At 47.3% G+C, this 71,574-nt stretch overlaps 1 protein-coding gene and 2 pseudogenes across 1 annotated transcript; 2 read left to right on the plus strand and 1 right to left on the minus strand.

The window, feature by feature from the left end:
• Nucleotides 1-25,203: 25,203 nt before the first annotated feature.
• Nucleotides 25,204-35,190, plus strand: LOC122153294 (annotated as a pseudogene).
• Nucleotides 35,191-37,168: 1,978 nt separating this feature from the next.
• Nucleotides 37,169-44,424, minus strand: LOC122153295 (E3 ubiquitin-protein ligase RBBP6-like). The gene is made up of 5 exons (XM_042790926.1): nt 44,260-44,424; nt 39,099-39,187; nt 38,883-38,979; nt 38,274-38,413; nt 37,169-37,367 (listed from the first exon to the last, which is right to left on the minus strand). Exons 1-5 carry the CDS (start codon nt 44,422-44,424, stop codon nt 37,169-37,171), a joined length of 690 nt encoding a protein of 229 aa, XP_042646860.1.
• Nucleotides 44,425-51,005: 6,581 nt separating this feature from the next.
• On the plus strand, nt 51,006-53,360 carry LOC122153296 (annotated as a pseudogene).
• The last annotated feature ends 18,214 nt before the right edge of the window (nt 53,361-71,574 follow it).

Below are 71,574 nucleotides of genomic sequence, written 5' to 3' on the forward strand. Positions count from 1 at the left end.
ACGAGCTGAGACGGAGAGGCACCGGCCCCAGCAGCCCAGGGAGAGTACGCGGAGAGAAGCCGGCTGGAGCGGCCCCACAGAGCGGAGGCGGAGCGGCCCCGAGACCAGAAGTGAGTGGCCCCGCGAACGGAAGCAGAAAGACACCGGAGCTGACGTGGTAAGGAGCCGACTGCGGCAGCCCCGGGGGCAGACGTGAAGGCACGCTACAGGCGAACGCTGAGCGGCCCCGGGGGCGGACGCGAGGGGGCGCTGGAGGCGAGCGCAGGGTGGCCCCGGAAGTGGAAGTGGGGAGGCGCCAGGACTGACGCAGAGGGGCGACGGAAGCTGACGCGGAAAGGCGCTGCACACAGCGGCGGCAGAAACAAACGGGGAAACATCAGAGACAGCAGCGCCTAGCCGAATCAAGAACGATCGGACAGTGGGCCTCCGACAGGTCGTTCCGAGGAGCTGAACCGAGATAGAGGGTCGCTCTCCGCAAGGGCTGCTGGCAAGAGCTGCACCTGGTGCCTTAATCATGGAGCATCAGCAGCATATCAAAGGGGGTAATTTTTTAGTGCCTTAAACAGGGAGCACAGGCCGGCGGGAGTATTTTTTAGTGCCTTAAACAGGGAGCACAGGCCGGCGGGAGTATTTTTAGTGCCTTAAACAGGGAGCACAGGCCGGCGGGAGTATTTTTTAGTGCCTTAAACAGGGAGCACAAGCCGGCGGGAGTATTTTTAGTGCCTTAAACAGGGAGCACAAGCCGGCGGGAGTATTTTTAGTGCCTTAAACAGGGAGCACAGGCCGGCGGGAGTATTTTTAGTGCCTTAAGCAGGGAGCACAGGGCCGCTGGTGCCTTAATCAGGGTGGGTCGGCAGTAACAGTACTGTACCTTATCCAGGGAACACAGGACCGGAGGTGCCTTAACCAAGGAGCACCAGGTTGATGATATGGAACAGGAGTAGCCCTGGATTTATTACAGCGCTTTTTAGAAAAGCGGGGACTGGAGTATAAAATCACTCGTGGGTTTAGTAACATTAGGATGGGTCAAAGGATGTTTTCAAGATCCTACTTCTCGTGTTGATGTTGAGGAGTGGAGACAATTAGGCGATGTTTTATGGGATATGGTAATCGACGAGGATAAAGCTGCAAGGAAAATGATGAAACCGTGGCGGGACGTGGTGAATACTATTAAGCGGTATCAGCTCGAAAAGAACCTTGCAGCTGTGGCAACAACAAAGTTGGGCGGGAAAGTTCCACCGTTACCCCAGAAAGTGATGCATCCGGACCTATGCTCTTTGACAGTGATCGTATTCCTGCACCATCCACAGCAGTGCCGGTTTCAGTTAACACAAGTAGGGGCAGTCCGGAGGCCAGCCCCCCCCAGTGCCCTTACAGCCATGACCCCCCCCCCCCCCCCACCTCAGAGGCGGAGGGGCAGAGGGACGATGGCCCCTCGCTAAAATTTAGCCAACAGGAGGGGCGCGAAGTAGGTGATTTATTGTGGGACGAGACCATCACTGGAGGCAATAAAGGCAGTGAAGCACGACAGCAAGGGCTGGTCTGGCGAACGCCCGTAAAAGCCCTGAGGGAGATGCCAGCAGAAAAGAAAGTAGCTGCTGCTGCCATGGCGGCTGTCGGCGCTGTACCATCCCCGCCGGTCCCTGCCGAAACCAACCGCCCGTCACGATTAGCCACCTTCTTCGGGGTTAATCAGCAGCTCCGCTCTATTAAGGGCACGGCACCAATTGTTCCTGTTTGCTCCACCGCGCAAGAAGCGGCAGAGAAATCAGGCGGCGCCCGTCACCCTCACCAGAACCAGCTCCGCTTTTAGCTCAGCCCCGATGGAGTGGGGTGATCCGTGGTGCCTTGTTAGAAGGGGACTGGCATGCTGCTGGGGCGTTGGCCTGCCCGGTAGTGACAACGGATGGGGGACACCCGGGAACACAACCCCACAAGATTCTCCTCGGGGGGTCTGGAGACTCCTTACAAACTTTAGAACTCTGAACTGTCATCTGGGTGTTTCAACATCAACACTGGTATCAAAAACTTGTTCATGTAGTATCAGATTCATTGTATGTTGTGGGTTCAGTGCAATGTTTAGAACATAGCATGCTGAAACCTGTATTAAGTTCTGTATTGCATACTCTGTTGTTACAATTGCTGACACTTTTAAAACTGTAAGGGTGGTTTTCTTGCTACATAAGACTGCATAAGATTGGAACATGGAGCGACAGACTGGTTACAAAACTTGGGAATTTGGAAAATGGACTGAAAGAAAGGTTATAAATCTACAAAACTTGGAAATTACTGGCTGGCTGAAAGCTTTGTTGATGCATGGACTGGTAATGCTGATTGTCATTATGATTGTCATGATGGTATTGGGGTCTGTGTGGAAATGCTTTATGAATGCTATGATTCAAACATTAAAAGGAGTCTGGATTGTCCAAAAAAAAAAGGGGGAAAACCTGGTAGGAATTTTTTTGGGGGGAATCAGGGTCATGCACTGATCCTACAGGGTTTGGACAATCCAGGCTGGGTCTCTGAGCAGAAAACTGCCCCGTGGTAATCCTGCCCTTGAGGTCACCTGGAAGGGCAAGAAGGAGGAAGTCAAGCGAGTGCTTCCTTCCTGTTTGAATGCCTGGATGCACTAACTGCACAGTAGATTTAGTTTGTTCACGCGTGCTAACGATGCAGACCTATTGTTAGCGGTCGCAATCGCGAATAGAACTTATCTACACACAGCAGATAAGCAGGCACTTCTTTATTCCAGCGCTGGGGAACACGGGGGATAACTCCGCCAAAGACGTGTTCGTCGATAGGTACAAAGCACAACATATTTATACACTTTTTCAGCAGAGTCATAGTTACATAAGATCAATAATTCCATAACGTTTAAGCTGACCTTTATAATGATTGGCTTTTAGTTACTTCTCCCTACCTATATTCCTATTCTACAGAAATCATTGGTCATCCTCACTAATTGATTTAAATAGAATGGGGGGAGGGCAATGATTAGCATATTCATGTTGTTTCTTGGAAATTATTATCATATGCAAATGTCTCCGACGCATGCGTGGTTATACTGGATGGGGGTCTCTGGTGGTCGTTGATAGTCTTCATCGCTGTGTCCGCTTGATTGAACTCCATCCTTGCGCATGCTCATTCCACCTTTGGTTAATGTTCACCTCTCCCTTGCCCAATCTTTCCAACCAAACCAGTTTTCCTCAGGTACCTATTGTTTCAAGTCAAGATCCATAACCAGTACCCATTACGTTAATTCAGAGCCCATGACGATTCTTATAATGTTTAAAGCACACAGCATACTAGTTGCTTAATCCTAAGGGCCTTAGTGTACTTTATATTCTCATAGCTACTGTAGCTTCATGTTAAATCAAAATCATACTTTTAAACTAAAATCAAAATAATATTCTAGGATTCCAACTGTTTCATTAAGGTAACTGCAACACTATCACAGCACTCCCGAGTGTGTAATGAGTGCCTTTAGCCAATAGATTGTAAGCTTGCATGCTTAAATTGTGCCTCATCATGTATTAAGAAAATCTTTGAACATACGTTGGGGCAGGTTCTGCTCCTACAAAAAGAAAAAGGGGGAATTGTTGAATGGCTCAGAGACAAGGGTCCTGAGCCCACCGAGCAATTGTATGATCAGAGCCTGCTCTAGCTGCTGATGCTGGGCCTCACTAGGGTTTGCCTGCAGCTGCTCGCAGCTGCTGATACAGGAGGAATGTCAAGGACGCTTCGGCCTTGTGTACTGTGGTGTGTCAAAAACAGGTTAAGAGGAATTAGAAATAGTGGTCTGAGAAACCCAGTGTTATGGTAACGGTGGTCTGAGAAACATTGTGTTCTGGTACTGTTGTGTATCGAAAACAAGTCAAGAGGAATTAGAAATAGTGGCATGAGAAACTTAGTGTTATGAGCAGCTTGTGCTGTTAGCTGACTGCAAGTAGGTGGACCGTGCGAATACGACCTTTAGAGCTTAAGCCAATCAGCTAGTGACTAGTAGGCATAATAATTAGTGTTGTAAGTATAAATATATGTACCCTGACCAATAACACACACACGTAGATTGATGCTCTATCACCCACACTGAACCCGTCTCGGCGTGTCGTTCGTCCACGGCTCCGCACTTTACCTGCTTCTGTCCTTCTCTGTTACGAAGGGCTTTCATCTGCAGTGAGGGCAACACAAGGAACGGCTCCCTTGCAGGCTGTGCTATCTGCTATCACTGAAACCTCTCACAAGAGTCCTTTATAAAACTGGAAAGAAAGCCAAGGCAGTTCGTAATATATAGAGAATAGCAAAGCCCTTACCCAAATGAATGAATGAGTGAATGTCTTGTTACGGTAAATACAAACTACTTGAATACTGAATGCTTGCCCTGAATGCAACTCCAATAGAAACATTTGATTTTACTGCTAACAGTACTTATCTCAAAAAATCAAAAGGCAGCTAGCATTGTTGGAAACTGGAACCTCACAGATGTCTAAATATACTGCCTTATGGTAACTGCAGAACCAAGATTATTATTTTTTTTCCTTTTTCTGACTGCTTTTCAAGTTGTGAGTGGGCGTATCTTAATTAATCCAATAATGATTTTTGAGATAGTGATTGATGTAGTTTAAACCTGGCCGGCAGCCAAGCACCACACAGCTGCTCACTCACCCTCCCCTCCCTCGGGGGTGAGGGAGAGAAATGGCAGGGTAAAGGTAGAGAGACTCGTAGGTTGAGATAAAAACAGTGTAATTTTTTTTTTTTTTTTTTTTTTCAGTAAAATACAAAGGGGTAATGCACAATGTGATTGCTCACACCTGCCCACTGATGCCCAGCCCATTCCTGGCCAGTGATCCCTGAGAAGTGAAGATCCCAAAACTGCAATCCCAGAAGCGAGAGCCCTCCCTTCCCAACCACCCCTCCTCTATACACCGAGCACGACATTACATGATGGGGATTATTTCACTGGCTAATTTGTGTCCAGTGCTCTTGCTCTGCTCCCTCCCAGCTTCTTGTGCACCCACGCACAGGCAGGACATGGGGAGTTGGAGAGTCTTTGAGCTCTCAGCAACAACTGAAAACATCAGTGTATTAGCAAGATTCTTCTCCTACCACACCCATTACTGAATCCAAAGCACAGCACTACTCCAGCTGCTAAGAAGGAAAATTAACTCTATCCCAGCCAAACCCAGGACAGTGTGCACCCCTGATTCCATACCATTTACGTTATGCTCAGGTTCCATGTTTCCCAGTACGTTCAAAGGAATCACCATCCCATTTCCTGGTTTTTGAGGTATACACACAGATATCATTCCCTTAGGCTCTAGGCCATCCCTCCAACATGTATAGTGAGTTCATATAGTCCATAAGTTTGGGGTCCACTGTCATGACAGTCTTTTAAGTCAGGCGGGGTGATGTGGCGTTGGTTCGGTGGGTGGAGCGGGTGGTCTTGGGCACAGCAGGAGGAGGGCACGTAGCCTCTGCTACATCTGGAGCTCCTAGCAGCTGTATCTGGTGTGGTCCATGCTCACAGATTGCGGGCTGAAGATGTTGATCTCAAGGAAGTTGCTGGGCACCAATTCAGTCCTGAATCTACCAAAGTTCATTTCTCATTAACCTGGGTGATTCTTAATCTGATGTCGTTAGTATAATATGTACCAACCGTAGTGATGACCATCTTCAACAACAGGGTTATTTAGCAATTAACATCATACAGTTCAATTCATCAGCTATTTTTACCCAAAACCAAATCCCCTTCAGGCACACATTTGAATTCCCCGTCCTTCTGCATTACCCACCAACTGCATCCGGGTCCTTGGGCAAAAATAATCCCACGCATGAGTTTACCTTTACCAGAGGCAGGAATAACCCAGACTGTCTCCCCCGCATAATTTTAATGTGCCCTATGGGGACTTTATCTCCATCTACAGTACATAGAAGGTTTGACTGGGCAGGGCCATCCTGATTGGCAGATTCTCTAGTATCTAAAATCCTGTTCACCTAAGGCCTCTGATTTTGGTGCACTAAAATGCCAAATGTTTAGTCTAATGACTTTTACTTGTACAAGGAATCACTAGGCGTTCCTCCACAGTAACTGAATTACTGAATTCTAGTTATCTTGAAAGAAACGGTATGGGTTCAGCTTGTGTTCTCATTTCACTGCTAAAAAAAATTGAAACTAAGCAAAACAATTCAACAAAAAGCGGTGTAAACCAAATCCTGTCGATGTTCCCCACCCTGCAGCCCTTTACTCAGCAGCCTTTTCACTTGTGTGATGAAAGGCACATGCAGACCCACAGAACACACGGTGGGAGAGCACACTCACCAAAAAATACTTCCATATCCCACAGGAGTATCTTGAATACCGACTTTCTGAAAAAGGAGAACATTTTGTATCCTTTGCCTAATCACCACCGGCAGAATGTTTTAGGTGACATGAACATGTTTGAATGGCTCAAACACGTTCAGTGCCACTGCAGGCAGGACACCTCACCATCTGCTGAGGGCCTCTGCGGCCCTGGGAGGGCAAGAAGCCGAAAAGGCTGGCAGCACTGAAGGCTCATTTCACTGTCATTAGACCCTGAAAGCAGTTAGCTTTCCCAGGGAAATAAAATGACTTCTCTTGCTTTTAGTATTTGAAACGTGATTTAAATGTTAATAATTAATGTCAGAATACTTTTAATTTCTATCAGTGAAAGCATATGCTGCAGTCTATTCCATTTCCAGTGGGAAGGAAACTGTGGGCGCTGTAGTCTTTTGTTATTAAAGCATTACAGTAGCAGTGTGAGTCAGTAGAAATGTGAATTTGTCACAATTTCCTTGTCGGATAATATTTACAGTGTTTCAGAGTGTATGTATGTGATCAGCATTTTGTACCCACTTGGAAATTGTATCTGGACATCTCCTTTCACGGTTTGAGTTCACACAGGCCTGGTTCCTTCAGTGCTGGTGAGGTATGAAGCCTAATCCAGCTGCAGCACACTGCTAGTGTCACGGGTCTGTCCCATTTACTGTTCACAGTCACACCAGCAACTTCTGCAATGTTTGTTCTTTACGATAGCTATGCCATTGCAATTCAGAGTATAAGAAAGCCTTTGGGCAAGCCAAGAGTGCCAAGATCTTTAGTTTATGATGGTCATCATTGTTTCTCAAAAAACATTGAGACATATCAAAGCAATATCCTAGAAAAGTAGTACACGGGAGGAAGGAAGGTGAAGGAAGACACATGGTTAAAGAAAGTCACAAAGAGCTGGGGCAAACGTCTACACTACATCATGCATTGGCTTTCCCCTGCTCCCTCCCTTTTCTGAAATCCAGTGGAGCTGAAAACAGTATGCACATCCACCAGAAGAACAGAAAGTTGACACAAGAAAAACAGAATAAAGTAAAAAAGCGCTGCACAGATAAAGCCACCAGAAAATAATTATCTAGAAGTCCCACAGCTTTTAGAAACACTTAGCAATTTTAATATATCATAAAAGAAACTGGCAAAAAAACAATTCAAAGAGCATAAAAGAAAAAAAGAACCGCTCATCTAGCACTATCATCCAAAGTGAAACAAAAATGTTCCCGCTAACAGCCCAATTTGCCGCTTCCCCCCCCCGCCCCCAGGAGACACCCCCCCCCGCCCAAGGGGCTCGCTCCCCTCACCGCCACCCGCCCCGCCCCGCCCCGCCCCGCCCCGCCCCGCCCCGCCCCGCCCCGCCCCGCCCCGCCCCGCCCCGCCCCGCCCCGCCCCTCTCTCTCCCGCGCACCGCGCCTGCGCCGGAGGGGCCAGAGCCGGCGCGCGACCGCCGGGCTGCAGGACCGCGATCGGCGCGCAGAGCGCCCGGCGGCACCGCGCACGGGGGGGGGGAGCGGCGGCTCCTGACCGGGAGGAAGCGACGGGCGAGGCGGCGCCGCTCCGCAAGCACCGCCGCGTCACGGTGCCGGTAACCGCGGAGGCAGCAGCGATCGCTGCAGGGGGCGCCCCCACCGCGCCTGCGCGGCCCCGGGGCTGCAGGACCGCATTTTCGGGGAGCAGCCGGGAGCCCGCAGAAAAACACACAAAACCGGCACCGAAACTGCACCTCGAGCCGCGCTGCGGGGGCCGCGGCGGTAGAGAGGGCTGCGCCGGGCCACGCACCGCAGAGAGCACCGCAGCTGTCTGGCGGCCGGGCCCGCGAAAACTACAGCTCCCGGCATGCCCTGGGGCAAGCACAGCATGGCGCCCGCCGTCCAGTGCCGGCAGACTGCAGCTCCCGGCATGCCCTGGGGCAGCACAGCATGGCGCCCGCCGTCCGGTGCCGGCAGACTACAGCTCCCGGCATGCCCCGGGAGGCAGCTCGCCCTGCGCTCTCCCCCTGCCGACACACAGGCAGAACTCTCCCAGAGCTCCGAGGGTGCCACCGGGGGTGCCACGGCCATGCGATCCGTAAGGCTTCAGGTAGTTGTTGCATAATTTTTAAAATGAAATGTGTTCCTCTGCCCAAGTCTGTTCTTTCTATTAATCCATATCTGGGATAATGTTTTCCAATAACACCTTGGATACCATGGTTGCCATTGCCCTTGGGTGGGGGATTGCTTCCACCCAGTGAGTTAAGTGAGCCACTAATACCAACAAATGCTTCCACCCTTGTATTTGAGGTAGCTCTGTTAAGTCTACCTGGAGGCTTTGTACTGCTAGCTCCTGTTCCCCAGCCATCTTTTTCTCATTACCTTTTTGTTCACTTTTTGACAAATCAGACATCGATCAACTAGTTGTTTAGCCTCCGTATATATTCCTATACACCCATATTGTCTAAGAAAATGATCACAAAGTGATTGCGTTCCCCAATGTATTTTCTGATGTATTAATGACAGAATTTCTCATGATCATGTTTTATTTAACATCTACCTTCCATCTGGTAAAGTCCATTTTCCTTCTGGATCTTTTTCCCCACTATTTTTAAGTATAACCTTCTCTTGTTCTGTGAAACTTGGGGCTAAATTCTCATAATCCCCTGTTGTTATTACCAATAAAACTACTGATGATAATTCTGTAGCTGCTTCTCTGGCTACTTAATCTGCTAAATTATTCCCCCTTATTTCCATCGATGCTCCCCTCTGATGTCCTTTCACGTGCACATCTGCAATTTCTGTAGGGAGCTTCAGGGCTTCTAAAGCTTCTCTGATCAGCTGCTCGTGTACTAGCTTCTTCCCTTTTGTATTTATAAGCCCTCTTCCTTCCCATATTTCTCCAAATGTGTGGACCACTCCAAATGCATACTTTGAGTCTGTGTACACTGTCCCTTCCTTATCTCAAATATACCAATGCCTGTTTTAGGGCATAGAGTTCACAGGCTTGTGCTGACCACCCAGCAGGTAATTTCCCCTTTTCAAACACTTCCATCTTCTGCCCCTCGATAATTGCATAACCCAATATTCTTTTCCCTTCTAGGCATCGAGAGGACCCATCAATAAATAGTTTTTCCCTATAGGGCAAAGGTTCATCTAACAGATCTTCTCTTATTTTCGTTTGATAACTTATAAAATCCACACAGTCATGCTCTGGTTCCTGAATATCCTCCCCGATTCTTCCCATAATTCTAGTAATTTAACCACCAGTTTTCCTTCATCCAGCACCACACCTATTCCTAATTGCACTTGTAAATCTCTACCTAGCAAATTACATCCTACCCCTGGCATTAACAACAGATCATTAACAGCATATTGATCTTCCCCTTGTATTAACACATTCTTTATAACTGGGACCGAAAACCCTTTGCCTTTGGCCCATACACCCATAAATTTCAAATTTATCCAGGGCTCTTCTGGTACACCCCCCAGGAGGTAGAGCTCCTGACACCCCTAATGATTAACACCCTCATCCTGTTAGGTTACTTCAAACACCAACAGGTCCCATATTTTCTGGGGGCATCCTTGTTTACAATGGCCCCCGCCTTTCCCACAATAAAAACATCCGCTTGGGATTTCCCTAGCCAGTGGTGCCTCTTCTCTTGGTCCCACTTTCCCTTTAATTCTCCTTTTTTTTTTTTTTTTTTTCAAATATACTTTCTGTGCTTCTCTCAGGAGTTCATCCAGACTCTTATTATAATGACCTAGAGTCACTCATATCTCTCCTCCCCTCTTGTTCATTCTGATTCCCCTGCAGAGGGGTTACAGGGAGTTTCTGTTCCCCGGGTATCCCCTGCTGATTTTCTCTCTCCCATATCCACATTCCAGCCGTTCTGATCATCTGTCTCTCTTCAGGGGAAAAAAGGATCCCCATAACCGACTGCATCCCCTCCCATGTGTATACCTTGGGTCCCAAAACTTGATCAATCTCTTCCGACAGCCCCACAGGGTCCTCTAAAAACTTCCCCATTTCTTTCATATACGCCCTCACTTCTACATTAGTGAGCAGCACATCCACAAATCCCATCCCCCCTTGAATTCCTGCCGCTGGGACTTCCCACGAGGGATTAACCCTAGCCTCCCCGTGCTCCCTTAAACGATTCCTCCCCCCGCTTCATTGCTTCCCGGTTTCAGGTCTGATATTAACAACGGGGGCCTCCTCACCCGCATCTTCCTCCTCACCCGCATCTTCCTGCTGCACCCCTTGATTTTCTGGCTGTGCCGGGTTATATGGGGGGGTAAGTTATGCAAAGGGTCCCATCTCCTTCCCTTCCTTTCCCTTTCACCTTCTTCAACCTGCTCCTCCTGCTTCAATTTAAAAAATCCCAAATCTCCACAACCCCTTCCAACATGAGGCATATTCACTTTCTTCTTGATTAAATGGTTCCTTTGAACTAACATAAATATTAAGAGCTTAACAAATCCAATACTCTTCTGATCCATATTTTGACCAATACACCGAATCTTCCCTGATAGGTCCTTTAGTCCATTCAAACATACAATAATTTACCATCTTGATCTTACTCTTTCCTCTGGTATACGGGCTGTAATCCCAATTTGCTAATTTCTTTCCTAATGGACTGTCTGATGGAATACCACCTGGTAATTTCTTGTTTTTTTTTTTTTTTTTTCCTTTTTTTCCGCAGGGTTAGGCTTTCCCACCCCCTGTCCCATTTTCTTTTTGTCCCTTCTCCTCCCAGCCTTTCCCTTATGGACTGTGTGGGAAATGGCAATCCTTGGCTCCCTATTACCCTGGGAACTCAACTACCTATCTCCTAGTGTCTTGTTTACTCAACTAGGTAACTGAAGTATCTTGTTTCCCCTTTTCCTGGGGAACTCAACTATCCAGCTTCTAGTTTCTTGTTCACCCACCTGGACTAACTGAAGTGTCTTGTTTCCCCTTCCCTCCCGGGGGAGCCGTTCACTCCTTTTCCCTCACTTCGTCTCTTCACCGGCCGTCCCCCTCGCGGGAGCACGGACCCGCGGTTACAAAGACTCCACAACCACTTCGCCAGTGCGACCTGGGCCTCGCGTCTCACACACACACACCTTTCAGTCCTCCCCCCAGCCCGCCAGCCGGGCCCTCCTTACAGTCCCCTTTTCGTTGCCCGGGTCTTGTGCACAAGGTGTAACGGCTGGCGGGGTCTCCAGGGAGCCCTACCCCCTCTTTGGTCCACGAGTCCCCCGCCGGGATCGTCACCGTCGACCTCCGATGGCCGGAGGGAACCGAAGAGACCCCTGAACTCAGCGGGGCGCGCCTTCCCTTCAGGGCCCTCCGGCCCCACGGCGGCGAGGCTTCTGTCCTCCCGGACGAGCCCCCAGTTGTGAGAAACAAGCCCACGTATAGATAAAAAAAGTTTTATTGGGGACAAAGTCAGTGGAGCAAAGAATACAGGGCTGGTTGCAATGGCGTGCCCTCTGGAGCCAAAGGGGCTCCCTTTTATTGTATAAATGGTTACATATTCATCTACCCTAATACATATGCATCACTACTCCAAGGATAGGGAGGGAATATTACAATTAGTTCCGAGAAATCATTAACATATCCCCCACCCCAAATTCCTCCCGCCGCTGCACAGTGCTCCCTGGTGGTCGTGGGCAGGGTCTGCAGATGAAGGCCCGTAGTCTTCACGGTGTTCACTAGCTGACCCTTACTTCTGCGCCAACTCAGTCCTGTGGTCACGTACACCTTGTCCTTCAGTCTGGGCCAATTTGCAGCTCCTTTGTCTTTCTGGCTCAGTGGTTTCAGTTCCCCTCTTATCTCAAGGACAAGGGATACCAGGGATGGCCCATCCTGTTCTTTCTCTTTCCATTGCAAAGGAGTTACCGCCCTGTGATATGGACCATCTGGTGAGCATCCCAAGGAGGGGGGGGCTGTTAGGTTAGTGTTTCATCTGATCAATTCCCCCCTTTTCCCAGTAGTAAATTCTTTTACTTTTCTTAAAATTTGGATCGTGATACTAATAATAGCTTTAGCCTAACTCAGTAAAAGTAATTGTTTAATTACTTTTAGCGAAAGCAAAATTCTTATATCATTTATCACACAGTCCAAATAAAACTTAGTAATGGGATAAAGAATATTACAATAATAAGAGTTTTCAGTAATATTTTTTGCCAGTTTAAGGATGGTATCCAACTAAACATGTCAGAAAGTGAAAATCCACTGGGAGCTATTGGAATTTGATGTAACGTTTTTAAATGTTTGGCAATGGCATGGAATATCGTGTTTGATTTGTTGAGATTTGTTAACCTCGGCACAAGAGGTGCTGTGAATCAATGCACGGGCACCTCCTTGGTGCAGGGTAAGCATTGCAAGTACTAGACGATTTTGTCCTGCCATCAAAGCTAAAGGAGAATTTTCCTGTTGCAAGGCTAAAGTGGCATCTGGTGTGCAACTGTCTGTGGCAGCAGAGAGATTTCTGAGAGGTCTTTCTAGTTCGTTTACCCCAAGTCTGGAAATTAACATTTTGATTAAATGTCTCCATACAGAATCCTGGGGGGTTCCTCAGACAGTGGGGTGACGAGGTGGAGGGTCAGATCTACACGTGGGGCAGGGGCTGCGTTAACCCCCCCGCCTCCCGCTGCAGGAATGCCCGCTGCAGAGACACTGTGAAACAATCCTCAACCTTTTAATGACCGAAGTAGGAAAGAGAGAGATGGAGAGGGCTGGGGCTGGGGCTGGAGCGGGCGGGTGCGGGTCGCATGTCTCAGGGGTTCGTGCCCCACAGCTTCTGTGCCCAGCTGTCAGAAGCGGCCGGGGGGGTGTGGGGCACTCTGCCCCGTGGGGTCCCTCAGGGCTCTGGCTCGCTTGGTGGGCACGCTGCTGCCATGGGATGCTCTCCGCTTGCTGCTGCCCACTTGCTGCCTGCTGCTGCCTGCCGCCGCGTTGTCCCCGTTGCGCTTCCCCTCCCACGGGGTTTTAGAGTGCTGTCTCACCCGGCACGCCCCCATGTTTTTCCTCCTCTTGGGTGGGATGCTGTCCCGGGGGAAGGTCTCCTGCGCCTTGGGGGTACAGAGCGCGTGGGTCGCTTGGCCTGCTTGCCGCCCGCCTTGCCCGATCCGGGCACCCCCCGGCTGGAGACAGCGCCCGGCGGCAGCGCCAAGGGGGTTAAAACCACCCGGGGCTGCCTCCGCAGCGCCTCCCCCACCAGTTGGGTGCTGCGGGGTGGGTGGCACCGGGGGGCAGGCGGGGGGCTCAGCAGAGGAGTCTCCAGAGGACTCCTCAGGGGATTCTCCAGAGGACCCTCTGGGCGGCTCTCCAAGGGACTCTCCACAGAAGCCTCCGGGGGACTCCCTGGCAGCCACGTGGGGAGGACCGCTGCCGCCGTGCCCTGCTGCCCCTCGGGCTCCAGCAAGGGGGACATCCCCAACCCCGAGAAGGGCTCTCGGTCCCCCAGCCCTGCCGCTGCTGCTCGCTGCTTGGGACAGTCGCCCTCCGCCACATCCTGGGAGAGCTTCTGGAGGAGGGCAGTCGAGAAGGAGCTGTTGGCAACTTCAGAGACAGTGTCATGGCTGTCCACGGTGTCAAGCCAGGTGAGTACATCCATGATATCCACGGTGCAAGACAGCTCGTCCTGAAACTGCAGGTTGTCCCCGGCCAGCTCAGGAAAGGCCTCGGCAAAGGCATCTGGCCCCAGCTCAGGCAGGTCCAGGGGCTTCTCTGGGGCCTCCCGGATGGTCACCCCTTCGGAAAAAGCAATGAAACCCAGCCCAGCCCCGGGGCCACGCGAGCTTTCCTGGGCGCAGGACACCTGCCCACAGGCTCTGCCACCCCCAGAGCTCACCTTTGGGCTTTGTCTTGTTCTGCCCCATGCAGGGGGTAGCTGGGGTGAGCCAGTGGGGGCTTCTGTGGAGGACGCTGTCCTTGATGACCACCACGTCACTGTCGGAGGCCTCCAAGGGCTTCTTGGTGCTGCTGGGCAGGGTGTGGGGCACAGGGAGGCCCTGCACCCAGTGCTGAACCCTGGGGTGCAGGGGATCCCCCTGGAGCACAGCCCCTGGCCCCAGCCCCATTGGCTGGTGGGGCACCAGCGTCCCCAGCACCAGCCGCTGTCCCCAGCTGTAGGCAGGGGGACAGGGAGCAGCCACGGGGGAGAACTGCACCCCAGGGGGGAGCTGCACCACAGGGGGAAGTGGCACCCCAGGGGGGACTTGCACCCCAGGGGGGAGCTGCACCCCGGGGGAGAGCGGCACCCCAGGGGGGAGCTGCACCACGGAGGGGAGCTGTACCCCAGGGGGGAGCTGTACAATGGTGGGGAGCTGCACCCCGGGGGGAAGTGGGACCCCGGGGGGGAGCTGCCCCGGGGCCCCCATGGGCCCTGGCACCCCCTGCCAGACGCTGGCCTGTGGCAGCTGGGAGGTGACGGGGTGGAGCTGGGCGGGCTGGGAGGACACCGGCAGCCCTGGGACGGAGAGCAGCGTGCCGGCAGGGACCGGTGGCGGCATGGCCGGAACACTGAAGCTCTGCAACCCTGTCTGCCGGGGGGGTTGGAACGTGCCCCATGATGGCATCACCTCCTAACGACATCACACACGCAGGGGCCGGGACCGGGACCAGCTGTGAGCCCCTCCACGGGCAATGGGGTCCTGGTCCCCCCGGCCCCCTCGCTCCATGGCCGCCCTCAGCCTTCGCTCAGGCCACAGCCCAGGTGACACCCACCCTGTGCCTGCACCCTGCTGGGGGCTGCTCTGGGCAAAACCAGCCCTGGGATGCCCCCGCAGCTCATTAATATTATTTAGCCTGGATAGGGAGCTCCCCAGAGGGAGGCCCCAGCTGCCCTTGCAGCAGCCCACGCAGGAGGAAGCTGAGGCCCAGGCTCGCTCATGCCAGTGAGGAGGCCACAAATCCTCTGTCACTGCCGTGCCTGCGGCCAGTTTGGAGGGGGGGAAGGTGCTGCCTGGGGCCGAGGAGAGGGGGAGCCCCAGGGGGGACGGGGGGCCCTAAACATCTCATCTCCGCTTCAGTTGCTCTCCTCCTTCCCAAGCGGTTTGGGCAGAGCTGAGATGAAGGTGGCCGTTTCCCTCGGCGCTCCGTCCCCCAGCCCTCCATCCCCAGGGCCGTTCCCAGAGCGAGGGGCAGACTGAGGGAAGGGGAAGCTTGATGGCTTTGTAGGGCACGGCCTGACTGACTCTGCCCAGGACATTTCATCCGACACAGCCCCTGCTCTGGGCAGCTCCTGCCGGGAGGATGCAGGATGCCACCGTGGGCCTGAAACCCCGTTTTCTTCCCCCATCCTTCTCCTGAGCCAACAGCAATCGTAGCGTTCCTCCTGCCCCAGAGCCCAGGGAGATGGATTTCCCCCAAAGCAGCGCTACCCACTCCCCCATCACCTCCAGAAAGCCCCTTAAAAAGCTCCAAAGATGCCTCCGACCCCTCTCCCCGCCTCAAAGGACACCAGAGCAGCACAGCAAGACAAACGAGATTTTTACTGTTTTATTTTCCCCCCTGCCCGCTCCTCGGCCCCCCGAGGGGCTCCGAGCCTTTCCCCCAGCCCCACTCCCCAGCACCCCCGGGGCCCACCCCCCGCTCCCGGGCCCCCCGGGGGGCCGCAGCCCCCCAGCCCCTCTCCTCAGATGCTCGCAGCCCCCCCAAGGCACGGAGCCCCCCCCAGCCCCACTCCCGGGCTCTGCAGACCCCCCCCCTCCCCCTCCCCCTGCTCTGCTGCCTCCGCCAGGGAGCGGGCTGTGCCCGGCGCTCCAGCCCCGCCCCCTCCGCAGCCAATCAGCTCGCGGCTCCACCGTATGCCCGCGCGGGGCATTCTGGGAGTTGTAGTTCCGGCCTCGGGGTGTGCGCATGCGCACGGCACCCGGTGCGACGGGGGCGGGCGTGCAAGGAGCCGCGTGCGACGGGGGTGTTTGTGCAGGGTGTGCGTGCAATGGGATTGTTTGTGCAGGGTCCTCGTGCAAGGCGGGGGTGTCACCTCCCTTTCCCGTGTTATTTTACGCCCCGTGTCGCCGCTCGGGGCACGCCGGGCAGTTCACCTCTGTGCTGAGCGGCGCTGGGGGGGAAGTTCATTAGAGCACATGGATTTGTAGGATGGAAATGACGGATCAGCTCAGCTCAGAAAATCCAGGAGAGCTGGAGGGGGCCAGGATATTCCTGAAAATCGTAACCAAGGAAACTCCCCAAGCCACATGAGAGTTTATAAAGCCAACGCTTTTCTTACAGTGCTGGGGTGCGTGGGGGATCTTTCCTCCTAAAGTGCACACCCAGGCACAAAAGCACACTAGTCATACACATAAAATAATAAATATACATAAAATTTATAAGAAGCGTCTGCCTATTTCCAGGAAAACTAACGCCTGTGAAAGTGTCTCTGCACAAGCATACTGAATTGGGGGAGGGTCTCGGGCGGTTGTTTTGAAGTACAGACCTCAACTCACTTCACCCACTGATGGTCACAGCTCACGGTTGGGGCTGCTGCTCGGCACGCAGACCTGCTGATCTTGTCTACAGAGTGCACACAAAGGAGCCTGCTCCTTGTATCCTTTGTGTACCAACAGAATTGTTCAAGTCTCTGGTATCTACAGGTCTAACTAGAACACTTATTTTATGGCTTTTCCATTTTCTGAAAAATAGCAAGAATGCCCCCTTTTGACAATTCCATCTATTTCCCCTGTGAGGCCAGGAGAGGGAGTAGCAGGTTTTATTTTTTGCCCAGAAAAATCAACACTCTGAATGGCAAGTATTATATTCAGGTTCCCCAGCAGGCAGCAGAGATTGCATCCTCTATTCATTATTCATTTCAAAAAAACATGGAGATTTTGTTTTGCTTTGTTTTGTTTTCCAGGAAAAAACTGCACTTAGGAGCATCTCTCACAAGAAAGTTTCAGACAAGAACTACACACTTTGTAAAAAAAATAGAAATCCTACACATTGATGAATGAAAAGCTATGCAGGTGTGTGATCAGGTTAATCCGTGTAAGCTCTGTGCTCACTGACCCTGCTGAAGGTACAACATAAATCCAGCTCACCTGCAATCAAGTAACTGTGCAGATTCTGGCCAAAACATGATATTATGGTCAAATAAAAATAGACCCTGCTGCTCTTCTGCCTCTGTTTAGACAAAAACTAGTGAAAAAAGGACAAATAGGTATTTTTCTAGATTGCCACTCAAATGTTGAGGCTTTTGTGCTGCTGCTGATGGACAGCAAAGACTGTTTGCATGCTTCAGGTTCATCTGCAGGGAAACCTGAAACATGCCTTGAAATTTGTCAAGAATTCTGAGAAATTCACAACCTGATCTTAAGCCATTTAAATTCCTGTGTTAGGAAGCTGGTTTCTGTGAGGTCTCTAGACACTGATGAATGACACGGTGAAACAAAAAGGCCTAAACAATCGGCCTCAAAGCACAGTTGACTTCTGAGTGAATTCCCCGACCAGTGACCAGCATCTTATCAGCATGAAGTGCAACCCTGGGAACAACCCCTGAAAAGTATAAGTACACAACAGGAAGTAACTATAAATCCCAAATATAAAGAAAAACAGAAACTCCTCAGACATGCCCGGATCCTGGCCAGATCCGGACACGCCTGAGTGAGGCACATCAATCTACCAGATATCTCCCGTGCGTTTTGTTTAGACTTGTTTGTTAAACTGTACAAAAGCCGGGCCCTCTCCCAGCACAGACGCAGACCTCCCCTACGAGCGGACGCCCTGCGTGGGACTTCCCAGCTGCCGGGAAAGGCTCTGCGACCCTTCGCTGGGACGGGGCTCCCCAGCTGGTGCACGGGGCGGGGGGATGGGAAAGTAGGAGGGCAATTGGTGATGGATCTTTCTTAATCACTGTAGCCAGCTTTATGTAGCAATGACTAGGTGCATTACCTTGCTTGTTCCTTCTGCTGCTTTAAACTAAAGTAAAATAAACCCATTTTTTTAGCTTGGTGTCTGTGTCCTTTGTGTTAACCCCGTCAATTGGCAAAACAGCAATTACTTCAGAAATTCCAGTATGTTCTGCAGCAGAAATTGGATACTGCGAGACGTTAGTGATTTTTGATTCGGGAAGTACTGGGGCTGCACGGAGTACACACACTGTGGCAGTCTGTTGATTTTTATTAGGGTTAGGGTTGGCATTTGAGCCAAAAGACTACAAACTACCATCTGGCAAACACCAAGTCTGGTTGCTCAACACATCGAAACCCAGGATGTTTTCATGATGCTCTTTGATTGCAAAGCAAAAAGAGGTCAGATGCTTTTCATCAGGGAGCCATAAATTAACTCTTGCTGCTTGGCACACAGTGCAAGCTCCTTCAAGTCCAGTAATTTGAACCTTTTTGCCATCCAGGTTGTATGCCTAGCTTATCGGCATCCCGTTGTGTAACTACTGAAATTTGTGCTCCCGTATCAATTAATTCAATCAATTATGTTAATTTTTGCCAAGGACCTACAGGAATTAAAATGTAAGGGCCATTCTCATTTAGCCATTGCCCAAATGCTGTCCGGGCACTATTAGTTTTTTGGTCTTGTGTTTTGGGACTGATCCCCATGAGGGAGGAAAGGGTTATTTCTCTCTCTGGGAGCTGGCAGTGGAGGAGTTGGAGTATTCGGAGTGTTACATTTTTGAAATGCTTGAATTAGACTCAGAAGAACCACCGGTAGGTTATTTCTGAATCACGGCTGTAGGAATTCCTAGTGCCAGTGCTTGTTTCCACAGTTCGTTTCTCCACTCCTGGCCCTTAAAATTGTCAGTCAGGATTTTTGTTCTTGGGAAAAATGGGTGTTCCAGTGTGTGGGGGAAACACTGAAATGTTTGGAGCTACCGAATACAGGGCTCATTCTCAGGTACCTCAAGTGTACTAAAAGGCAAAGGGTTTCCAGGTGGCATAAATACAGCTTACTCCTTTTTTAAGTTTTCTTTCTGCTGTAAGAAAAGAAGAAAATGGGAGTTGCACACATAAACCCACAGTCTGTGGGAGCTCACAATTCTTACTGTATATCTAGCAGTCACATTTATATCCTTATTGTACTTTCATTCACCTGGTTCCTCTTAAATAATGGGTATTTGATCTTTTTCTATTAACAAATTTCATTTTAGTCCGAAAGATCTTCCTTCTTTTGCTTGCTGCTTGCAGCAATGTAATAAAAGGGAGGTGTTCATAGGGAAGATGGCTGTGAAGATTTCAGATGTACTGTGTTTCTGTTTTCTGAGATGACTGAAAATTGGTTCAGTAGGAATTTGTTGCCAGAGATGTTTTCCACCTTTAAAGCACTCTGTTTTCCCTGAGCAGCTCTCATTTAAGTGAGGATAACTAGATATGGCAACCCCTTTTGGGGGTGGCTCAGTTCACTCTTCACAGAGAAGTCTCCAGGTGTACTTCACTATTGTGCACAGGAATATTTAATTATTTCAGCTATTTAGGGAATAATAGTAATTTCTGCAAGGTTGCTTTTAATTATGCTCCCATCCGTCAAACTTTGGGAATATTTTACCCCAGTGTGAGACCAGGCACAAGTGTGAGCTCAAGAAGTCATACTTTAATGCTCAGCGTTGCATGATTTGCTGTATTACCTGTGCAAACGACCAGCACTTACAGAGATTAACAAGTTACACAGCTAAAACCATACACAACTTGAGAAATTAAAGAATTCTGGTCACATCAACATGGCTGTGAAAATAGTGTGCTGTTTTAAGATGGCGGAAAATTGGGAAGAAAAAAATGTTCAGTTACAACTCTTGGGGGGAAGTGAAGGGAGTAACTGTGCTCTTCGTGTGCCTGTAAATTTGATGAATAGTCCACATATTTGCAAGTATCCTTTTAGTTTAACTGCTAGGTCCTTCCCTTGATGGATGACCAGCAGGTTCTGAGTGTTTCTGGGGACTGTTACATAATGTATATGGATCATATCACTGAATATGCTCTGCAGTCTGGATAAATACAGTTTGTTGCAACGGTTCTAGAAAGCAATGGGTACTGTTAAGCAGGACTTTTTGCTCGTGAATCACCTTCCTAATGCCTGAGTTAGGTTTTGGTGATGGGTAGACTGGATCTGTGTCGCTTGAGTGTGATGCTGCCAAAATGAATGATTCTTGCATAAACTTTAGGCTCCAGAGGCTTATGTGGGGGTTTTAGTGGGTGTGAAATCTTTCTCCACGTGCCGTACTGTATGAAGTGGACTCTGCTGTGACTCTCTATGATCTCTAACCTGACTTTTTCTGTATGTGGTCCTCCTGGCTATGCCGTGTATTTCCAGGTCATGTGCCTGAGCAGCATAGTAAGAGAAGAGCTCTGCTTTGAAGCTCAGGGTTGAGAGCTTCTACCATCACAACCACAGTGATCTTGCTGCTGTGAGAATTGTCCTCCATGTGGCCTCCACGTGAGTGTAACTGTATCTGTGCATTGTCTGGTTTTGCTTTAGGATTTCCTTCAATGCCCACAATTTCATAAGGAAAAAAAAAAAAAACCACAGGAAGTAAAAATAATTTTTTTGAGGCATAAATAATGAGATTAGGCCTTTAGATGTTTATGTGGTATGTGTTCTCCACCCCTAGTTAGTGGGAAGAACCTACTTGCCAAATACCTGCTTCATAAGTATGCTGTGCAAATCCTGTTACCATGGAATAGTATGAGGTAGAATGTAACTTCTGAGTGAAGGCCTGTCCTAAAGGCTGGGTCTAAAGTGATAATATGCACAGAGATCTGGAATGTGCAGCTCAGTGACTTGGTGTTTATTTTTACTCATATACAAGTCTTCTGTTTTTTTCACTAAGCAAGAGACTAATGTGTAAGCTGTCCTACCTCTTTCCTGGGACTGTACCTTTATAGATTGATTATTTTTTAAAAATACATGTGAATTCATTCCATTTCTCCTTTTATGTACCCCATCAATGAAGCACATAGGAAGATGAAAGTATTAATTACCCTCAACAGCTGTGATGGAGAATAAATAGGTTTCCATATTGCTGGTTTCACGCTGTAGTGCAAAGAACAGCAATCGAGCGTGCCTGTGGCAGGTGCACCCGCCCGATGACAATGTGGCTCCCTGGCTGTTGAACCTCTCCCGTGCCCTTGTTCTCAGGGCTTGAGAGTAATTGGGGTTCTGGGACTGCCCACAGGTCAGATTGGGCTGGGGTGTAAATGGAGTCCCTGGGGGAGCCATTTGGAGCTCGTCCTGCCTGGAGCAGCGTGCTGCAGGGAAGGGCTCTCCCCTTGGGTCGGGACACCACCCAAGGAAACTCCGTGGGGTTCCTACAGGTTGGGACACTGCCCTAAGCAGTTCCTCGAGGTTAAGAGTCCCTTTTTTTATTAGGTGAGTGATTGAGCATTTTAGGTTGTCATTAAAACCCTGGAGAGCATTTTGGGTTGCTGTTAAACCCTGGAGAGCGTTTCCCTAGGAGTTTGTACAGTGACAGTTTGTTCTCCTCTCATGGACATCTGAACCTGCTCTTGGTATGTCTGCAGAGTGATGAATAATTGTGCTGGAAAATAAATCTTATTTTTATTGTTATTTGTTTATTTGAGAGTTTCCACAACAGTGCCCCTGATGTGGAGTGCAGAACTTGAAAAGGATTAGAAAAAAACCCCTCAGCGCTGTTCAGCCTTTACCTCCAGCCATGCAGCTTTCCAAAAACTATACAGTAGATTTTCAGTCTTGTGACTTTTTTTTTGGCTGGCAGCAGATGAAAGCCCTCAGTTTCCTGGGAGAGGACAGAGCATAGAAAATGTTGGTTGCATAGTTACTAGTGGAATCCCTCTAATGCTGTCTAGACAATCTTGAGAATTTCTAAAATAACGATAAGGAGAATCTAATTTCAGTGAAGAAGAGTTCATTCTCGAGAAAGGGATTTCCTGAAACCATCTCCTTGTAACTACAGAAACACCTGAATTTTCTAACCTTTGATGGAAAGGGAGAACAGACTTTTCTCAGTTCTTGGCAAATCCCAGAGCTGATAGCGAATGCTTAATGCATTGGATGTAGTAGGAGAGAGGATCTTTGTAACTTGCTTCCAGTAAAGCATTTTCTGAATCAGAGTGATATCCTCACTAAGCTGCTTAATAATGAAAATGATGGTCAGAGGAGTGTAGCAGTGAATGTCCTTGGAGGTGAGAGAAAAAGGCTGAAGCAGTGGAAATTCATTTTCTCAATCTTTCTTTAAGTCATTATTATCTCTGATCACAGCCCTCTTTTAGGAAATTGGAAACAAAGTCCAGTGTACTTCTTTTTCACTTACAAAAGAAGAAAACAAAACTCTTGGTAACACTAAACAGGAGTGGAAACAAGACAGACTGACTGCTATGTAGGTCACTAAAAATCTGGATAACACAAGGAAGATGAAAGGCTACTTTAAAGCTATAGCTTTACTCTAAAAGGTAAGCGTTGGGTGGTAGTCACTAAGAAAGGGAGCACCCTACCTAAATTTGAACAGGATTTGATATGCAGTGAAGTTCAGACCAAAGTGGTACCCACTGAACCTTCAAATTCTGATAGAAAACTTGTTGCTCTCCTTCAGCTGTTGTCAACTGGGAAGGAAAAGCAAAAGATGGAGCAATAGGAAAGATTTCCTTGAAGGTGCTTTTTGGTTTTGATGTAAGGTGATCCTTGTTTATTTTGGAATACTCCCTCCTGTGGGTAACATGTAGTGGGCTTCAGAATGTTTATGGAGGAATTTAGGGAGTGAAACACATTTTAAAAATATCAATATGAGCTAAGTCACATCACACTAAATAATGAGTGATGGAGCACCACAGTGTTCGGTGTGACTGCTCACAAATAGTATATTCAATGACGTTCTTCACAAAACACTTAGTTTCCTGTTCTTCCTGTTGCTGGTTTTCTAGATCTTGTCACTGAAAAATGATGGACTAGATCCTCAGCTGGTGAAAATCCGCATATGCAATCACACTTGCATAGTTTAACTACAGCCGCCTCAAGTACCTCTGTAGCAGTGTGAGGACTGGTTTTTAAATGGGTAAGGCCTCTGCCAGTACCGAATGCCACTACTGCAATGCATGAAAATTTAGTTTGCAAGCAATGTTGCTTGAGAAGGGTGATTACACCCTCCACTGCTTCATGGAACAGGAGAGAATATAATGTCGATGGAGTCTCTTAAAATTTCTCAAGGAGCTCCATGGGTAGTTAGACACACAACAACTCTTTTATTTAAGACGATTTAGCTTTAATGGGAGGTATGTGGCTAAATACCCGTGCAGCTCTTTCAAAGTATGGTAGCTGAGTAACCGTAACTGAGTGCTGTTAGAGGAAATTTATCTGATGGTCCAAAACCCGAAATCAGAGATCAGCCCAATTCTTTTTCACTCTCTGGTGCAGTAATGTTTCTTTCATGAGAGAGAGTTCTTTTTTTTCAGGAAAATACAGCAGGATTTTATGATCTTCTTTGACAGCTGTAGGTTAACTTTGTGTATGTGTGGCTTCAGTTTTTTTAAACTTCCTTATTTGGTCAGGTAAAAATTTTTCTCCTAGATTTGACCAGAGATTTCTCCCCAGACTGTAATTTCAGTTGTCATTCCGTGCTGCTTGCTTAACATTTGTGTCTTTTCAGCTGAATAAGATACTTTGCAATTGTCATAGCACTATTGTCTGTTAATTAAGCACCAGTGCAATTAAATACCGTCAGCACCTTTGCCTCTCAGAGGAGGAGGTGGCTATGATTTCAGATGCTACTTGGTTAATAGTTAGGGTGACTTCTTCCCAAGTACCAAGAAGAGCAGACCCATCTCCATTTCCCGGGATCGCAGGGGTGCAGGGACTTGCCTCTTGGCCGAGCGAGAGAAACAGAACCCGGGAGTGTGGACTGGGATCCAAACCCCGCACCCGTTAGCCAGCGCTGATTCTCAGGGTGAGGGTGAGGGACTGGGACTGGCGCTGCTCTCGGCAGTGACTGGCCCCACAGACACCGCTCTCAGCTTGTCAGTCCCGCCGGCAGTCCCTGAGCTCAGCAGAGACAGATCCTCTGGTGCCAGCCTGGGCAGCTCTTCTGCTTCCAGCATCTCAAGGGGGGCTGCAATGAAGAGGGAGACTCCCTTGTTACAAGGAGTCCCAGGGGAAAGCCAAGGTCAAGTGGGCACGAGTTACTGCTGGGGACATTCCAGTTGGACACAAGAGGAACATGTTTCACCACGAGAACAATCAGCCACTGGAATAATCTCCCCAGGGCAGTGGTGTATCCCCCAACAGCGGACACTTTTAAGATTCAGCTGGACAGGGTGCTGGGCCACCTTGTCTAGGCCGGCCTTTGCCAAGGAAGGTTGGACCAGCTGATCCTCGAGGTCCCTTCCACCCTGGGATTCTGTGATTCTGGTTCCGCTGTCTGAGATGTGGGCGAGCAGAACCATGAACTGTATCTGACCAGTGCCTTCCACCATGTTATTGCTCTCCCTCTTGGAAATACCTTACTTGATACATTCTATGATTTCATTTGTGGGCTTTTTTCCCTTTTGGTTTTCAGGCTGAGATAATCACCCCCTGGAAGAGATGGAAAATACACAAGTAAGGTTTTAGTCTTTGGGGTGTTTTTAGTTCCTCCTCTGAGTCACCTTCTCAAAGACTGTGTCATTCATCAGTGTCTACAGACCCCACAGAAACCAGCTTCCTAACACAGGAATTTAAATGGCTTAAGATCAGGTGGTGAATTTCTCAGAATTCTTGACAAATTTCAAGGCATGTTTCAGGTTTCCCTGCAGGTGAACCTGAAGCATGCAAACAGTCTTTGCTGTCCATCAGCAGCAATACAAAAGCCTCAAAATTTGGGTGGCAATCTAGAGGAACACCTATTTGGCTTTTGCCCACTACTTTTTGTCTAAACAGAGGCAGAAGAGGACCAGGGTCTATTTTTATTTGACTGTAATACCATGTTTTGGCCAGCATCTGCACAGTTAATGACTGCAGGTGAGCAGGGTTTGTGTTGTACCTTCAGCAGGGTCAGTGAGCACAGAGCTTACACGGATTAACCTGATTAGACACCTGCGCATCTTTTCATTCAGCAATAGGTAAGATTTCTATTTTTTTACAGTGTATAGTTCTTGTCTGAAACTTTCTTGTGGCAGATGCTCTTAAGTGCAGTTTTTCCTGGCCAAAAAAAGAGAAAAAATCTCTCCATGGCCTTTTAAAAAGAATAGCGAACTGAGGATGCCATCTTTGCCTGCTGGGCAACCTGAATGTAACACTTGCCATCCAGAGTGTTGATTTTTCAGGGGAAAAAACACAACCTGCTACTCCCTCTCCTGGCCTCACAGGGGAAATAGGGGGCATTCTCGCTATTTTTTCAGAAAATGAAAAAGTCATAAAGTAAGGGTTCTAGTTAGACCTGTTGATACCAGAGACTTGAACAATTCCGTTGGTACACAAAGGATACAAGGAGCAGGCTCCTTTGTGTGCACTTTGTAGACAAGATCAGCAGGTCTGCGTGCCGAGCAGCAGCCCCAACCGTGAGCTGTGACCATCAGTGGGTGAAGTGAGTTAAGGTCTGTACTTCAAAACAACCGCCCGAGACCCTCCCTCAATTCAGTATGCTTGTGCAGAGACACATTCACAGGCGTTAGATTTTAGAATTTATATTAGAAATTAGAGGAATGAAATTATATAAATGCTAGAAATTATATGATTTTTTATTTAGAATTTCTACAAATGTTTATTTTTTTTCTGTATATGATGTGTGTTCTATTGTCCCTGGGTGTGCATGTTAGGAGGAAAGATCCCCCACGCGCCCAGCACTGTAAGAAAAGCGTTGGCTTTATAAACTCTCATGTGGCTTGGGGAGTTTTCTTGGTTACGATTTTCAGGAATATCCTGGCCCCCTCCAGCTCTCCTGGATTTTCTGAGCTGAGCTGATCCGTCATTTCCATCCTACAAATCCATGTGCTCTAATGAACTTCCCCCCCAGCGCCGCTCAGCACAGAGGTGAACTGCCCGGCGTGCCCCGAGCGGCGACACGGGGCGTAAAATAACACGGGAAAGGGAGGTGACACCCCCGCCTTGCACGAGGACCCTGCACAAACAATCCCATTGCACGCACACCCTGCACAAACACCCCCGTCGCACGCGGCTCCTTGCACGCCCGCCCCCGTCGCACCGGGTGCCGTGCACATGCGTGCATTCCGGGGCCGGGACTACAACTCCCAGCGTGCCCCGCGTGGGAGGCCGGGGGAGCTGCGCGCTAATTGGCTGAGGGGGGGTGGGGGTCGAGGCTGGCGAAGGGGCCCGCTCTCTGTCAGAGGCGGAGCCGCGGGGGGTGGGGTTGTCTGTGGGGCACGGGAGTGGGGCTGGGGGAGCCCCGAGCCCGGGGGGGCTGCGAGCCGGGGGGGTCCCGCCCCTTTCCCTGCCCGCCCCAGGCCCCAGCCCGGGGGTCCCGGCCGAAGCCCCTCGAGGAGCTGATTTGGCCGCCCCGAGGGACGGCTGGGGGGGCAGCCCCGAGCTGCTCGGCTGGGGCCTCGTTCTTGGGGCAAGAGGCAGCGGGGGCCTGCGCAGCGCTGGGAGTTGGCGCTGAAAATCCCAGCTCGGGGGGGTCGGGGCTGCTTCCCCCTCCCGGGGCGGCTCCTGCTCCGCCAATTCCAGCCAGCAGCCCCGCAGCTTCATCCGGGTTTCTTGGTATTTTGCTCTTCAAACTCCAGTTGCAGAAATCAGGCTAGTGTTTGAACAGTTTTTGGTTGCTGTGATGACTGCAACAGGCTACAAAGATGGACCTCAGCAATTCACTAGTCCCAGACCTTCCCCTTTGTGCCTTTAATTGAAGAATAATTTGAAAAATGATGGAAACTAATGGGTGTTTGGGCCGTACAGAGTCTTTCTTTGCATGGGGGAACAGATTTTGGTTTTCTTGGCTTAGTTACTGTCCATGGAGGCAAGGAAGGAGAAACCAAGCAGCAGTGATGTCTTTTCTTTAGATTTAAGACATGCATAAAAACACTTAACTAAAAGAAGCCAATGTTAAATTGTCTTGTTTAATGTTAGCAGGAAGCTGATGGGAATATCCTTAAATCAAAACTGATACAAAACAGAAATGTGTCCTAAGCGTCTGCTGTGTGTAGTGTCACCCTTAGTGGATTTCAAACCCTTTCATTTCCTGGTGATCAGCTCTAACTGTCTAGAGCAACGCAGATAAGTTGTATTAACATGGTAGCTATTTGATTCGTTTCTTATATCCACAAATGCTTTTTAAAAAAGTATTTGGATTTCAAAGTTAGGTCAAGTTATCTAAAAATCGTAAGCAGGACTTTTTTTTTTTTTTTTTTTTTTTTTTTTTTCCTCTCATTTATATTAATGCTGGGTAAAAGCAGAAGTTGATTTGGAAACCTGTAAGCTGAAGGGTGTTTTCCAGTGAGGGGTGTGTTTTTTTGTTTTGGTTTGGTTTTTTTTTCCCTTTTGTGAAGTCTTCAGTATTTTATTTTCTCCCTCAGTATTTCTAGGCTGCAGAAGCAGCCTCACAGGCACTATGGAATTCTCCCATTAGCTGGGCTCCTCCTAAGGATGTGGATTGCATCCATACTCATAAGCCAGCTGCAGCAATGAAGCCATTTTGGGTATTTGAAGAGGAGGAAGAACTGAATCACCAGTATAACAAGACTAAAATTTGTTAACCTCTTGGGTTTTTCAGGGCAAACTTAGCACGAGTTTCCTTTACAAGCTGGTGGTTCTTGGTAAACTGAATAACTTGTTCCACGAATGGATTTCAGAATTTGGTGAGAGCAAGGTAAAGGATTTTTATATGTTATTACCAAACAGCTGAAGCCTTTTTATTTCTCTTAAAGGCCATACTACTGGGATTTATTCTACAAGTTCAACTTTTAACTTTCTCCTTAAGTATTGAGTAGAGCTGTAGCAACTGCCATTGAAATAAGGTATAAAAGATACTACAGTTCACAATCTTGAACTCTTTGGGGCACTGAATAAATGTGTGAAGTGGCTCTGTGGGTTGACTTCTGGCAGCTAACAAAGCTGCAACAACGTATTGTGGGGTGAGCTAGGTGGGAAATGGGCACTAATCTCGCCCCAAACAGCCTGCAGCACCCAGTGTGGTTTGAAATTATGACACTAGACTTGCCTTTTGCAGAGACTGTGTTCCTTTATGTGCATCTGCTGTGGGGAAGACTAATAATAGTCCTTAATTTGTGTAAATTAATGAAAGGACTGCTACATTACTCATCTCTTTTTTTTTTTTAGTTACAAGCTCTCATTTCAGAAAACCAGTAGCAGTCTATTAGACTAAGAACTCAGTATAGGCTTGAGAAGACACTGTTCATGGAGGCTGTTGTAGCCTTTCTAAAAGGCCTGTATGCTACCTAAACTTGCACATAGGTCAATGTGTATCTTATACTATAAAGTAAATGCTTTCTCTTCTACCCACAGAATCTTCCCCCTTCAGCAGCAGCAAATGTTGGTGTCAGAATATTTACATTTGGTTCTTACAGGCTTGGAGTACACACTCAAGGTAGAACTTTCATTGTCTGCTCATAGTTCTGATGTTTGAAAGTGACTTCCAACAATAACGGAAGAAATGGAATCTCTTTGCAGGTGCTGACATAGATGTAGTTTGTGTTGCTCCTAGACATGTAGAAAGATCAGATTTTTTTCAGTTGTTCTTTGAAAAACTGAAATATCAGGAGAAGATTAAAAAATCTAAGAGCAAGTAAGCTCTTTCCCTGTTAATCGTGCAACTTCTACAGTAAGAATGTTCATGTTAAAGACTCATAATGGTAGTGGATGTCTTACAAGTCAAAATTAAAAAATTAATTTTTTCTGAGTTCCTTCTAAAATACTGTCTTATGCAGCATGCAAATGCTGAAGTCGAGCTTTTGGTTCCTTTCCCCAGTGGCTGTGCACCACGTAAGAATCTTTGTGGTATGCTTCTCCCCTCCCCTTGGTTTGAGAATGAGTCGGCTGTATCAAAAAGCAAGGCTGTCCCTGGGAGCCCTGCTTTCATCTCAGGTGCAGTAAGGGGCCTGGACATGCACGCCGGGGGAGGAGGGGGCAGCCTGAAAACTCAGGAAGTTGGCGGTGATGTGGAAAGGCTCCTGTCAGTCCCTTGGCCATGCTGTTCCTCTGGATAGACTTTAGGAGCTCCCGTTCATTCTCCTCTGGCCATGTTCCTCTCTGGCTCCTCAGCCTGAGCCTTTGCGGCCGGGATGCACACTGACAGCTTTCCAGAAAGTTCACAGGGGCTGTGCTGGGAACATACAGAACTGCTGTGTAAAATGCCCCTCGGGTGCATGCACTGTGTACCTCGCAGGTAAAACTGAGCTCCTGGGAAGTGCTTCTCAGCCTGGGCTTCCTCACGCAGACGGTTTGAAAGACTTCATGTGCATAGCTACAGAGCCTTTGTTTAGGTGACTGTCACCTGAAAACAGACTCTCAGCGGGCTGTGGCACAGTTCTGACAAGTGCTCTACAAAACTAAAGACTTTCAGAAGGTAGCTGACAGCATCTCGGGCATGGTAGAAAATAAAAATAAAGAAGACCAGTGCATGCTGTCAAATGTGGACAGAATTTGTTAGATTTTTCTGGATGTTAACCAGCAGTAAGAGAGCTACAGAAATGTCTTGCTTTTCTTCCTCACTACCAAGGTAAGTACCTTACAGCCACTGATCCTGGTGGCTCACTGTGCGCTGTTTGTTCCTTACAATCCATGATCAGCCTCAGAATCTCTTGGCTAAATAGCTTCTTGATGCCAGTATTAATACAGTATTAGTGCTATACTGCTTGCAGCTTACTACCAATTTTTTTGGTTCGGAAGCAACTCAGTCTTTATGCTGAATAGTTTAACAGTGTAAATTCTGTATTTTATCATAGTTTAGGAAAAAGGTTAAAGTAGCAAGAGATATTTTCTTACACAGTGATCCTCTCCTTTACAGGCAGTTGAAGATACGTGTGTACCAGTTGTCAAATTTGAGTTTGATGGAATTGAGGTAAGAATTTTGCTTTTTTTCTTTAAGTCAGAAGGTTTTTATCTTCCTTTGGAATAGGATAACCTTTCCAGGGACTTGTGACCTTGCTATTTTACAAGGTTATTGGTACCTTACAATGTATTTAGGAAACTGTAATCAAACAGCCTGACCACAGCCTATCCCAGGAGAAGGCGCTGCAGTAAAATGGGAGCTGATAGGAAAAGAAGCCCCTAGGAAGCCTGGCGGGCACGGGAACATCAGGGGCACCTCTTGCTAAGCCTGTGCTGCAGGCCAGGGTAGCCCACTGGAACAGCAGTTATGTCACAGGGATTGTGCAGCGTGGGAGTAGAGGCAGTGTCCTTGCCAACCCTTCTGAGCTCTGACAAACCAGCTTTCTGCAGGGGGGCGGGGATAGTGCAGCTCACCGTATGGATCATGTGAGCAGAATATAAATGTTTTGTTGCAAATCAAAAATGAAGTGGTCGTGAGACAAACGGTCTGGAAGATGAAAAGTGAAAGCCCCCATTTGACTCCTGCCCAGGTTTGTCAGCTGCAGGAATCCTTGTATCTTGAATGCATCTTACCCCGTGAGTGCAGACCTGCATGCTGTAGTACCTCAGCACGTTACTGCTCGGTGTCACTGTCGCCAAGACCTTCAGTGACCTTCTTGTGGCCTCTCTCTGCTACAGACATTCACAGAATAATTTTCTTGCCTCAGGCTATACTATAGACCAGATGCTTCAGGATCAAAAGGGCTTACTGCAGAAGGAAAATGCTCTCTCCTTTGCTGAAGAGTAGTTGAGGTGACTGAACTTGCATCTTAATTCTATGATTTATGTTCCCTTGTAATGGAAATTGGAAGTTTAGAGTAATCTTTTCAACTTAAAAACCCCTTCCTTTCCCTAGCTTAAAAATGGGGGATGCAGTGAAGGTTTTGTAAATAACATATGGAACTTCTAGCAATTCTCTTGAGTTTTCTGGCAAGTAAATCTCTTGGGACATGTATCTGTAGTCACGTAGTTCTAAATACAAATGTTAACCTCTCCGTAGACTTGACTAGCTTTTTTCCCACTGGTGTGCTGTTTGCAAACAGTGCAGCGTTCTCATATCTCACCGTTGGCACTTTTTTTCCCTGTTAAGATGGATCTCATGTTTGCTGGACTGTCTCTGCAAACTGTTTCTGATAATCTTGATCCCAGAGGTGACTCGTGTCTGAGAAGCCTGGATACGAGATGTATGTGGAGCTGAAATGGTAAGCATGTTTGCACATCGTTAAAAAGAAAGTGTTACTGAACTTGGTGTAGAATGCACATGGCACAACCCATCGGTTTCTGTACAAGTTGCAGAAGCTGATCTCCTGTATAGTTGAGATCTGAGGAGGTGGCGAGTGGGCTGAAATCGAGGTGTTTCAAGGAGTTGTGTGTTTAGATAGATCTGCATCTCATGTTTCTTTGATCAGGCTGTGTGCGTTGTTCCAGTTCACCATACAAACTGCTTCAGACAAATAGGTAGAGCATTTGATAGAGAAGGATGTGTAGTAGTTCATAAAAAACATAAAGATATTTATTTATTTTACTTCTAGACAGATACCCTAGCAAATTTTTGCACGTAGCTCTAGCTCTAACCAAGGATAGTGCCCGCATTTCAGGAAAAGGCATATCTAAAAGCTGTTAAACTCAGCGTCTAGTAATATGCCATGAGGCCATTATTCAAGGAAAGATACTGACGGCAGTACTAAGAGAGAGCTATTCTGACTCCTGCCCAAGTGAATTCTGGGGATAAAAAGCATCAGCTACCCTGAGTTTCTTCTTCACAAGTTTTTCTTTGTTATTTTTTAAAGGGCCATTTCACATTATTCCACATATGTTCATGAGCATCATGCCTCCTCTCAAAGTCCTTTACCAATTTAAGATTTCTCTACAAACATGTCTGACCTTTCAGTTCCTAAGAAAACATTTTAAAATATCAAGAAATTACTAGTGAAAGCCACCAGCTGGCAGTCCAGGTTAAAATCTCTCCACGTATCCACATGAGATAACCAAAAGTGGAAATGAAGACAATTTCTCTCCCATATCTCCTCCGAAGTGCTTTGTGGTAATGGTTACAATCAGAGCAGGGAGACACACAAAATCCAGCAGCTGCACCTATTCGGTTTCTGGCCTCCTCACGGCTGTCAGGAGGTGAAGGACGTCACTGCAGAGAAGCTTTACCGAAAGACACACCTGCTCTGTAAGAACTGCTGCCAAATTATCGCTGTCGGTCAACTGTAATCTCTACCATATTGGAGCTACTAACCTACATTATGAAACCCCTATCACTGCTAATCCCTTGAATCATCCAGTCCACCTAACGAGAGAGGTGGAGTGGAACTCCTCCTGATTCTTCTAGCCAATCTGCTGCTCCATTACAGACAGGGAAGGCAGTTACCTGGAAAATGAAACGCCTATGCTCCTTCTGAATCTTTTTATATTCCATCAGTTCCTTGGCAGAATGATTTGTAAACTCATCAGAGTTTGGACTTTTTCTTTTCCCTGTTAAAAGAAGTTTCACCTTTATTCCAATTCTAATTTGACCTTTTTTACCAAAAGACACCAAGAAACAAAACACTGGCCAATATGAGAAAATGTATACTGCATGCAAATGCAAAAGGTGGACATCCTATGTAAGCAAAAGCAGTTTAGAATTCCTACAAGGCTTAGGGAAAGTTTTAGAATTACATTGTGTCTTGGTTTAGTTTTGCACATTTGCCATCTGCAACGAGAAAGTATATTGGAAGGAACACGATGCCATTTTTGCTCATGTCAGATGCAGTGTAACTGCAGTGCGATACGCTATCAAAATATAAACACGAAAACCAGCGCAACTTCATTGAGCCAAATGCCTACTCCACTTTAAGTCTCTGTTGTTCTCTGGAAAACTCCTCCCTAGGGAAGGGAGGCCGAGAGCAGCCTGGCTGGTGTCAGGAATCCCAGCAGGACCAGGGCAGTGACCGTCCCCCTGCACTCGGCCCCGGTGAGGCTGCACCTCATATACTGGGTTCAGCTTTGGGCCCCTCACTGCCAGAAAGACATCGAGGTGCTGGAGCGTGTCCAGAGAAGGGCAATGAAGATGTGAAGGCTCTAGAGAACAAGTCTTGTGAGGAGTGGCTGAGGGAACTGGGGGTTGTTTAGCCTGGAGGAAAGGAGGCCGAAGGGGAGACCTCATCACCCTCTACAACTACCTGAAAGGAGGTTGCAGCGAGATGAGTGTCAGTGTCTTTTCCCAGCTAACAAGGGATAGGACAAGAGGAAATGGCCTCAAGTTGCTCCAGGGGAGATTTAGGATCAATATTAAGAAAAATTTTTCAATGAAAGGATTGTTGAGCAGTTGGAGCAGGCTGACCAGGGAAGTGGTGGAGTCACCATCCCTGGAGATATTTAAGAGACGTGTAGATGTGGTGCTTGGGGATGTGGTTTAGTGGTGGGCTTGGCAGTGTTGGGCTAACGGTTGGACTTGATGATCTTAAAGGCCTTTTCCAATCTCAGTGATTCTGTGATTCTGTAAAGGAGGTGCTCGTGTCGTTGGGGTGGGATTTGAACGAGCCGCTGGTGCTGCTGTTGGCACCCAAGCTGATGACATGTTTACAGGAGCTGGGGGATATCCTGGAGGGGGGACAGTGCACTCAGCAGGTGGGGGCTGAGCAGGTGTGTACTGAGGAGGAAATGGTGGTGGTGGTGGTACCCGCGGTGGGAGAGGAGGTGCAGTGGGGTGGTGGAGGGTGCAAGGGAGGTGTAGGCACAGGCACAAAGACCGGTGTTGGTGCTGGTACTGTTGGGGTCTGAGTCCTTTGGACATGTTCCCTGTGTGGCGTCCTCAGTCTGGACTTCTAAAGAAACCCCAAAACACGTATCACTGTTGTTACACTCTGCTCTGATTTGAAAGAGTGAAGGAACGAAGCAGGAGCACGGTGGCAAGCACTTCTTGTTCTCACCTTGAGCACTTTCCCTCCCTGCTTTCCGTTCATTTGAGACTACACTCACTTCTCGATCCTCATACTTCCTTCCACACCCTCACCCCCAGCAGTTCCCTCAGTCTTCTCTCCGTATACTCAGCTTTGCAACTGTGGATGGAGTCTGCCTGTGCTTAAAAGAGACTCCCATCTCCCACGAGCCAAGTGCCCACTGCTCCTCTGCCACTCCTTGATACACTTAATACTTCACACTTCTGATCTTCACCGTACTGCACAGGGATTAACTCATCTGCTCTCAGACTTCTAACCTCTTCCACACGTTTCCTGTGTTGTTGCCTCGTGATGATGTATTTGGCCTGTTCTTGTCCCTGACTTTTTATTTTCTTCTTACTGAATTTGAGGTCTTAGACAATCTGTGGGATGGATCCTGGTTTTTGTTTTGACTGATCTTCAAGATTTTATAAACACAGTGCACCCTTACAATCTCTCTACAACAAATATATACCAAAAGGAAGGAATAACTCGATACTGCACTAATAGATAAAACAGGATCCTCTCTCTCCGGCTGAGAGAAAACAGCTTGGCTATTTGAGATGACTGAATTGAAGACATTCAAAATTGTCATAAAATAACAGCATTGCCTCTTCCAGTAATTTGATCTGTCAATATTAACTAGGTTTCTAAAAAAATCTATTGGCGGCTGATTTCGATTGGGAAATCAATTTCTTCAGCCCTATTCAGCCATTAATCAAAAGGCTAGGTTTTCACCCGATCCTTTAATTAGATTTCATTTTTATACGTAATTATGGTTTCCTCAAAAAGAGTTAATTTTTCAGAGTCCTCTTTGAGTCATGTACTGGAGTTTTATTTTAAATAATCTTATTGCAAGCAAGGAACCCCTCTGTTAGGCCAAATGAAGCCATTTAAAAATTAATTACCACTTGTATTCTCCACAACTATCTGTGCATACTTATTTCATTGTAAAGCAGCTGTTGTATAATTTATGTGTTACTGCCTTGTTTAACAGGTTACAAGTAGCAATATATTTCATTTCTGTAGAATACTTACGGTTCCCAGCCTGGACTGACGCCTCCACCAGCTCTCATTGGGTGACCTTTGGCATGGGAAGAGGAAAAAGAAAAAAATCCCATTCACTTTATCTGAAGAAAATTTTTTAGAAGAAATTCTAAAGTTAGAGTTACTTACCAGCTGTGGGTATTGATTGTCCTTGGGGGCCCAGAAGACTTGGTAATGTTGGTTGCTTTAGTACAGGAACCTGCTAGCCCTGGTGAATAAATGCAAACAGTTGGAAAATAAGCTCCAGCAAAATACAAGTATTATTGCATATGTTGAAAGAAAACTTATGCTCTCTTCCAACAAAGTGCTGATTGTCAGAGGAAGATTTAGCAAGTTCAGAGGCCGTCACCAGAGCAGCAGGAGGTGTCGGAGCCCTGAGTGGCGGTGGAGGTGGTGGCGGCTGCTGCTGCTGTTGCTGCTGAATCTGCTTACGGAGCCTTTTTGTGTAGCCAGTTCCATTTTTGAAGTTGTTCACAGCCTGAAGGCAGAAAAACATTTACAAGAATGGTAATAGGAACCTCCAGGAGATATACAGACAAAAGCCTCCACAGAGTAAAATTACTCCTGTGTTCCCATAAATACTATCAATCCTAAAATAAGCCAACATACAGATATAGTCAGATTAGACATAAGGCAGAAACTCTTCCCTGTGCGGGGGGGGAGGCGCTGGCCCAGGGTGCCCAGAGGAGCTGTGGCTGCCCCCTCCCTGGAAGGGTTCAAGGCCAGGTTGGACGGGGCTGGTGGGAAGGGGTTGGGACTGGATGATCTTTAAAGGTCCCTTCCAGCCCAAAGCGTTCTGTGCTGTATGAACACATCACATTAAACACTGATATTAATGACTGGTAACTCAGAGTATCTGTATTTAAAGTACTTCAGTGTTAACACCAAACTGAGGCAATCACGTTAAACAAAAATGTGACCTGAATTTGCCAGATTGTCTCTAAAGAGTTGTATGCTTCTGTAGCAACAGATAATGTATTTGAGAAATAAATCTAGTTTATTCAGTCAGCCTTGCTTAAGGAGATGTAAATTAGTATTTTCTTCTCTTTCAGATTTTTACAAACAGACTTTTCTTACAAACAGTTGATGTAAAAATCTTCCTGTTACCTGGCGTAGGCACTTGTTGGCAATTAAAGAATCAGGAGAAACATCTGTCTGGTGACATGTTGGGCATGTGTGTTCCTCAGATTCCAGTAATGCTGTTCTAATACCTGTGAATAATTAGAATCATCAGAATAGTTCGTAGGCAAACTAAGGAAATTTTGTTGGTTCTAATCGATTATAAAAACACTTAAATGATTGATGGTGAATATGGTCTTGAATTGAGAGCCTGAATCTATAAATGATTCAGTAGTGTAAAAAATTGATAGTGCGCAGCAAAACACTATACAGTTTTGACAGTTCACTCTTGTAATATTTGAAGATGTAGAGTAGGCCTGTGTCTTGATGTTCCAACTAGTCTTTTTTCCACTATCTAGTACAGTGCGAAGTCACCAACCTCAAGGGTTAATGAGTAAAACACACCTCAGTCATTAGTATGTTCAAGTCCTGAAGGTTTTAACCGACTCTCCCATGGAGCAGAATGTGGATCACATGCCTAACTAGCCATTTGTTGCAGATCACAGGAAGTCACCCGAGTTGGCCATAGAGTTTTGCATGAGAGAAAAGGCTGTGGACAAGCCAAATGCATTTGATATCCAATACTGTAATCACCTGCACAATTAAGCACTCCTCTCATACCTGTCCCTCTGCAAGTAAAGAGGGTTGAACTAGATGCATAAAAAGGGAAAAAAGCTTTCTGCTTTTTTTTGTCTTCATTTCTATGAGCAGGGTTCTTTCCCAATCAGGGTATAGTTAAGTATTAAATAGAGCTGTTAGCAAAGTTAATTTTGTTATCTCCTGTTTTCTGCTTTCAGAAGATCAGATGTGGTGCTTTGAGCTAACAAACATGGGAGGAACACTTACATTCATCACAATAACTGTTTCCACAGCAGGGAATAACAGCGGCGTCAGTCAAGATATCTCTACAAATGAGACATAACATCTCCTCTGGAAGAGGATCACCGTCTGAGGAGGAAGAGGATGGCTCCTCTGGTAAGAAGGGAGGCTTCTCCTTCTTTCCTCTAGCATAAGCTTCCCTGGAGGGTGGGTGGGGAAGGAAAAAGAAAAAAGTTAAAGATGGATAAAGGAAAACTTCTCCAAGCTTTGGCTTTTATGAAAGGAGGATGATAGATGGAATTCTCACTCCACATTAGCCTTCACAACCACAGGCATTTAGTTTAAACTACTCTTCTAGAGTCACAACACTGGAAGAGGGAGGGGGGGAACAACCTTCCTTCTGCAGAACTTTCCCATTTGTTGGATCATCTAAGAAATTAGCTCAGACTGGAAAAATCATTTTTGACAGCTAGAAATCAGGTGACATGAATCCCACCTCTCCTTTGCCAGAGGGTGAATGTAAATTGCAGGCTCGGGGTAAAGTTAGTCTCTGAGTAATTATGTTTTATAAATGGAAGTCCGTGTCACAGCTTCTACGAAAGGAGATCCATGACAGAAAATCAGAAGTGCTTCCAAGTGCATTTTAAAACAGCCACTCTTGTCAGCACACAGTAGTACTTTCTTCATTTATAGCAACAGGAAATTGTCAGTCTGTTTCACACGTGGGCTTTGGTAAAAGCCAGAGGGGAAGGACATCTCAGTCCAACAGCTCTATGGTAAATTTTTCAAAAAGCTTTTGAAACGTAAACCAGAAGCAAAAGGAGCTTTCAAAGGGAACGACTCCACTGTAAACACTACTGAAATGCTTTGTAGAAGTACAGATTCTGAGCATACCAGCAGCTTAACCAATTTCCAGGGACACAAACAGCAGGAGCGCCCTGTTTTAATATTAGAAAGTGTCACAGATTTCAAGGTTAAGATCCAATGACAGTGCTTCCTCCCCCGTAATTACAGACGATGGCCAACTTGGTTGCACTGTCACTCAGGCATTTACGCACGGCTTCTCTCGTTCACTTTTTGGTCAGTCCCAGTAATTCCATACTTACGCATTAATAGTTGGTATCACATATTTTCCTGTCTTGGTCAGCATAGCACCCTTCGTATTGGGATCTTTCACCTCCACCATGAAACTCCTTGGAATTCCTGTGCTCTTTTTAATTCTGGGAACAGACTCAAATTTTTTGTCCTGATAAGAAAAGAGAATACGGACATATCTCATCTTAAGACCCACACTTACAATGACATTTCATTGATTATTTTGAGCAGCAAAAGCCTCTAATCCTCCCCTTTAACTCAGCCTAAGGGTTGCTTGATGAATATAGCCAGGATGCTCCACAGGCTTGAGCAGTGTTTTGAACTTTCTAACAGAAAAATTCCAGCAATATTGAAATATATAAAGATATGCATTCAAGTTCACAGGAGGAAGATCTGTGGGCACATGTAATGTCTATGACGTAGATAAAAAGAAAATTTCATGTTGAAAATTCCATCTTTCCCTTGGAATTTTGAAGGGCTTTGCACCATTGCCATATAACCTCTGTATTTCACCCCAAGAGGAACAAGTTCTCAAGATGAATATTCATGTATTTGTCACATAACTGCCGAGGTACAACAATTAAAAACAAAGTAACACCAGAAGTCCCCCACAATCTTACCCCATTTGTTGGGCAGTTCTTTATATAGTGGCCAGGATTTCCGCAACGAAAACAAGTATATGATGGTGGAGGTAGACCCAAGGATTTCTTCATGTAACTAAAATTTTTTGGGGAAAAAAAAGAAAAAGGTATGCATGTGTCACTCTTGTTCAAACAAACATCTCTACAATTTTTCCATAGCCTTTAGAGAACAGATTTGACATTGTCAACACTTACTTGATTGGATCATACTGTCGGCAAGACTGTATCATCATAGCTTTTATCTTGTCTTCTTCGGAAGCGTTGGCTTCAGCCAGATTGGCAGTCTGTTTAACAGGCAGTTATTTGACACACACATTAGAAACACATCTAAGCCCGCACAGCCTGAAGACAACACCACTCACCTAATCCTGTAAAGAGCAGCACCACCCTAGCTGAGGTTGCATGAAAACAGCTGCTTATATAAAATATAGTTCTCCTGAAGGTGTTCTGGGGAGTCCTTACTGCCATGACGTGGTGTTTATGTGCCTCTTAACCTACTTGAAAAGAGCATTCTTGGGCACTCAAAACCTTAGGCTCTGTTTGTACCTTACATAAAGTCTTGCGTAACCAGTCCAGTTTTCTTCCAAGTGGATTGAAGTTATGTGTAGAAAAAAAATTATTATCCAGTAGTTTTAAACTGATTCTCAAGCTCCAGACTATTTGAAGGGGAAGGTCTTCACTGTACATTTAGTTGAGAGAGTTCTATGCAAGTATCATTATTTACATTTTCCAGCATTAAAGGGACACACAACTTAAGAGTTGGGGAAGATGTTGCTTGCTGAAATTTGGCTTCAGACACAGAAGCTTTAAAAGGAATCAAGCTTCTTATAATGCCTCAGGAAAAATTCTTTTCGGTAGAAATTTGACCGTCACGTGCTGTCGGCAGCCAAACGGCACGTCCCCTGCCTACTAACTTCTTCATATGAAGGGATTTAACTACAGTCAGCACAACCTGCAGTTCTTCTCCAGTTGACTGTGTCTTTTTAACATGCAAATTGTAACAGAAACCTTACACAGAACGAGATCGTCACATTGTTGAAGCCAGCTGATTTTTTTTTCAGTAGTGTTTGTTCAAATGTTTTTATTACACACTAGTGCAGACACAAGCAGGGCCTAAGGGAGCGACTGTAAATGATTTGGACCTTCAAGGAACCTGTCACTCAGATCAACCACTGGTGTGTCTGTTTTTATATGCATTCATTCACAAAAGTAACCAGCTAGTTTCAACGGTTCATTAAATGACCGTCTCATAGACACAGTTTTTTCTCATCCGTAACATAATCCAGGTTGACATCCATGAAATAACTTTCATTAACATTTACAGAAAACTTTACAGATACTCGACTGATTTGTTTGAACCCAAACCATTTACAAAACACGTCCCAAAATGACTAAGCATTACTAGGAATAGACCAAAATTCAAATAAAGCATTTCATACATAGTAATAATAATGCAGAAAACTTTTTTGCAACACGTTGCCTCCATGCTAAACCAGTCTGCACTGAAGAGGTTAGAATAAGTAACAGTTTTGAGCTGCTTTATGCCATGTTCCTGCATTTTTCTGAAACACTTAAATTTTCTCGAAAGCTTCAATGCGTACACCACTTTGACAGCATTTCACATTTTAGAGTAAAACTTCACATGAGTTTACAGAACCAAGGGTACGTTTAGGGACAGCACTAATGGAGACCAATTTCTTTTGGTGGCTACCTTCCAAACTAATTGGGTGTGTTTGTTTGGTTTGTTTTTTTTTTTTGTCTTCCCAAATATACACAATTTAATTCTGCATTGGGAGGGAGAGGAGATTTCTCTTTCTTGGTAATGAACTCCAGCCTTTATTTTCAGAAGAAAGAACTAGCTCCTCTGCACTGGGCCCTACCTTCTCTAATCCTTGTCACTTTAAAGACTAGTAATTTCCCTGGCTAGCACTCCTCCTTTTCACACAGTGCAATCACTAGTGCTTTCCCAGACAAAGTTACACAGCGTTGAGCAAATAATGCAAGCAGTTCCATAGCAAAACATGGCGTTACAACAGCTTCGGAAAGTCACATCTGCTAATATGCCACACGTACACGTGGTATGTTCCTACAAACCATTAGGTACATTTACACAATTTCCACAGCCTGCATTCAAACAAATCAGATTGTGTTGTCCACTGTCTACATGAAACTGTGCAGCGTTCCACAAATGGATCTATACAGTGACTAGAAATTAGAAAATAGCCATGCAGTTGTGCATGGTACAGGAACGCTTCTCTTTCGGCTGTTCACAACTTACAGCAAATTAAATTATTCTGTGAAAATTCTGTTAGTTTCCAGTGCAAAATTACGGAAAAAATCTGAGAAACAGCAAAACAGCTTCTGAAGTGTTGTGTTCTGAAGGTGAGTAATACTGCAACAGTACGTTGTGGCTGAGAAGTTACTCCCCTTCTATCTTCCCAAACTGGGAACTAATCTTTACAAGACAGTAACAAAATATAGCACACACATATTTAAAGTTAAAACAAGTACTGTAAATTATTAAAAATTAAGTTTTGTTCACATTAAAACAGTTATCCAGCTACAGATCACAGTATAAGATTTAAAAATACAAAGCAAACACTTGTTATTTTTTAAGTATTTGACAAGAATATACCTTAATAAGCTGCGCCAGAGAAATTGATGCAGAAGACTCATCAATCTGTTCGCAAAAAATCAAGCACATATTCAAGTTCTACCATCAAAATATAGCAATAGTTAACCTCTACTGTATCCTGAAAGTCTGCACTATATCCTCCGAGTGTCACTGAAAAAGGCATTTCCAACCTAGTGTAATGGTATTTGTTCAAAACAAAATCCAAACCTATGACAGCTTAAGAGTGCCTAGTGTGGTTAATGAGAAGGAACTAAAAACAACCGAACCTCACTTGAGATCCACTTACTTGCTCCAGAATATCTCAGAGAGGGACCCTTGTCAGATGCTCACAAGTGCTTAAAAGTTGAAGGGGGAAGCTGTCAGTTTTCGGCTAACAGGGAATTTTTAAAAAGTTATGCTTATCTGAGAGGGAAGCATCACTACAGGAAGCTTCTTTTCAGTGTAGTTTGTAAAGTAATCAGTTAATGTCTAATCGCGTATAAATGCACATGGTTATGCTTTTGCGAACAAAGTATAGTTGTCTGTCAAAATGAAGCACGAGGCATATGAGCCCTGAAACATGAACTCTGCCCCTCCTGTCAAGGAGCTGAAAAATGCCAAACTCACCACACCCCACAAAACCCAGAGAAAAACACCAATCTGAACCATCAGCCGTAAATGTAACCCACTACTTTGTCTAGAAAAAAACAAACTGCTCAAATTAGTGAAACAAAAGTTTTTACCATGACAAAGTGGACTATAAAAACTGAGAAAACTGGTTACTTGTATTATCTGAAACCACAGGACATAGTATCCAAATTAGTTTGGGAAGGGTGAGATTTTAATACTATTCTCCCTGTTGTCAGACCAAACCCAATTTTAATGATGATGAAAACATGGATTCAGAGCACAGTCCTGTGGTTTTCTTCTCCACTGCGACCACACTCCTCCCTCCCAGCCACCTGTGGGAGCAGCTCGCAGGAATGAAGTCCCCAGGCCGCAGGTCAGTAATGGACTGCAGGGTTTATTGAGAACTAATACTGAAGTGCAGGCTTTCCACAAGGAATGGGGAACTCCTGTCTTTTTCCTTTTCCGGTCTATTGAATTCTATCATGCCACAGGCAGCAGTTAAGCCTACACTAGTAAAACATTCTCAGAAAGACCCTCGAACCAGTGCCTATTATGTCTTCAGTTGTTCAAAAACATAGACTAAAATTTCACAATGTAACACGAACAGCTCCCACAGACCCCACTTCAGGGATGCCCCCCGAGCCCATGCAGCTCCTGGGGACGCTCTCCAGCCCCCGCTGTGCTCTCCGTCCTGGCGCAGAGGAGAAGCACTTGCCCGGGAGTGAAGCCAGTGAGGAGTCAGGACGGGGCCCCCCGTCCCCCCTGGGGGTCCCCTCTCCTCGGCCCCAGGCAGCACCTTCCCCCCCTCCAAACTGGCCGCAGGCACGGCAGTGACAGAGGATTTGTGGCCTCCTCACTGGCATGAGCGAGCCTGGGCCTCAGCTTCCTCCTGCGTGGGCTGCTGCAAGGGCAGCTGGGGCCTCCCCCCGGGGAGCTCCCTATCCAGGCTAAATAATATTAATGAGCTGCGGGGGCATCCCAGGGCTGGTTTTGCCCAGAGCAGCCCCCAGCAGGGTGCAGGCACAGGGTGGGTGTCACCTGGGCTGTGGCTGAGCAGAGGCTGAGGGCGGCCATGGAGCGAGGGGGCCGGGGGGACCAGGACCCCATTGCCCGTGGAGGGGCTCACAGCTGGTCCCGGTCCCGGCCCCTGCGTGTGTGATGTCGTTAGGAGGTGATGCCATAATGGGGCACGTTCCAACCCCCCCGGCAGACAGGGTTGCAGAGCTTCAGTGTTCCGGCCATGCCGCCACCGGTCCCTGCCGGCACGCTGCTCTCCGTCCCAGGGCTGCCGGTGTCCTCCCAGCCCGCCCAGCTCCACCCCGTCACCTCCCAGCTGCCACAGGCCAGCGTCTGGCAGGGGGTGCCAGGGCCCATGGGGGCCCCGGGGCAGCTCCCCCCCGGGGTGCTGCTTCCCCCTGGGGTGCAGCTCCCCACCATTGTACAGCTCTCCCCCTGGGGTGCAGCTCCCCGCTGGGGCTCAGCTTCCCCCCGTGGTGCAGCTCCCCCCCGGGGTGCAGCTCCCCCCTAGGGTGCCACTTCCCCCCATGGTGCCACTTCCCCCCCTGGTACAGCTCCCCCCTGGGGTGCAGCTCCCCCCTGGGGTGCAGTTCTCCCCTGTGGCTGCTCCCTGTCCCCCTGCCTACAGCTGGGGACAGCGGCTGGTGCTGGGGACGCTGGTGCCCCACCAGCCAATGGGGCTGGGGCCAGGGGCTGTGCTCCAGGGGGATCCCCTGTACCCCACAGGCTCCTGCCTGTGGCACGTCCCTGCCCGCCCCATCCCCTCGCCACCCCGCCACCCCACAACTCAGCATTGGGTGCAGGGCCCCCCTGTGCCCCACACCCTCCCCGGCAGCACCCAGAAGCCATCAGAGGCCTCCAACAAGGACGTGGTGGCCACTGAGGACAGCGTCCCTGCTGCCACCCCCCACCCCCCTGCCCTTGATCCGCCGACCAGCGAACCCACCACACAGCCCAAGGGTGAGTTTTAGGGGGTGGCAGAGCCGCAGGTGGGCGGCCAAGCCAAGGAGAGCTTGCATCACCAGGGGCTGGTTTTCTTTGCTTGCTTTTTCAGCAGTGGTGACCACTCCAGCACCCCCCGGGAAGCGCACAGACCTGCCCGAGCAGGGGCCAGCCGCCTTCGCTGAGGCCGTTCCTGAGCAGGCAGAGGACACCACCGCCTGGCTCCACACCGAGGACAGTGAGGACACTGTCCCCGATGGCCCCGACAGCCCCAGCTTGGCCGCCTTCCTCCGAGAGCTGCCCGACCTCTCGGACCATGTGGCAGAGGGCAGCTGCCCCAAGGAGCAGACAGCGGTGGCGGGGCTGGGGGACAGCGAGGACACCGGCCCCGATGTTCTTGATTTCCCCTACAGCCTGGCCAGCTCCGCCTTCCTCAATGAGCTCCCGGACCTCTCCATGGACATGGTGAATGGCAACGGCCCCCCGGACCAAGCGGTGATGGCACAGCCAGGGGACAGCACGGACAACCGCTTGAGCACCGATGTCCCCCGCTTGACTGTCGAGGTCCTTGATGAGCTTCCCCACCTCTCCGAGTATGTGGGAGGGGGCAGCTGCCCCAAGGAGCGAGCGGTGGCGGCGGGGCTGGGGGATGGTGAGGACACTGTCCCCAATATCCCCAACCTGACCACCTCCCTCAACGAGCTCCCCCACCTCTCGGAGCACAGGGCAGAGGGCGGCTGCAAGGAGCAGGCGGCGACAGTGGAGATGGTGGCCGGCGAGAACACCTTCCCCGATGTCCTCCACAGCCTCACCAACACCACCTCCGTCGGTGAAGTCCCCGACTTCTTGGAGGATGGGGTGCAGGACAACGGCCCCAAGGTCGGCCTGGCAGTGGCCATGCTGGGGGACGCCGACCCCTTCTGGGGGCGGTGGCCTCCCCCTCGCAGGACCCCAAGGGGCAGCAGGGTGGGGTGGCAGCAGACCTCCCCACCCGGCTGCCCCTGAGCCCCTCGGAGTCTGCTGAGGAGGAGAGCTCCCTGGAGACTTCCGAGGAGACTTCAGAGGCCCGTCCTGCGGAGAGTCCCTGGAAGGATCCCCCGCAGGGTCTTCTGGAGAGTGCCCTGCTGAGCCCCCTGCGCATCCCGCTGCTGAGCCCCCCGGCCAGCCCCCCGGCTGCCCCCCAGTGTCATCCGCCCCTCAGGGCCCCACTGGTGGGGGAGGCGCTGCGGAGGCAGCCCCGGGGGGGTTGGACCCACTTGCCGCACAGGGACAGCGCAGCGGTGGGCAGCAGCAAGCGCAGAGCATCCCACGGCAGCAGCGTGCCCACCAAGCGAGCCAGAGCCCTGAGGGACCCCAGGGGGCAGAGTGCCCCACACCCCCCCGGCCGCTTCTGACAGCTGGGCACAGAAGCTGTGGGGCACAACCCCTGGGACATGCGACCCGCACCCACCCGCTCCAGCCCCAGCCCCAGCCCTCTCCCATCTCTCTCTTTCCTTCTTCAGTCATTAAAGGGTTGAGGATTGTTTCACAGCGCCCCTGCCAGCGGGCATTCCTGCAGTGGGAGGTGGGGGGTTAACGCAGCCCCTGCCCCACGCGTAGATCTGACCCTCCACCTCGTCACCCCACTGTCTGAGGAACCCCCCAGGATTGGAGCTGTTTAGTGAAAACGTTAATCCCCACAGTCAGGGTAAATGAACTAGAAAGAGCTCTCAGAAATCTCTCTGCTGCCATGGAAGCCACAGACAATCGCACAGCAGATGCCACTTCAGCCCCGCAACAGGAAAATTCTCCTTTAGCTTTGACAGCGGCACAAAATCATCTAGTACTTGCTATGCTTACCCTGCACCAAGGAGGTGCCCGTGCATTGATTCACAGCACCTCTTGTGCCGAGGTTAACAAATCTCAACAAAATCAACACAACATCCTGTACCACTTCCAAACTTTTCTAAATGTTACATCAGATCACAATAGCTCCCAGTGGATTTTCACTTTCTGAGCTGTTTAGTTGGATACCATCTCGTTATGGTACACTGGACATCACTGGGCAACTTTACTGATTGATTTGAATACCAAGAGGGGAGGGCAATGATTAGCATATTCATGTTATTTCCTGGAAAGCATTATCATATGCAAATGTCTCTAACCCACGCGTGGATATGTTGGACGGGGGTCCTCTGGTGCACGTCGATAGTCTTCCTCACCGTGTGCGCCGGTTGAACTCCATCCTTGCACACGCTCATTTCATCTTTGTCTGATCTTCCAAACGAACACCAGTCCCTTCTGGTACCTACTCAAGGTCCATAACCAGCACCCAGTGTTTTAATTCGGAGTCCATAACGATTCGTACAGAGATCAAGGCACACCCCACCCCAGCTCCCTGTTCCTAAGGGCCCGAGCGTGCTTGCTCTTCTCCGAGCTGCTGTCGCTCCCCCTGAAACCCCAAATCCCACTGCAACCCCCCACCCCAACATTATCCCCGGCTGGCTCCCAGCTCTTTCCTTCGGTGCCCGCAGCAGCCCCGCCCCCGGGCCGGGGTGGGGGGGGCCCGCTCGGCCGTGTGCGCAGCGGGGCTCGCCCCATGGGGGCCGCGGCCGGGCCCCAGGGGCCCCAGGGGTGGGGCGGGGCGGGGCGGGGCGGGGCGGGGTGTGGCAGGGCGGGGCGGGGCGGGGGCTGCCTCCTCGCCTCCGGTTCGCCCGCCCCCGGGCCCCCGTCTCCACCCCCGAGGGCCTGCGGGGACCCGGCGCAGCAGCCGCAGCGCGGCAGGAGCGGCAGCGGCTCCTCGAAGGAGACGCCCCGCCGGCATTGCCGGCGCCCCCCGTCGCTGGCGGGGTCCCGGTGCCGCTGCCGGCCCCGCCGCCGCCGCGCACCCCCGCCGGGCAGGGGTCAGGGTGGGCTGCGGGGCCGGGCGGGGAGGGAGGAAGAAGAGGCGGAGGAGGGGCCGGGGCTGGGTCGGAGGCGGGCACAGCCTCGGGGCAGGGAGAGAGGCTGCCGGAGCCCGGCGGGGCGGGGGGAGACCAATTTCTTACATGGACAGATACTACGCAAGATCCTCATCATTTTTGTATTTTTTTTGTATCTCCTACTGCCAGTTTCCCAGATTTGTTTACCTGCTGCTAATCCTATGTAGTTTAGCAGTTCCTACAAACAGAAGAAGACTTCTACAGAAACCTGATAATTTTGAACCCACTTTATGTTTCTGTTCACTTTGAGTTGAGGCTGATACTAAACCAAACAAGGTTTTGCTTCTGAAGAGCACAGTACTGGCTATGTTGAGTCTGCTTCCCATTGGCCAAGTGTTTTCCTTCATCCAGCACTTGGTATGTGTTGATGCGTCTGTGATTTTCCTGTCAGTCAGTGTTCCTCTCCAGTTAGGCAGAAGTGCTGTGCTACAGAAGAAGATTATGTGCTTGACTTTTGCTGAAGTAACTAACATAAAACTGGACTGCCTTCTCCAGTTTAGTTTATGTATGCTAAGATAGCTTTGTAACACATACTGACCAAAACAAGGGGATGCAGGATGGCAGTGCAGCTTCCTGGAGTAATTTCTGGAATGCTGTTGCTTGGATCTCACAGTGACAGTGTTTGAAGTCCTTGTCTTTGTATTAGGATATTCAGCATAGGAGAAAAGGATAAAAAAAAAGGGACATACACAGGTATTTGACTTTGGAAAGTCGTCATGCTTGCTGAGTGGTTTCTGTTTAGCACCATTTTGTGTTATCATCTTTATGCTACTGAAGTTAAAAGAAAAATGCTTAGAAAATAAGAGAAAAAGGAGGAGTGTCTTTGACTTTCACCTGCCAAGTTTCTTCTGTGAGCTTGCATGTGTGCGAGGCTCGGATGCTGTACCAGTCAGTAGGCTTATTAGGCTTATTTCAACATTGCTCAACAGAGCCGAGACCCTGAATACACAATTAAGGATGGACACATCTCTAACTTGAGTAGCGGAACAAGCTGTAGTAAGGTATCACATCAAAGTCTGACCCACTAGAAATGGTAGATGATATGAAAACACTCACTTAATTTTAAAGTACTTGCTCTTCAGGTCTGCTGAAGTGACTAGTCACCTTTTTAGTTTCTGTTTAACTGTCTGATTGCTGACACAGCATATTTTTTTGTTCAAGGTTTTTCATATCAAAGTAAATTACAAGATACAGGATGGATTTGTTTTGTGAACATCCCTTTTACAGGCAAAACTTCACATGCTGCTGGAGTATGTCTGTTTTCACCAGAACTATGAATATGCTAGAAAGGAGCTCTTCTTAAAACTTGTAATTGAGTCAAGTCTGGAAATTAATAATGCCGGCCGAGTGCTACAAGTGCATACGATAATTACTTGTATGCTTGCTAAAAGTAGTGGAGTGGCTGGAAGCAAATAGGCACGTTGTGAGCGATCCAGACCGAGGGGCCTCACAACCGCAGCTGTTGTGAAGGACATATGCAAGGTGGAAAGAGATAAGGAAATTGGGGTTTTGAGAAACTGCCTATGTTGCAAAGAGGTAAGGAGGTTGGAATGTAAAAAAGAAGATAAAAATTTGTATAAACAAAATGTAGGTATGGCAGAGCAAGGCGTGTGAACTTTAACCTAATAGCAACCAAAACGTAACACGTGCGCTTTGTGCTAGTGTATAAATTGCTGTGTATCCTTTAATAAAGTGGCATTAACTTGATCACATTGATCGTGCATGTTGTGTCCGAGACTCCCGTGTCACCACGCTGCACTAAGCAATCCCTGTCTGTCTTCTTCCTTTCCCTGGGAACACACAAACACTAATCAGAGCCAGAACAGCGCTTTTAGGCTCACGGCGAGAACTTCTCACAGAAAGCGCTCGCACGTACGGTCGTCGCTGTACAGCAGCCTCCCCTCCAAACTGCCACGGTACGCTAAGCCATCCAGCTCTCTCTGCTTCCTTTGCCTAGGAACACACAAACACTACGCAGAGGCTGTACAAGCTCTTTTAGGTTCCTGGCGAACTTAAACTGCTTTGGGCTTATATTGTCTGTAAATGTGGCTCGAGTGATGCCCAGCAACTTGGTGAATCGTATTGTTTATTATTTACCTATTTTAGGAGGGTGGGGTATTAATCCCATATGACTTTCTGCTTTTTTACATTGGTTTATACTTGGCTTTCACTAGTGTGACATTCATCTGTAACCCTGTGGTCAGTCTGCTGTGAAAATAATCCTAATGTATTGTATATTCTGTATCCTGTAGGCAAAGAGGAAGCAATTGTTTGAAGCATGGTGACAACTGTCCGATTCTCAACAGCAGGCATGTCAGTGGGTTTTGGTGAGGCTCTGATCTAATTGGAAAATTACAAACTGGAGTCAAAATTAATAAATTCATAGGAAATCTTGAACTTGGTTGCTCAAAATATAATACTGAGGACAATACTCTGAGACTTTATTTGTACGCCTTGAAAAACATCTTCATTACTTTTATTCCAGTAGTGACCATTTCTTTCACAGTGTTGATGAAATGTGAGTCAGTGGGATGGGATGGAAGTTCTGTATGCCTGGAAATGGATGCTGAGCGGCATCTAGGGATGAAGGTGGAATAATCTGCAACAATTTGTTTTTTTTCTAATAATACTTATTTTTAAATGCCAGCATAGTAATTTGCTGCTCTTGGAAAGACTTTGGACAGGTAAAAGCAACAGAAATCTACAGGTAATGTGCATGCAGTAATTTATTAATTTTGGTTGTCTTGAGGATACTTTTTTGCCAGCTTTCTCAGTGTATTGAAATACGAACCTGCAGATGGGGGTATTGAAAATTGGAGGGGTGCTATACCGAAATCTAATCTAAACCTCCCAATTTTCAAGTATTCTGTACCTTACCGTCCTTCCTCCTCAATGCCCTTCTTCCAGATTGTTTTGAATGCTCTTAGAACATGCACTATGTTCATGTTTTTTTCTGTAGAAAAAGAATTTGAAATAGTTCTGCAGAAATATCTGTTCCTGTTTCTTACATAAGCCATCTCTCTCAGACTAGTACTCCCATAAAAGCCTTAGCTGTTTGTAGTCGTACTGAATAAACTTCCTCTTCAGGGATGTCAATCTGTTGACATAACCACAGTTCAATACTAAGGTTTTGTATTTTTGTGTTGGATGTTTTTTGAATTTTCTGAAGGTGAAAGTGGATGCCTGGGATGTGCACTACACAGGTCGTGTAGTAAGTCACCTCTGTATCACAGAGGAGGATGTGACATGGCAGTTATCCTGACAAAGCCCCTTCTGTAACTGTTGATACCTTATTTTCTCCCAGCCACACGTGCAGCTTGCTGAAGATGATAAGGTTCGGTACGAGAATGAAATGCAGTTGTGGGAAGCAAAAATGGTCAAACTTGGATGCGAAGACCTGATACGTTCCAGAAAGCCAAAGCCAGAAAAGAAAACTGCTGAAACCTGTAAGCAAAGCTGAAACAGCCAAAGCTTCTTCATGTGAAAACGAGGCAAAGTTAAAGTTGAAAAAATCGGAAGAATGAAATGGTTAAGTATTTTATATTTGATGCCCTTTGGTTGTCATGTCTTTGTCCTGCTGTGTTAATGCTGCAGTCTACATTAGCACCAAAATTTGGAGAACCCATAAAGGGCCCACTGGAGAAGCAGAAAAGATGATCAGGTAAGAGAGGATGCGGTATCTCTCAGAACTGACTGAAATAATCATTGCAGGTGTAGCCTCAACTGTACAACAGTAACTGGTTAATCAAGCTGTGAATAGTGATACTCACTGACATCAGCAGAGCTCTCCAGTAATGGTAGATAACGGCTAGCTTTTATAAGATATTTTTAATGAAAGCAAGAATATTCTGCAATGTTACCATCTAAATGCTGTAAATAAGAGCTGAAATCTGAGTTAATGCTGCTGTGTTTTATTCCCTCCATGGTATTGGTAGCGAAATGTTCTACATTTCAACAAAAGGCACAGGAAAGGTAAAATACTAACTTTTATTTCATGCATCTTTTTGTACGAATCAATCAGTGTATACCACTTGTGTTGCATTTCATTAAAGACCATATGAGTTTTCTATAAATGTATCTTTACAGGACTTTTATTCCATGGCTTTGTTTGGATACATGCAAACACTTTTGCCTTCCTGTTGTCACATTTGGGTCAGCTGGGAAGGAAGAGACTATGTGTGAACTGTTAGAACTTTGAGTTTGGATGTAATAAATGTAGGTATTTTGAAGAGGTGCTTGTTTTTGTTTACCAGGGTCTGTCTGTCTTAGTGAAAGCCTCATAGGTATTTTGGAGAGTCTATTTTTAGAAGGAAGGCAAGCTTTTTCAGCAGGCAGTGGATTTCATCCATCCCAAATGACTCACAAAAGCCAGAAAAGCTTCGTTGTTACCAGTGGGAAGTGGAAAGCCAAAGAGGAGTTGCTCGCCCGTTTGTTTTATCTGTTTGTTTTCCGCTGGTTTTAAAACGTACTGCTGCTAACTGTGTCTGAGCGCACCTGGCTTTCCTCCTTCGCAGGAGAACACAGAGCGCGTCCCGAGGGCGGAGGCTCTCGCTCCTCAGCAGGTTCCCGGCCCGTCCCTGAGGGGCAGCCGCCCGCACCCAAACCGTCCTCGGAGCGGCGGGGGGGCGGCGGGGGGAGCCGGGCCGGCTGCAGCCTGGCCGCCGGCGGCTGCGCAGCTCCTGCCCGCTCCAATTAATTGTGCGGGAAGCCTTCCCCCTCCCCCGCCGCCCCCCGCGCCCGCCCGCGGAGCGGCTGCAGCCGCGGAGGGGAGCGGAGCGGAGCGGGGCCGGGCCGGGCCGGGCCGGGCCGAGCGGCGCGGCGCGGCTGAGGGGGGGGAATCCCGCCCGCCTCCCTGAGGGCGCTGCCGCTGCCGCGCCGCGCATGCGCGGGCTCGGCCTCAGCCTCAGGCTCGCGAAGGGGCGGCCGGGCGGGCTGGGGCTGCTGGAGCCGTGCGGGGCCGCCCGGGGCTCTGCCGAGCGCTGCCGTGTCCTGGGCGCCCGCCGGCGGGCCTCGCCGCGGGAGATCCGCCGCGGCTGCCCCCGCGCCTCGCTCCGCGTCCACCCCGGCCGCGCCGAGCCCCACGCCGAGGAGGAGGCGACGCGGCGGTTCCAGGTGAGGGAGGCTGCCGGCCGCCCCGCTGCTGCCGGCCTGACCGGCCGGCCCCTCTGTGCCCGCAGATCCTGGGCAAGGCCTACGCCGCCCTCAGCGAGGCGGAGCAGCGCGCCCTGTACGGTGAGCAGGGCACGGTGGGCGAGGAGGGCGAGGTGCTGAGGGGCGAGCGGGACTGGCGGGAGTACTGGCGGCTGCTCTTCAGGAAGGTGAGAGCTGGGCCGGGGCCCCGCAGGGCTCGCCTGGGCAGGGGCAGGCCCTGCGGGAAGTGGGGAGCTCCCTGCTTCGGGCCTGTGGCCGTGCCTCCCTGGCGAGCTGCGGGTAAAGCACGTGGCTTCTGTTGTTTTGTTTTGTTTTGTTTTTTTTTTTTAACGCTGTCTCTGAAATCTATCTGGTGTATAAATCATGTAACTCCAGAAGTGTCACTTCTTTGCTTCAGATCGCAGTGAAAGATATTGAAGACTTCGAAAAGAGCTAGAAAGATTTGGACAAAGAGCTAGCTGTTATTAAAGCAGCATATGTGGATTTTGAGGGTGACCTGGACAGAATAATGGAGTCTGTTGTGCATGGACTATACAGATGAACCAAGAACATGGAAAATCGTAGAAAAAGCCATTGACTGTGGAGAAGTCCCACTCTACAAAGGTTTTGTAAGAGAGTCTAAACAGAAAATGATTGTGAGAAAAAGGCGGGTAGGTTATAATCAATCCGGGACCAAAGGGAAGCTTTTTTTTTTATGATAAGCTTTTAATCTTCCTTGTTAGAAATAAAATGGAACTGTTCTTGAGGCAAATGTTTGCCACAGGATTTCTGGGTTACAGATCTTGCTCTGTGTCTTTGACTTTCACATTTGGACACCTGTGTTCTCCACCCTTCTCCCCCCAAACCCACCCCCAAATTGTTGTGAAAGGCTTTTGAGCTGTGATAGGCTGCTACGAATCTTTACTCGTTTGTTTTATTATTAATTCTTTATTTTATTATTATACACAATGATTTATTACAGTTTAGCATGTCCCTGCATTTATTTACACAGCAATGAGTTGCTAGAGTTCAGTGTACGTGATAGAAATATGTTATGCTCACCTTCTGGCGAGTGTGAAATAACATTCTGGACTGAATACAAGTCTAGCTGCTTCCTTTCACCGGGAACACACAAATGTTCAGCAGAGCCAGAATGGCACTTTTAGCCCCAAAAAGAAAACTCACAGAAAGCACCTACACATACGATCGTCGCTGTACAGCATGGTTTGCTCCATACTACCATGCTGCACATAGCAATCCCTGTCTAGCTGCTTCCTTTTACTGGGAACTCACAAATGTTCAGAAGAGCCAGAACAGCACTTTTAGCCCCAAAGCGAAAACTTCTCACAGAAAGCACCTACACGGACGATCGTCGCTGTACAGCACTGTTTCCTCCCAAATAACACCCTGCACTAAGCAATCCCTCTCTATCTCCTTCGTTTCACTGGGAACGCACAAACATTCCTCAAAGCCAGAACAGCACTTTTAAACCCACAGAGAAATCTCACAGAAAGGACTAGCAGGTACGATCGTCGCTGTACAGCACCGTTTCCTCCAAACTACCATGCTGCACATAGCAATCCCTGTCTAGCTGCTTCCTTTCACTGGGAACACACAAAAATTCATCAGAGCCACATCAAGCATTTTTTAGGCTCTCTGCAAAATCTTTTCACAGAAAGCAACGATCGTACATGTAGGTGTTTTCTGTGAGAAGTTTCGCTGTGGGCCTAAAAGTGCTATTCTGGCTGTGCTGAACATTTGTATGTTCCCAGTGAAAGGAAGCAGCTAGACAGGGATTGCTTACTGTAGCGTGGTATTTTGGATTAAACAGTGCTGTACAGTGATGATCGTACGTGTAGGTGCTTTCTGTGAGAAGTTTTCGCTGTGAGTCTAGAAGCGCTCTTCTGGCTCTGCTGAATGTTTGTGTGTTCCCAGTGAAAGGAAGCAGCTCGACAGGGATTGCTAAGTGCAGCATGGTAGTTTGGAGGAAACAGCGCTGTACAGCGACGATCGTACCTGCTAGCGCTTTTTGTGATAAGTTTTCACTTTGGGCCTAAAGGCACTTCTTGTGGCTCTGCTGAACATTTGTGTGTTCCCAGTGAAAGGAAGGACATAGGCACAGATTTCTTAGTGTAGCCTGGTATTTTTAATTAAACAGTGCTCTACAGCATCGATCGTACATGCTCGTGTTTTCTGTGGGAAGTTTTTGCTGTGAGCCTAAAAGCTCTAAAGGTGCTTGTTTTGGCTTTGAATAATGTTTGTGTGTTCCCAGTGAAAGGAAGGAGATAGATATGGATTGCTTTGTGCACCTTGGTACTTTGGAGGAAACACTGCTGTACAGCGACGATCATACTTGCTAGCGCTTTCATTTACCCTCTGGCTCGTAGCAATAATACAATCACGTTATTGTCCACTTTCCAAGGGTATTAAAATTTTTTTAAATTCTCCAACAGTGTTATAATTAGCCTGGAGATAAAGAGGAATGTGAAGAGAGGTGTTTATGGATTGGTTCTCCGTGGAAAAATGTAAAGGGTGTAACTCTTAACCCTTTCCACTAGATGGCCCCCGAAGTACAGCGTTGACGACAATACTAGGTACAAATACCGGTCTTGTCTCAGGACCAGTAACTTTATTGTGCCGTAAACCAGTGTTACCTAGTACAGAAAATTGAAAACCTTGATCTACATCCCATGTGTGATATGCAACAGCATAGGCACTATATATGACAAGTGAGGTGATGCATAACACAACTCTAAGAATTAATGTCATGACTAAGAGCTAATAAACCTACATTATGAGCAGCAATTATTAAACCAATATAATGAATAGTTATAAGAAATTTGTGTTAATACACTCTAGCAAGGTATGTTATTATCTCAACCCTTCGTGCCCCACACTGAGTGCCGAAAATGACTATCATTGTTTAAACCCAGCAAGCAGCCAAACACCATGCAGCCACTTACTCACGTTCCCCAACCTGGCAGGTGGGGGAGAGAATTGGTGCAGTAAAGGTAAGGAGACTCATAGGTTGAGATAAAAATAATGTATATTTTTCTATAAATTAAATATAAATATTAAAATAGCTTAATAATGGAAATAATAATAATAATAGCAATAATAATGATAATAATACTAAAATAATAGACAATACAAACATGTAATGCACAATGCAATTGCTCACCACCTGCTGACCGACACCCTCCTATTCCTGGCTAATGAACCCAGAGAAGCCAAGATCCCAAAACCACAATCCTGGAAGTGAGAGTGCCCTTCATTCCTGACCAACCTGCCTCTATATACTGAGCATGGTGTTATTTCCAGGGCCAGTTTGGGTCCATTGCTCTGGCTTTGCTCCCTCCCAGATTCTTTTACACCTGCACACTAGCAGGACATGGGAAACTGAAAAGTTCTTGATTTTTTATCAACTGAAAACATCAGTATGTTATCAACATTTTTCTCATGCCAAAGCCAAACCACTGAAACCAAACCACAGCACCATTCTAGCTACTAAAAATAAAATTAGCTCTGTCCCAGCCACAATCAGGACAGATGTCCATGGTGTTTGAGCTGCTATTAGGACAGGAGCATGCATCTGCTTCTGCAGCTTTTATCTTGATGTCATTGTTGGCTGAGCAGATGAAAAAGCAGGAGCAGGCCCTGGCTTGTGTAGCTGCTTGTGATGTCACTGGTGGCTCTGTACCAGTTGCAGCAGGAGCATGCAGCTGGCATGTGCATGTGCTTATGATGTCACAGGTCCCTGAGTTGGTAATGGGGCAGGAGTATGCACCTGGCTTCTGCAGCTGCTTGTGATGTGATGGCTGATGGCTTGCCCACTCCCCCTTGGTGGGACGGGGGAGAGAATTGAAAGGGTAAAAGTGAGAATACTTGTGCTTTGAGACAAGGACAGTTCAATAGGTAAAGCAAAAGCTGCACATGCAAGCAAAGCAAACCAAGGAATTAATTTCCCCCTTCCCATGGGCAGGCAGGGGCTCAGCCACCCCCAGGACAGTTGGGCTCTATCATGCGTAACAGTGGCTTGGGCAGACAAACGCCGTCCCCCCCAGCGTCCCCCCCTCCCTCCTTCCTCCCCCAGCTCTCTGTGCTGAGCAGGACACCCTACGGTCTGGGATGTCCCTGGGTCAGCTGGGGTCACTGTCCCGGCTGTGCCCCCCCAGCCACTCGCTGGTGGGGTGGGGTGAGGGGCAGAACAGGCCTTGGCTCTGGGTGAGCGCTGCTCAGCAGGAACGACAACAGCCCTCTGTTATCGGCACTGTTTCCAGCACAAATCCAAATCACAGCCCCATATTAACTACTATGGAAAAAATAAAGTCCATCCCAGACAAAATCAACATAGGCAGACACCATTGGAGATATGACCATGCTTCATTTATGCCCGTGTCCCTTAAAAAACTCCATATGCTTCAGGATTCCCAATAACGTTTTTCCCCAGTAAAGTTACAAGCATTACTTGCGTCCCATCCATTTTTCCATTCCCAACACTCCCTTTTCCATAAATCACGAGATTCAAGGTTTCCTCCTCAGGGAAGAAGATAAATTTTTGAATTGTTAGCTAGAGTTTTTAGCTCTGTGAAAGGTCCAGGAGCAATTTGGTCTACATTAAATATTACCAGAGACAAGACTCCTTTTCACAAGATTGGTGATGTTTAGATTAGTGAGGCTGAATTGAATGCTTTTGTCAACAGATTTTTGTAACACTATACAGACACCTTTATTGGTGCTATTCCAGATGTACGTAAAACCTTGAATCAAATTCCAAGCTAAATTTGGATATTATTTTCCCTGTCCTTCAATGGAAATGATGAGGATGAGGAAGAAGGCTCTCCAAAGCATCTTTCCATATAACAACAGACAAAAATTACAAATAAAAATACACCAATGATTCAAATAATGATTCATATAGCCAGTGTTAATATGAATCCCTCGCTGTCCTCTTTTTTTCTCTTAATTCTACAAAGTGCAAATACAAAGCACACATAAATTAAAACACGGGTATTGATATATGCATAAGGAGAGAAAGAAGTTTCTGTGATGGATCTGTAAAATACATAAAATCACAGAACACATTAGAAGGATGGAACAACCCACGTGGTGTTGATTCTGTATTCTTTTCCATAGACATCAGTGGCTACCCAGGCATGTAAGTTGAGCAATATCTTCAGGGTTAGGGGTACCTTGCTCACTGTCGGTAGGTCCACTAAAATGGGTTGTCCCAGTTAACGTAGCAGGTTTGAAGAGTCTTTCTGGTCCTTTTCTCCAGGAAGTAGAGAGGGAGGCCTAGGGCAAATTGTGGTGAGTCTGGGGCACCCATTCGTTCCCCAGCAGCTATTTACTTTGGCAACTGTATCAGGGAGCCCCCATAGGCCACCCTGCTTTGTAAGGTTTAAGAGCTCATTTCAGTAACGTGATTGTTCTCTCTACTATCCCATTAGCTTGTGGGTAGTAGGGAGTGTGAAATACCAGTTGTATTCCTCCTCCTTTTGCCCATTCCTGAACCACCCCAGCAGTAAAGTGACTGGCATTGTCTGATTGAATTGGTTGAGGTTTTGGTAAGTGACTAAACCACAGTTTCAATCCTTTTACTGGATTTTCTGCAGTTGCTCACACGACAACCTCAGCCTCGGTGAGCCCCAGTAATACTTCCATCCCTACAGGAACATATTGCTTTCCATTTGATTTTTTGAAAGGGTCCTATATAATCAGTTTGCCAAGTCTCCCAGAGGCCCTCCCATCCCACAAGTGGAGAGGGGGTTCTTGCAAGGGCTGTCTTTCTATTTGGGTGCAACATTGACCACAAGCAGAAATGATAGCGTTGCACAGTTTTTGAGTAATAGGCCTGCCACTGGCTTCTTTGAAAATATATTTGGTTCCTGAGTGACCATGTTTCACATATAACCACTCTAACAAATGTTCCCACTTTTCTCCATGAGCTTTTGCTGTCATTGTAGCTAAATGGGTTAACGAATCTACTTGATTATTTCAAATGTGGGCTGGGTGATTTCCCTTCTGGTGTGCAGCTACCCATCCCACCAGATAAGTCCCCTGTTTAACAACATTCAAGATATCCTCCCACTTTTCTTTTTGCCACACAGGTACCCGGTTGACTTCCCACTGATTTTGTTCCCAGAAAGGGATTAACTCTGTACGCCCTCTAAATACAGCATAGGAATCTGTATAAACAAACACTGTATAAATAAACACTTTGTTCTCATCTTCCTTTTTTGTCACACTCTAAACTGCAATCAATTCTCCTATCTAAGCACTTCACCCCACTTCTGTTACAAATCACTGTCCTGAATCAACATGTAAGGCTACTGACTAGTATTTCCATACCTTCCATTCACTTTTTGAGGATGCATCAGTAAATCACACATTCCTCTGCTGAAGTTCGAATGGAGGAGCTGGCTCTATAAGGGAAGGAGGGTTTCCTGATCATATTGGTTATCAGGTAGCTCCTGTATCTGAAGTACCTCGGGAGTTCCTTCTTCTACTAGAAATGTAACTGGAGTTTTAAGGGGGCCAAAAGGAAAGGTAATCAACAATTTTTGCTATTTTCTGTGAGCCTCCTTAAGTGGACCCACCCACCAAACCCCAGTTCACTTATTGAGGATGACCAATCCAGTTTCCCCACTCAGGAATGCTTAAATCAATCCACTTGATCTCCTGGGGAATGGACAGGGTTATAGTTCTGAGTTCCTGGAATAGTAGAGAAAGATCTTTGGGGTTTGAGGGAGGTGAGGTCCCCTTTACTTTGTCCCAGCCTTTCATCAAACTTTCCAGGTTGTGGGTAGGTAACACATCCATCACGTCCAGGGGAATTCCCTTTGAAATGCCCTCTGTCTGTAATGTGTATCTTTTACTATAAGGAGGTCCTTTCAGCTTAACTGGGATTGGGTGGGAATTGCGTAAGGTCTTATCTTTTATCTCCTTATTTCCTTCCATACTCCTAAGGTCTGCTTTGGATTTTTGTCTCTCCCTAACTGGTGAATCCCATCTGTCTCCCATAATTAATCAACTCCTGTGCTACTTCTCCCTAAGTCATGTCCATGGAGCACCCCCTTCTCTGGGGTTGGGGTGTTCTCAAACAATCTTGTAACTGCACTGCGTATAATTTCAAGGCATCAGGCAGTCCCCTTATGAAAGGAAGCAATCTATCAGGTTCTGCCACATACTGCATAGGAGAGGGCTGTTGCAGAATTAATAACTGGTCATGCCTTAGCTGGAGACATGCAGCCCTTTGTACACTCTCTAGAATATGTCCTGCTGTCAGAGTCTTTATTGAGAAGAGGTCTCCCCTTTCAATGGGTTCTAATCCTCCAGCCTGATATGCTGCTATCTGGGTCAGGGACCGAAACACAGAAATTCACTGAACAGTTAGAATCCAATATAACTGTTAAGCAGGTATTCTTTATTCGCAGTGCTGGGCAGCACTGGGGATCGCTCTACAACTGTGGAGCCGTGGACAAACGACACGCTGAGACGGGTTCAGTGTGGAAGATAGAGCATCAATCACCGTGTGTCTTTATTGGTCCAGGGTACATATATTTATACAGACAATGATAATTATTATGCCTACTAGTCACTAGCTGATTGGCTTAAGCTCTAAGGGTCGTATTCGCACGGTCCACCTACTTGCAGTTAGCTTACAGCACAAGCTTCTCATAACACTAAGTTTCTCATGCTGCTATTTCTGATTCCTATTTTTTTCAATACACAACAGTACCATAACACAATGTTTCTCAGACCACCGTTACCATAACACTAGGTTTCTCAGACCACTATTCCTAATTCCCCTTAACCTGTTTTCGACACACCACGGTACACAGGGCTGAAGTGTCCTTGACATTCTTCATGTATCAGCAGCTGCGAGCAGCTGCAGGCAAACCCTAGTGAGGCTCAGCATCAGCAGCTAGAGCAGGCTCTGATCATACAATTGCTCGGTGGGCTCAGGACCCTTGTCTCTGAGCCATTCTCCAACAATTCCCCCTTTTTCTTTTTGTATGAGCAGAGCCTGCGCTAACGTTCATTCAAAGATTTTCTTAATACATGACAAGGCACAACTTAGGCATGCAGGCTTACAATCTATTGGCTAAAGGCACAGGACCCTTGTCTCTGAGCCATTCTCCAACATACAACAAGTGGTCCAACTGACTGGAAAAATCACAGAGAATACATGCTGTGAGATGATACATATTCAGTGAATTTCTTAGAACTAATCTACATATACATAAATTTTCCTAGAACTTATCTACATAGTCCAAGCATGCGTGGTAAAAGTAGGGTTAGGGTCTTTTCCCCCTCTGGCAGCCGTTCATAGTCTTCCTCACAGAGTCCAATGAGTGAACTTTGGTCTTTCTTTGTCCATATTTGCTCACATAGTTAGCTCATCTGTTTTTCAGCCCTGTGATGCTCCAAGAAGGTCAGTTTTTAATTAATTCACAGGTGCTTAACTTGACACTGGAGTCTTAGGCCCCTGTCATTGGAGATACTCAGGAAGCTTAACAAACCATCTCAAGGCCTACTGAAATTTTCTCAGAGAACAGTTGCAGGTTTCAAAACATCTTGTTACAATTTTAACTAAACTATGCAAGTGAAAGGAAGAAAATAATAACATAAGTGAAACATGCAGACCAACTAGGATTCTACTGAAAACAAGTTCTCTACTCTAAACAAGAGGAATAATTTGGGCCTTCTCTCAGGACCGGGGTTGTGGAATGGCTGGAAGAAAATAGGTATATTATGAGCAATCCAGACTGAGGGGCCTCACAACTGCAGCTGTTGTGAAGGACATATGCAAGGTTGAAAGAGATAATGAAATTGGGGTTTTGAGAAACTGCTTATGTTGCAGAGGTAAGGAGGTTGGAATGTAAAAAACAAGATAACAAGATGTAGAAACAGAATGTAGGTACAGCAGAACAAGGCGTGTGAACAAGCAGCTTTAACCTATTAGCAACCAAAATGTAACACGTGTGCTTTATGCTAATGTATAAATTGCTGTGTATCCTTTAATAAAGTGGCATTAACTTGATCACACTGATTGTGTATGTTGTGTCCGAGACTTATGCGTCACAGGGTTCTCTATTGTCTCTATTGTCTCTACTGTTCTGTACTCTCTCTATTTTTAAAACCACCTCTATTATTGATTATAAAAACCCCCAGTCCCCAATACCCTCTTGCCTCTTCCTCACTCAGCAAGATACAGTCACCCCCGTTAAGACATATTCTCCATACATATTCAGTTTCCTTTTTTGGGGGGTCCATGGCTATTTTCTTCCTGAATTTTAGCCAAATCAGTAGGGGAGTAGGGGACAGTTTGGGTGGTGACTTTTTGGTCCCCTCCCTGACCATCATCGACAGTCTCAGTTTTAATCAGTGGCCGCATAACAGCCTCTCCACCTCCAAGGGAAGATATTTCTTTCATATGCTCTAGACTTTTAACAGTGTATAACAATTTTGATTCTTTTCCACCATCAGAATTTCCATCCATATTTCCTACACCGATTTGGAAGCGGGTTTCATCTAACTGCTCCCCTAGTATTTTCTCCTGCTCCAAAGTCCCTGTTAAAGAGGTATGTAACCTTTGGTTAGTCACTTGTTCATCGACAAGTTGATTGGAGAGGCTTCTTACCTCATTTTCTAATTCTCTCTGCAAAGCCGTCACCAGATCTTGAAGGGATTTTATTGCTGTCCCTTCTGCCTGCTGGATCACATATTTAACCTGTTGTGCTGAGACCAGAGCAGCTCCTAAAACTGCACAGACCACTGCTTTTTCTTTTCCTTTTCTTAGTTTGAATCTCCATTTTTTATCTAGAGATTCTATCCACTACCGCTTGCGGATCATGCCAGTTGTTATGGGCCCAAGTCATACCAGTGGGAGAAGGTCAAGCAACAACTACAGTCCATTAGAAGGATTGTTAGAGTGCAGGAGTGGAGCTGAGGATCCAGTTTGTACTGAGATGAGGCCCAGTTTTTACTGGAAGGTGGCCAGGGGATCCAGTTTGTATTGGGAAGGATCCCAGTCTGTACTGGGAAGGAGCCAAGAGATCCAGTTTTTACTGGGAGGGAGCCAGGGGATCCAGTTTGTACTGGGATGGGGCCCAGTGGGTACTGGGAGGGGTCCAAACAGAATTCTGCAGGCACAGACTCCAAGTGTTGGTGGGGCTGTGAAGGCAATGCCAAAGGAAGGTGAGGGCCTCCAATGGCTTTCAGTCCGGGACACTTGTGTGTGGGATCCCAAGGCAGTGGGTGTCCATTTTGGACCTGGGCTCTGGCTGGGGCGAGTGGGTAGGTGAGGGTGAGGATAAGGTGGCAGAACAAGTGCAGAGCCCCTTCTCCCTGCACTGCCTCCCTGGAATAGAGAAAGGTTTCCTGCAAGCTGCTGGTTAAGACTCAGAAAGGCTTTCCTTGTGCTGACTCATATGACACAAAAAGGCTTTCCCTCTCCCACCTTGGTACATAACAGGAACCTTTACCCTGTGCTGTCTCAGCAAGACACGAAAGGGCTTCCCCTCTCACTACCCTGTTTCATCACAGAAATACTTCCTCCATGCTGCCTCAGTGAGACACAGAAAGTCTTCCCCCACGATGATTCAGCTTTCTTGGAGAGGTCCAGAAGAGCTACCAGTCATGGACCTACCTCTAACCTTAGCAAAACATCTTAGGTACCTACACTGGAGAAGACTGTGGGCCTGCTATCCAGGACTCCAGCTGAATCCAGGTCAATCTTGCTTTCACTAACTCTGACTTAGAGGTATTTATTTCAGCAATACAATCCAGAATGTTTAGCTGGAACACACTTTCCTCTTAAAGGGGACATGATAACACTCCTGGGAGCTGCCCAGGAGACAGTGATCAGTGATGTAATTCTCGCATTAGTGCAGCTGAGAGAATACTAAGCTGAAAGGGAAGAGAGGATATTAAGCTTTGTGGAAAGAACTCAAAAGAAAATAGTTACCTGAAAGGACATGTTTGTAGCTGTATTCTTGACTGGAGTCCCAAAATACAGAATTTATGAGGAAAATATAAGCAATTTTAAGGGAAAATGAGATCGCAAAGGATGTTAGGACAATGGCTAGACCAATTGCACATTCGCTTTACTTTACTGCCTTCAATGGAGTTAAGGAGAGTATGACAGGACCTGATTTAGCCTCAGTGGCTCACTGGAAAAATATATAAAACTCATAAGGAATGACTAAATCTGGATTCCACCTTTCAAGGTGCAACAGGTTATTGGGGCCCCACAGAGAGATAACAGCCCTTGTACTACCCTGACAATGCCTTGGAGCCATCATAACTAGGCAGTGGATGACAACGCTAATGGACAGAGAGGCTAAGGTCACTTTAATTCCTGTGGACTCATTCCAACATCCAAAAAACAGATTGATAGAAATTTATGTCTTCGGGGGGAGAAGACCATGTTTGTGAAATCTCTTTGATATTACAATGTGATTCTAACCCACCATTCATAGCATAAGGGTGGGTAGCTGAAGTATCTAAATATATTATTTGTTGGAAGGTAAAAATTTCATGATGATGCGGTAGATGCTCTTTTTTAGTTCATACTATTATTGTGGGGAAAGTGGATATGGCTCCTGTTGTTTTGGACCCACCTGCAGACCAAACTGCTTGCATCCAAGCAGTACAGGCAAGGATTGCCCAGATAATTAGACAGAGGCTGGAACTGTTCCTTGATGGGTTCTGGAGAATGACAGTTCATTCTTAAATGAGTTGATTCTTAAATAAGGCTGCTCCCAACTTGCAGTCCTCATGTCTGCCATTGTCACTCTCCCTAAGCGAAGTGAAACCAAAGCTGGACCATGGCATGCTGTGTTAGATCCAGCTAATGCTTTCTTTATTGTTCCAACAACTAAGGAATCACAGGAGTGTTGTGGTTTGAGCTCAGAGGGCAACTGAGCACCACACAGCCACTCACTCCTCTCTTCTCTCCCAGTGATGAGAAGGGACAAATAAGACAGGCTTGGGATTCAAGATAGGACCGGGAGGGGAAAATCACCCATTATGGTCATGGGCAAAAGGCAGACTCATTAGGGGAAGGAAAAAAGAACATAGATTTATTACAGACACTAACAACACCACTTAACAGAGTAGAACAGTGAGAAGCATTGCCATATCTTGAGAACACCTTCCCCCCTACCCCTCCCTTCTTCCCGGGCTCAGCTCTGCTCCCGATATCTCTACCTCCTCCCCCAGCAGCACAGGGGCAGGGAATGGGGGGGGTGCAGTCAGTGCTGCTGCTTCTTCCATCTTTGGCCAGGGGAACTTCTGGAACTTCTCCCCCTGCTCCTTCCTGCTCCCCCTCTCACAAGAGACAAACTTTCTCCAACTGTAGTCCCTCCCACGGCTGCAGTCCTTCCCGAGCTGCTCTGGTGTGGGACACCCCTGCATGCTGCAATCCTCCCAGCGCTGAACTACAACAGTGGGGCTACTTTTTCCCATAAGACCCCGGCCTTCTTTGGGCACAGACACCTTGATCATCCATGATAAACACAGGCCATAAATCAGTGTCTGCTCCACTGTAGATCTTCATAATCTATTCCCAGGTGTCAGGGAGGGGCCTCCCTGCTGTCTCACCACAGGATACAGGGGAGTCTCTGCTCCGGAACACCTCCGCCCTCCTTTCTTCCTCTGTTCCTCCACTGACCTTGGTGTTCACACAGCTGCTGCAACTCCTCCTCCCAAGTCCCACTCCTCCTCACTGCATCCTTTCTTAAATGCATTATCACAGAGGTGCAGCTGACCGGCTCAGTTTTGGTGCAGAGGTGGAGGTGATTTGGAGCTGGGGGAGCTTCGAGAAGCTCCTCACAGGGGATCACCACTCTAGTCCCCTCCTGATATAGAGAACTAACTGCTTTGCAATTTCTTAACAATCCTGTTTACCTTGAATGTTATTTTGATGCCTTGATTGTTCTTTTGAAACTTGTTTATCAGAGACTGGTGCCTAAGCTTATCAGGGACTGGTATTCATCAAGGACTGTGTGTTAGACACAGGGGGAGATAACAAGAATAACGGTGTCAGCTTGACCATAAAACTAGTTAAAAAGCTGCTGAGATCAACAAGTACAAACAGAGCATGCATGAATGGCTAAAGTTCATCTAAAGGACAAAAGAGGAAGATGAAGATAAGACCCTTGAAGAAGTAAATGACCACCGGAAACAGATCTGAGTCTGCACAAACTAACCCCACCTCGCTTATGCATATGTATGTTTTTACCCCATGAATATGTATACCTGCACTACGTAAATTTTTGGCAAAGTGTGCTCTTGGTGTGCAAGCTAGGAGGAGCAATTCCCCTTGCACCCAGCACTGCAATAAACATACCAGCTTTATAATTGTTCGTGAGTTGTAAAGTTTGTTACTGCGCTTTACTCCCTTGCTACCAAAAAAACACCACCACTCACTCAAAGCCATGCTAAGGAACAAATGACATTCTGTGATGGCTTTGATTGGGCTAGGAATAATTTTCTTCACAGTATCTGGTGTGGGGCTGTGATTTGGATTTGTGCTGGAAACAGTGCTGTTAACAGAGGGATGTTTTTGTTCCTGCTGAGCAGTGCTCACCCAGAGCCAAGGCCTGTTCTGCCCCTCACCCCACCCCACCAGCGAGTGGCTGGGGGGGCACAGCCGGGACAGTGACCCCAGCTGACCCAGGGACATCCCAGACCGTAGGGTGTCCTTCTCAGCACAGAGAGCTGGGGGAGGAAGGAGGGAGGGGGGGACGCTGGGGGGGACGGCGTTTGTCTGCCCAAGCCACTGTTAGGCGGGATGGAGCCCGGCTGCCCTGGGGGTGGCTGAGCCCCCGCCTGCCCGTGGGAAGAGGGGAATGAATTCTTTGTTTTGTTTTGCTTGCGTGTGCAGCTTTTTCTTTACCTATTAAACTGTGTTTATCTCAACGCACAAGTTTTCTCACTTTTACCCTTTCAATTTTCTCCCCCATCCCACCAAGGAGGGAGTGGGAAAGCAGCTGTGTAGAGCTTAGTTCTCAACTGGGCTTAAACCATGACACATTATCATGGGAGACTCAGCCATGTCCAGTTCTCCCCCAGGGATATCTACACAACCCTATGATTTGCCATGGGCTTGTAGCCCAATATTTGGAAGACTGCAGTATTTCCCCATATCATAAACTGTGGGGGAAATCCACTCTGTGGATAATGTTATGATCACTAGACCTCACTGACCTTCTGGCCCAAGGGTCAGGGTTTCAAAATTCTTAATTTGGAACTTTGTACTAATATTCTAAATATGTTCTGCAAAATTTGATTCACATAAAATAGTGAATTAAGTTTGTTTTGCAGAATGTGGATATTGATACCCTGTTAGCGAAGTGTCACAGATGCACTAGCTGAAATCAATGTCTGTCAATGTATATTGCATTCAACTCCACCTATCTGGCTTACGATGGACTCTCTGGTAGGAACTAAAGGGCCTACCTAACTCAGAAGTCTTGGACACAACATGCATGATCAGTGTGATCAAGTTAATGCCACTTTATTAAAGGATACACAGCAATTTATACACTAGCACAAAGCGCATGCATTACGTTTTGGTTGCTAATAGGTTAAAGCTGCTTGTTCACACACCTTGCTCTGCTGTACCTACATTCTGTTTCTACATTTTGTTATCTTGTTTTTTACATTCCATTCTCCTTACCTCTCTGCAACACAGACAGTTTCTCAAAACCCCAATTTCATTATCTCTTTCAACCTTGCATATGTCCTTCACAACAGCTGCAGCTGTGAGGCCTCTCGGTCTGGATCACTCACAACATGCCTATTTTCTTCCAGCCATTCCACAAACCCCCATTTCTGTTTTTGAGCGATCCAGACCCCGTTTTGTGTTTGTGCTAACAATGCTGCACCGACAGTCTTCTGCAGGACCCTTTGCAGGAGACTGATGAGACATTGCAGCATTAAAAGCACAACTATTCCAATCAAGAAAACCACCCTTACAGTTTTGATCACTGAGATTAACCATCCTGATAGTCCCCATCCTTTAAATATTTTCGTCAACCAATCCAGGTCATTACTTTCTGTCAGATGTTTAACTCCATCCTTTAACTGTTGAATGCTTTTAAAAATGGACTCCAAATGATCAGATAGATTCATACAACACATCCCTTCAAACTCATCACAACCATGTCCTTGTGCTAAAAGCAAAAATCAATAGCAGCTCTATTCTGCAATATAGCATGCGTAACACTATCAACATCAGTTAAAAGACCACTTACAGCTAAAGAAGTAGCATTAGTTTGCTTACTAAGCCAGCATCCTAATTTATTTGAAGTATCTAAAGCATTTGCAACACCAACTCCTGGTGCCAACATGGAGGCTGAAAAGATTTCACCTGTACTCCGAAATTCAATGTTATCTAATAACGTGAGGTATCTGAGGCTACACAGACCTCCCTTCAATTTGAATGGAATGCCTCCCAGGGCACAATCTCCGCAGATTAAAAACACACCAGGAAGTAGCGCAAGAGGAACAACAGAGGATCTTGAAAAATTATGTGCGGTATAATTATACCATGCAGTAGCATTGCGATAAATGATGTTAGTTGCATTAACACTTTGGCCTCGGCGAGCAGTATTGTTATAAGAGTGATTAAAAAATACACAAGCATAATCCCTTCCTCAGGTTAATAACTCATTAGTTTTCTGCATCATCCTTTCTGACTTCCCTTTTCCAAGGCTGCACCCATTGACTCGGAACCCACCTGATGCCGGTATTTGTAACAACACAAGCATACCCTCGACCGGTCATTTTTAGTTCCGGAGGTCCTTTCCATTCTGCCCTAGCGGCATATTTGTATTGAACAAAAACTTTGTTTCCACACTGATTTATACCAGATTTCAGACCCAAACTATGTATTACTACTGGTGGTTCATTCCTATCACCTGTGAGTCGTAAGTAATTTAACACATATACCACTTTTGCAAATCGTTCTGCAGTAGCCAAGACCTCTCCCCCTTTCTGTTTTTGCAAAAGTGCTTTCAAGGCCTGCTGTGCTCTCTCCACTATGGCTTGTCCTGTGGGGAATGTGGTATACCTGTAATGTGACGTATACCCCAGAGTTGGCAAAAATTAGTAAATTTTTTAGAGATATAGGCTGGACGATGATCAGTTTTAATTTGTGCAGGCACTCCCAGTGCCATAATTGCAGCATGCATGTGTTTAATTACTTGTCACGCTGTTTCTCCAGTTTGTGCCATTGCCCAGAGTGTGAGAGAAAAGGTATCAATTGAGACATGCACATATTTAAGCCTGCCAAATTCTGGGATATACGTTACATCCATCTGCCAAAGTTGTAGAGGCTGGAGTCCTCGAGGGTTCACCCCCAAACCTAGGCCGGTCCCTACCTTTTGGCAGTCAGGACAGGATTGAACAATTCCACTAGCATCAGCTACAGGAATGTGAAATTGCTTAGTCAACACTTTTGCTGACTGTTGGAAAAACTCATGTGGCAACCTGGCTTGCTCAAAGGTTTTCACGACAGGGTCTGTCCAGGCTGGAGAGACAAGTTGATCAGCCTGAGCATTTCCCAACGCAAGACCTCCACATTGTTGATGACTGCGAATATGCACAATAAAATATTCTTTCTGACGTTGGTTCAAAAGTGTCAGAAATTGTAACAACAGAGTATGTAATACAGGATATCGTACAGGTTTCACCATGCTATGTTCTAAACGTTGAACTGTACCCACAACATACAATGAATCTGATACTACATTAACAGGTTTTTGATACCAGTGTTGAAATACCCAGATGACAGCTCAGAGTTCTAAAGTTTGTAAGGAATCTCCAGATACCCCTGGGAGTATCTTGTGTTTCCAGGTGTCCCCTGCTTTCCATGTGACTGCAGCTCTCCAAGATTTGTGTCCAGCATCAGTGTAGACAGTTTGCCCTTTAACTGGAATCTTTGATCACATAGGTATATTTTCAAAGTGTTGATGGGATAGTAATGATAATAGCTTGTCTGAAGGATAACTGTTGGTGATAGTTCCTATGAAATCAGTAACTGCTATTTGAAACTCTGTGAAAGCAGTTAATAGCCAGTCCAAATATAACTGAGATACAGGTACATATATGATTGCAGGTTCGAGGCCTGAGATGTCTAAAATTCACTGTCTCCCTTTAATGATAAGATGTGAAAACAGTTCAGGGCATGTAACAACTGTTTTTCTGGGCTGGAAGGGGAGAAATATCCATTCTAAAATCCATAAGTTTGGGTTTTTTCTCACTCAACTGGATAATAAGCCCTAGTGGGTGTTCATGCTCACCCCCAGAGTTAACTAGCATAAGGGAAAGGGCCTTATCATCCAGTCACCTGTGAGCATAAGACGTTACTATTTTATTGGTGATCACTTGTAATGCCTGTTGCTGATCCTCATCCAATTGATGGCGCTCCTGAGCTTTTACGGACATTCCCAGGAGCGGCATCAATGTCTTCAGATCATCGTTCCTAATTCCACAGATATTACGAACCCACTGAATGTCACCCATTAATTTTTGCACATCAGACTGTTTCTATTACTGTGTTAATTTTTACTTTCGCTTGTCAATCAGGGTTGGCAAATGGACCTGACCCCAGAAACATCTGGGACTGTACCCCATGTAAGGGATCTCCTTGCTGATGCGGTGTAGCCACTGCAGCTTCACAGGCCACTTGCCAACATTGAAAAAATTGTAATTGCTGAGATGCTGTTAACAGTGTCTGTGTAATCATGCGCACGTCCTATGGAGTTAGTAAGTTTTCTGTAAAGATATGCTGAATCACAGAATTAGTATATGGCAACTTCAAATCATACTGGGTAACTGCTAATTTTGCTTCCTTTATCATTTTCCAGTCTAAGGCCTCCCATTCATTGCCCTGCGGAGTTGCTACCACCGGGAATGTCATTGGCCCAAGGTGATTAAATTGCCCCTCAATTATTGCATCCTGAATGACTCCCCGCCATTGATGTGCTGGATTGCTATTACCAGCCGTGCCTCCCACTGCCCTCACCGGCAGCGGCAGCCCGATCACTAATGTTTCCACTTGACCACCCCACACCCCCCCCCGCACTGCCTCGGAAAAAGGGATTAGCAGGGAGAGGAGGGGGCAGCGGCAGCGCCGTAGGAACAGGCTGAGACAGTTCCTGCATTTTCAGTTCAAGCTGTGTCAATTTTTTCGTTAATTCTCTCAGCTGTGTGTCTCCCAAGCCATGACAGTGCTCTTCATGCAGTGATCAGGCTGACGGCAGTGAAGACATGGTTAGAGGCGGGTTGATTCGTTCTGGCGACTGGTTCCCTGCACTTGGTATCAGGGACTCGGGTGGTGGTGAATTCATTGGGGGCTTCAGGGGGGTGGGGGGTGAAGGATCTGCCGCGGATGCCTGCTCCAGGTCCTTCCTTCTAGATGAAGGCGACAGCACTGGAGCTGCACGCAGAGCAGCCCTGCTCCCTTTTTCTGGGGCTGCTTTTGGAAATATAGGCCCTGCAAACATCATCGATGTGGTGGATTCTTTAGAACTTTCTGCCTCCACTGACAGGGCAGCAAAAGCGGAGGTGGTGGTCTGCTGTTCTGCTTTCATTTCTTTCAGAGTTTCTAGTATCAGCCTTCCCATTGTGGAGAATTTCACACTCTCTTTGGAGCCTGAGCTAATATCCTCCCACAGTGCCGCACCAATCTTGTCCCAAGTTACCAGCTCGGAAGCCACGGTCACTGAGGGGATTAATCCACACTGCCGATCCCATGACAGAATCTTCCTCAGGATTCCCTCATCATAAGATAATCCTCTCTTAGAGAGTATATGTTGGAGGAGCTTAACCACTGCCGCTTCTTCTTTTCTTAGCGTGGACCCCACCTCCTCCCCAGCCACTCACCTGATCAGGGCGAGATTCCAACGATTGCACTAGTGTCTTCCAGGCACCGGGGCAGTGCCTGCTACAGCTGGCTTCTGCACCCTCTGCACCGTCTCTTCTGCTCCAGCAAGCATCGATGAGAGGGTCCCTGTTCGGGTGCCACTTGACATGAAAGTCTCGGACACAACATGCACGAACCAGGACAACGATCAATGTGATCAAGTTAATGCCACTTTATTAAAGGATACACAGCAATTTATACACTAGCACAAAGCGCATGCATTACGTTTTGGTTGCTAATAGGTTAAAGCTGCTTGTTCACACGCCTTGCTCTGCTGTACCTACATTCTGTTTCTACATTTTGTTATCTTGTTTTTTACATTCCATTCTCCTTACCTCTCTGCAACACAGACAGTTTCTCAAAACCCCAATTTCATTATCTCTTTCAACCTTGCATATGTCCTTCACAACAGCTGCAGTTGTGAGGCCTCTCGGTCTG

This window comes from Tyto alba, unplaced genomic scaffold, assembly GCF_018691265.1.
Source record: "Tyto alba isolate M040663 unplaced genomic scaffold, T.alba_DEE_v4.0 Super-Scaffold_18, whole genome shotgun sequence".
Taxonomy (NCBI): domain Eukaryota; kingdom Metazoa; phylum Chordata; class Aves; order Strigiformes; family Tytonidae; genus Tyto; species Tyto alba.

What these genes read in the sequence shown, in the direction of transcription:
- LOC122153295 (XM_042790926.1), bottom strand. Translation starts at nt 44,424, where the DNA reads ATGGTCCGAGAGGTCGGGCAGCTCTCGGAGGAAGGCGGCCAAGCTGGG. An exon ending in CGACAGTATGATCCAATCAA is followed by an intron (nt 38,980 to 39,098) that starts GTAAGTGTTGAC and finishes AAAAAATTTTAG; the next exon opens with TTACATGAAGAAATCCTTGG. An exon ending in GTGATACCAACTATTAATGC is followed by an intron (nt 37,368 to 38,273) that starts GTAAGTATGGAA and finishes CCCACCCTCCAG; the next exon opens with GGAAGCTTATGCTAGAGGAA.